This window comes from Myxine glutinosa, chromosome 11 (assembly GCF_964187855.1).
Source record: "Myxine glutinosa chromosome 11, kmMyxGlut1.1, whole genome shotgun sequence".
Taxonomy (NCBI): domain Eukaryota; kingdom Metazoa; phylum Chordata; class Myxini; order Myxiniformes; family Myxinidae; genus Myxine; species Myxine glutinosa.
In genome coordinates, this window is record NC_136271.1 from 55,561,965 (window position 1) to 55,634,053 (window position 72,089).

Here is a 72,089-nt window from a genome sequence, read left to right on the forward strand (position 1 = left end):
TCACGAGTTGGGTGCCAGAGATATTGTGGTTATTATAACTCACTGATTATAGGGGGCGCCGGGCGCACCGAGTACAGATCGGGTTGCATGATGGAGCACGCATGCATGGATTTTGGCTTTGCGAGGCTCCGGATAGAAATTGGCATTTCGATGCTGTGGATTATATTGTGCCTGCCCGGAAAGGTGATGTCCTGTGCTGGGGCTGGCGACATGCCTCTGTTATTTGTCTGTCTGTCGGTCTGATTGTAAGTCTTTGGTACTGGGAGATGCTGTTGTCTACTCTGAATGACAGGTGGTGGTATCCAGGGCGCTGAGGAGTTTGTTCACGTTGTAAAGTTTGTTTATTTAGTTTGTTTATTGTAGAGAAGAGTGCTTTTGGGATTCCGGAGCCAGAGTGGATAATTTGAGGGTAGTAGGTGGAGTAGAGGACATCTTTGCAGTGCTGTAGGTGGTCCTTGTAGGCATGGGGGTGAACTAATTTGGGTTTAATAGGCACAAGCTGGTCTAAACAGGGTGAGGAGGATGGTGTGATTGATGATGTCAAAGGAGGCGTTGAGGTGAGGAGGATGAAAATGTTGAGGTTGCCGGCATCAGAGGAGAGAAAAGGTCGCTGGTGATTTTGAGGAGAGCAGTTTCAGTACTGTGGCTGGAGCAGAATCCGGATTGGGATGTTTCATACAGGTTATTGGCAGAGTGGTGATGTTTGAGTTGAGTGGCCACAGCACGTTCCAAAACTTTTGACAGAAAGGGTAGATTGGAGATGAGTCTGAAGTTATTTAGGGTGTCAGGGTTTAGTCCAGGGTTTTTTCCAGAATGGGGGTGAAGTTTCACGAGTTTTTGGGGAAATCGGTATGTGAAGCTGGATTAAGTTGGAACTGCTTGATGAGCCATGGAGATGGATTGGGTTTTGCTGTTGGTTGTCTGGGAGTTCGGTTGTTGCATTGCCAAAGGTTTCTGTGTGGTGGACACACTCGTTGGCTGTTGTCTTGTGTGACGTGGATGGAGATGTATGTGGCTGCGTGTGGCTGCCTGGAGTCGGGAAGACGGCTACAGTGGTTGATATTGGTTGTGGATCGTCCGGGGTGCTTCGATTTGCATAGGGGGTGAAGATTGGGATATTACATTATTTTAAGTAAGTATTGGTATGAGTAATTACATAAGTAATTATGAGTTATTATGAGTATTAGTTATGAGTAAGTGATTATTTTAGTAAAGTTACATGTTTCGCTGTGTTGTGGATCTGGGGACAAGCTAGTTTGATGGGTACCCTGGGGTCTTCGGCGTGTCTATGTGTTTGGCTGTCTGTCACACCGGACTCTTGAATGGGTTTTCATGAGACGAATTTCAGACATAACAGTGAGAATCTATTTTGAGCGAATCACAGTGGGTGAGGAAAACATTGTGTGTGACCAGACACCAGAACTGACCAGAATTGAAATTGGAAGTAGACCAGGTTATTTCTATTATTTGTTTATTCGTGAAAATAAATAAATAATAGGGGGAGGTTAATGGAGGTTAATGGTGGTTTGTGTGTGTTAATGGAGGTTAATGGTGGTTTGTTTGTGTTAATGGAGGTTAATGGTGGTTTGTTTGTGTTAATTCTAGTTGAAACTCTCGCTGAAGTAATTTTCGTTTATTTTTATTTTTTGATTCGATTTGAGAGTTGAGATGATTGATTTTTTATTAATTTTATAATTTTATTTTTATTGATGTTGGAAACAGGTAATGGGATGCTGAGAGAAGGATTGAATTTAATTTGAATTGGACTGGATTAAATGGGATTGAATTTAAAAATTGAATATTGGATAAAATTGGATCCACTTGAAAAAAAGTGGATTAGGAAATTGGAGAAAAGGTGTTCTATGGGGCTATGGATTGGATGAATTGAATCTATGAATTGGAGACCTGTAGACCAGGCGCTCCCAGGAGACTTGTGGACCAGGTGTTCGTGGAGCACTTCACCTGCAAGAACGCCTTGGAACCAAGGTGGAAGGGACCAGTCCAGGTGTTGCTGACTACACCAACGGCAGTCTTTTGCGAGGGCAAGACCTCGTGGATCCACGCCACGCACTGTAAGTTGGCCATACAAGCACCAGACACTACACCACAGCAACCACAATAAGGATGGGCCTAATCATAGGTACAATACTATTGATAGCGACAGCAGCTAGGGGAAACTCCGATTCCAATAGATGCGAAAACGAAACCCGACACCTCACCGTAACATGGGGACAAAGAGTATCACTACCATGTTTCGAACAGAAAGCCCTGCACACAAATTGGGTGAACATAAATTGGCTAGCACTGTCGGCAGGGCCTGGACGCGTTGGCATGGTACTACAAAAGCAACGAGAGTTCCGGGAAGATGGGCAAGCTAGCATTAAGACCTTGGCCCAACCAGGATACCAATGGGGAACCCCTGATTTTAAGCTACAAACACGCACACGCCTAGGGAAAGACATGACCATGCAGGTCCGGTGCAGCGTCTGGACCCCTGGCGCGGCCGGTGGCGAAAGGAACTACATACCATGCATCGAATACATACTCACGCCACAACCCCAGAATAAGGCCCCAAAGAAGGGTGAAAACACATATTGGAAAGTGGCCAGGGAGGTGGCAACAATTCAAAATAGGACACACTGCTGGTCGTGCATGCGCTTTCCCCAAGCAGGCACCACAGGAATACACATGATAGTGCTACCTCTGTCCCTCAATGACCTCTGCTCACAACCTATCGATTCCCCATGTTTAGTCACCACGCTGGAAAGAGAAGGGGTTGACAACGGCAAGAGTTGCAATCGACAATTTAATTATCGCCCGTCAATGATTGCCCATGTGGCCGAGAGGCCTGCCCCCGTCTGGGTCAAACCACAGAAAGGGAAGGTCTGCCTCCAGGGTTCCGGCCACTTGCGTATGGGAGAATCAGAATGCGCCTACACTCTCCCCGGGAAGCTGGGACAAGGGAGCTCGGGGATTACATTACGAATAGTACTGCAAGATAAACACAACCACAACATAACGGCTATAACATTCTCTAGGGGGGTTAGTAGGATTAATGGGGTGGTAAAGGGACTCCAGTGCTTATCCACCCACCTGGTCCCACCCCATGGGACAATGTTTATATGCGGCGACAAGGCTTACCCCTATTTACCAAATAATTGGGGGGGCACATGTTATCTGGGTTCAGTTCTTCCTGACGTTGAGATACTGGATGAGCTAGACCCAAAGTCCTTGGACAGGCGTTATAAGAGGTCAGTCATGAACGAAGATGGAACCACTAAACTACACGGGAGTCTATGGGAAAAGGTGTTTGGTTTCTTCTTCCCAGGAGCGGGCACAGTCATGGATAGTTTCCGAATAGACAAATTGGCTTTGACCCTAGAAAAGGTGGCAAACGACACCGCTACGGCTCATGACATACTATTGGACACGGTAATTCACATGCGTACAATGGTGATGCAGAATCGGGTGGCTTTGGACATGCTCCTGGCAGAGAAAGGAGGGGTATGCGGAATTATAGAGGGAAAATGTTGCACTTACATACCCGATCCATCTGAAGGAGTGTCAGCCGCAATAGTGAGACTAAGGGAAACTAGCCACGCCCTGACGATCGATCGGATCGCGCGCGAAAATTCTTATACATTTAGCTGGCTCACTGACTGGTTCCAGGGATGGACGGGCACCATAGTGAAGTGGTTATTGACCGCACTGGCTGTGATAATCGGGGTAGTAATTTGGGGGGCACTAATGAAACCTCTAGTCCTCCTCTGTATGAGAAAGTATTTTACAGGATGGAAAGTGAAAAAGCCGCCGACAACGACTATGGCTCTGACCACAGAGGCCGTCGACCTGAACGGGTCCTTCAACAAGGCAGTTGCGACCGGCGCTCCAGAAAATTGCATTGAATTTTGTAATGACTGTGATACTTGTGCGGATCCCATGTGGGAACTGGCTGCTGCCTGTAACGGTGTATGTGATGACTGTGATACTTGTGCTATAAACCCCTTGCGTGTACTGGCTAACGCTGCTTATGTATTACAAGCTGACAGCTGCACGCCCCCTTCCGACCCAACTATGGATCTGATTGCGACACTGGGTCTGGCGGTCGAGGGACCCGACGTGGATATCCTAGACCCGCAAGCCGACCAGGCGCCCATGGGAGACTTTGACATAAAGGAAGTTCCTCTCTTTGCTTCATATGTATTAAGTTCAAATGCTTCAAGTGAATCGGATTTTTACGCTCTGTACCCGGACCAGGAAATTGAGACACAAGATACTGACAATACTATGTATTCCCCAGAACAGCAGCACGTGAGGGACCTCATGGGCATGATCGTTGATTAACTTCGAAGATCTGCAAGGACTGAGTCTGCAAAGGGTGGGGGGAGCAAGTTCCGCAGGGGAGGTGACGGGCCCTCTGGCGGAGCAGAACCTCATCTGGACCAGACGCCTTCGTTGTGGATCCGAAACGTTAATGGACTTTCATGTTCTGAGCCCTCAGGTTCCAAGCACGCACCGCACGACACGCTCGCCAAATCGCCAGGCGAAGCGCTTTGGGCGCACGATATGCCCTTGGGAGATACCCGCATTACAATTATTTTTTCAATACCCGCATTACACAATTATTTTTCAATAAAGCCCGATGTGGCACGTTGTCTCTTAAGATACTTTGTCTCGACGAGACAAGAGGAAGGAATGTCAAGTCGTAGATTCTTTATTGACAATTCTCTGTTATGACAGCCGACTGCATGTCCCAAGTGAGGTAAACCCCGCCGGGAACGCGAATAGAGCGGCGTGCAGGGAGTGTTGAGATTCGTGCGGAGGCACGAGGGTGCGCGCCAAGACGGGGGGGGCGGCGTGGCGTCATCGCGTTAAGATGGTTGTGCCAGGTCGATCGGCGATCTCTGAATTTAAATCGGATTTTTGTCATGTGTGTTGTGAAATTAAACGTCTATCCGAGAATCCTGGCAATGTTCGTTTTATTAAAATGTGGTACAAACCTGCGTTTCCGCCGTGCGGCTCCGTGGAAGTTAGAGTAGAGTTATTGTGTTTTTAGGCAAAAGCCGAGCGAGCCGCGAGTCACGGGTGTGCTGTATGAGGTTGCTCGGAGGATGTGTGCCCAAATGCATTGTGGGTCATTGCGACTTTGCTGAATATCGGACGCTGGATGTCGGACGTTCATGCGCGCGTGGAATGTGTAGTTTCAAGCGGAGTGCTCGAATTGCAGATATAAACTTGAAAAACATTAATTATATAATCATAGCGGCGCCTGAATTTTAATAAACATGCTTCAGTTTGTGTTTAAAATGAGGTCATGCTGGACAATTGTATACGTGTGCCTTTTTCGAGGCTGGTCGTAAAACCACGCCCACATGCGCTTGTTTTTGCGTAATGCTAGTAGAATGACATGAACCTATCGTTAACCATATATATTTTGTTTTAATCACAGCAACGCATGACTCTGTATAAACATGCTTTGGATTACTCATGTACACAAACCCATAAAATATATGGGTTTGTTTGGCTAAGCATACACTCTCCTCTTTGTGAGTTACATTTCTGTTTTCTCGGAGCCCAGAGAAACATTTGGTCCAAATGATAAGGAAGGGCTGACTCCCCCGAATGATAACGGTGGGAGGGACTCTCGCCAGTCGCTTCGTTCTCTCGGAGATTTTCTGATAATCGTATTCGTATATAAGTGAATGAGAATCAATGCGTTTTCAGGAAGGCTTGACGTGGCATGTTCTTGCTGTAGCTTGCTGTAGACGTCTGTCTCCTCCGGATCTGTATAAGTTGGCTTTAATAAAAAACTGCGTCATTTTCAGGCTATTTGTGGACTTCTTCACCAAACGAAGAGCTGTTTCTTCACATGTATATATGTGTATATGTGGATACATATGTGTATACATATGTGTATACATATGTGTATATGTGTATATGTGTGTGTGTGTGTGTGTGTGTGTGTGTGTGTGTGTGTGTGTGTGTGTGTGTGTATGTGTATGTGTATATGTGTGTGGGTGTATATATGTGTGTGTGTGTGTGTGTGTATATGTAAACATGGGCCGGTGTGTGTGTAAAGTGTGAGGAGGTATTGGAGAGGAAAATGCAGAGATATATATTTTTAAATCGCGCCATGATGATAAACGAAAATACACCGCCTAAAATAACAGTCGACATATATTTAAAATTCGCTTTTTCTTTTCCGTTAAGATATATTACTTTTACTTTTGATGACAGTCGCCACAAAACGACATATATTTCTTCGTTTTTATTTCATTCAACATTATTAGCCGGAAGTAAAATATGGTTCAGGAAATTACCGAGAGATATTTCTTCGTTTTTTTATTTATTAGTTATTTGCGCATACACTTTAAATAGGTTTATTTGAAATCTTTAATTTTCACAATGTAATTTGTCATTTGATGATGACGAGACACTTCCTCTTGACTCGTGACAATTCATGCGTTTCGTGGAAACTTCCATTTCCAAAATGAATGACACAGTCGATGAAGAACGCAGACTTGAACAGGATGCAGCAAGAAAACGAATGAGAAGGGCGAACGAGTCCGCCGTCGAACGTCAATGCAGACTTGAACAGGATGCAGCAAGAAAACGAATGAGACGGGAGAACGAGTCCGTCGACGAACGTCAATGCAGACTTGAACAGGTTGCAGCAAGAAAACGAATGAGACAGGAGAACGAGACAGTCGAGGAACGTGAACACAGACTCGCACAGGATGCTGCTGCAACAACGATGAGGAGGGAGAACGAGACCGTCGATGAACGCCAACACAGACCCGCACGGCATGCTGAGCAACAAAGACGTTGGAGTGCTCAGCAAACATATACAACCGCAGCCATAATGAATCCGGCCGAAGTATCCAATAATATTGTTCAAGAGCATAATTGCGGTCCAATGACGTCACCATGTGTGTACTGTTCTGCACACCATTTCACAAATGAATCAACAGGACAAGGGCATGGATTTACACTGTGTTGTTCCAAGGGAAAAGTTAAATTGCCTCCACTATTTGCCGTACCTGCTCGACTGCAACAACTTTATCAGGGTGACGATGGAAAATGTCGCAAACTTCCAAGACAATATCCGGAATTACAATTCGGCATTAGCTTTTGCATCAATGGGTGCTCAGATCTCATCTCCTCCAGGAAATGGACCGTACTGTTTCAAAATCCACGGTCAAATTTACCATCGCTGTGGTCCATTACATCCATCACATGTACATGAACAAGCACAATTTGCACAATTATTTATTTTGGATACAGCTCAAGCTACAAAGGAACGTATGAATCGACCTGAGAATCACAGATGTTTGCAAGAATTGATGGCAGAACTGCACAACATACTATCTGACGTTAATCCTTATGTCACATGTTACAAGACTGTGTTCGAGCGTGAACAGGAAGAAATCAGGAAAGCTGTCCTTGAAGATTGCCTCCCTTCTACCTTGGAAAATGCATTTTCGTCGACTGTATGCAGACGACCAAAGACGTTACAACATACCAACTGCTGATGAAATTGCTGCTGTCTTCGTTAGTGGACAAGATGGTGAACCACCTGCAAACAGGGATTTCCAGGTTCATTTGCATGACCAGGGCTTACGCAATCTCTCTCCACTTTCCTCTCACATTGATCCCATGACATATCCCATTCTCTTTCCACATGGCAAGCCTGGATGGATGATAAACATGCCTCACCAGCGACAAACTGCGGTTCGAAACAAGGTAACTCATCGTGAATTCTATGCCTACCGACTGGCTATTCAAAATGAATTCAGCACTATCCATTCTTTGGGGAAATTGTTCCAGCAGTATGTTGTCGACGGATATTGCAAGGCAGAAGCAAATCGACTGCAATACTTCAAACAAAATCAGGAAACCCTTAGAGCCATGGAATACAGAGGACTACTGGACCACGTCCAGAACGTTGCTGCTGATAACCAACGTCCTGTCGGTCGTATCGTCATTTTGCCGTCGAGTTTTGCAGGGAGTCCAAGAGCTATGCAGCAGAACTACCAAGATGCTATGGCCATTGTTCGCAAATTCGGAAAACCAGATCTTTTCATCACGTTCACGTGTAATCCAAAATGGACAGAGATACAAGAAAACATCGGACAACACAAACGAGCTGAAGGCAGACCAGATTTAGTGGCACGCGTGTTTCATCTGAAATTAAAAGAGTTAATCGACGATATAACGAAGAAGCACGTGTTGGGCAAAGTACGTGCATTTCTCTACGTCGTCGAGTATCAGAAGCGTGGCCTACCGCATGCCCACATATTACTCATGCTGTGCCAAGAAGATAAAATTTGTACCGCCGAAGACATTGACAGAAATGTTTCCGCACAAATTCCTAATTCAAATGAGTCACCAGAGATCCATTCCTTGGTGAAGTCTCACATGACACATGGTCCGTGTGGCACTTTAAATCGCCATTCAATTTGTGTGAAAGATGGAGTGTGCAGTAAAGGCTTTCCAAAAGCATATGCTGCAGAGACACTTGCGAGCATAGATGGCTATGCCCTTTACAAGTGTCCCCCAAATGGACCCACCATAACCGTTCATGGAACCGATGTTGATTGCCAATTTGTGGTCCCATTCAATGCTTATTTACTGAAGAAGTACAGAGCACACATCAACATTGAGGTTTGCGCAAGCATAAAGAGTATAAAGTACTTATTTAAATATGTGTACAAGGGACATGACTGTGCCAGCATCGAAATTCGAGAGCGCGGGAGAGTGGAGGTGGACGAAATAAAGACCTATTTGGACTGCAGATATGTCAGTGCCCCAGAGGCAGCATGGAGATTGATGGAATTTGAAATGCACAAACAGTCCTATTCCAACACCAGACTTGCGGTACACTTACCTGAATTGCAGACTGTTGTGTTCAGGGATGGTAACGAGGAAGAAGCCATTGTATGACATAGGGGTACAACACTTACAGCTTGGTTTCAGTTAAACCAGAGAGACCCTGAGGCACGAAGTTATCTGTACCATGACATTCCAAAATATTACGTATTTGAAGATGGACGAAAGACATGGAAACTTCGACGCCGGGGAGGCAAACCAGGTTATCGGACGCATGGTTTCGGTAAGCCCTATGGACATTGAGCGCTTTCATCTTCGTGTACTCCTGCTGCACTGCCCTGGTAAAACATCATTTGAAGATCTCAGAACCATAGATGGAGCAGTTTGTGAAACATACAAGGATGCAGCCAGGAGATTACATTTAACAGAAGATGATACAGAATGGGACAGGTCCTTAGATGATGGAGTTATCTTTGCCATGCCACAACAATTGAGATCTCTTTTTGCAACCCTAAGCATATTCTGCACACCAACAGACACGTCGGCACTGTGGGAAAAATATAAAAACGACCTTTGCGAAGATTTTGTGCACAGCGGCCATATCTTGGAACAGAGTATTTTCATGGCATTGCGAGAAATACAGTCCTTCCTCCTGAGACATGGACAGACCTTGGAAGCATTTCAGTTACCAGTACCTCCAGACACTGTTGAAGAACTTTCGAGCGATGATTATCAGTATGTACCGGGAGATGAACATGAAAAAGGCGAAAACAACAGACAACTACTAAATGATGACCAAATCCAAATTGTAGATGAGGTCCTACAGGCCGTTCATTGTAGGGACCAGTACACAGGCAACCGGTTGTTTTTCGTTGATGGACCGAGCGGAAATGGCAAGACCTTTCTCTATAATACGCTTCTGCACATCTTGCGAGGCCAGTGTCGTTAGGTTCTTCCAATGGCGTACTCGGGCATTGCAGGAACATTGCTAGCACGGGGCTGTACATCGCACCATCGATTTAAATTGCCAGTGCCCATTTTGGAAAACTCCACATGCAACATATCACCTACGAGTAAAGATGCAGATGCTCTAAGGAAGGCCAACCTATTCATTTGGGATGAAGCACCTATGGCTCCAGCATATGCTTTAGCGGCTGTTGATCGATGTCTCCGGGATGTAACCAGCAACAACATTCCTTTTGGTGGAAAGCTCTTACTTCTTGGTGGGGACTTCAGGCAGGTTTTGCCCATTGTACCTCGCGCTGCACCTGCAGCATTCATCGCCACATGCATCAAGCGTAGCAAGTTGTGGCCAAAGTTCAAACAGCTGAACTTAACATCAAACATGAGAGCTAATGATGACGAAGAATTCTCAAAATGGTTACTGTCGGTTGGAAATGGGACTGTGGAAACAATTCCTGACTCAGATTTAATACGACTGCCTGATCGTATCTGTGTAGAAGACAACATTTCTTTAGCAGAGGCTGTTTTCGGTAATTTGAACGAAATCCATTCAAACTATGATGCGCTGGCACAACGAGCCGTGTTGTGTCCAAAGAATGAATCCACATTTGTGATCAACGATGAGATACTGGATGCATTTCCTGGGGAAGAAAAGACGTACTTCAGCGCTGATTCCATTGTCTGTGATGACCCTGAAGAGGCACTAAACTATCCCATGGAATTCCTAAATCAATTAACTCCTTCTGCAATGCCATTGCACAAACTTCGTCTCAAAGATGGTGCTGTCATCATGTTACTCCGTAACTTTGATCCGAAACAGGGACTGTGCAATGGTGCAAGATTGGTTGTTAAAAGATTGTTGCCAAACATAATAGACGGAGAAATAATTTCTGGCATTCACAAAGGAATACGCACATTTATACCCAGGATTAGTATTGCACCTTCCGATACAACACTACCATTCGTACTCAAACGCCATCAATTTCCAGTTCGTGTGGCATTTTCTTTCTCAATAAACAAGAGTCAAGGTCAAACATTACACAAAGTTGGGATTTACTTACCAGAACCCGTCTTCAGCCATGGCCAATTATATGTTGCATTGTCGCGTGCTAAACGATTTGAGGATGTCAAGGTAAAGGTAGTCAGTAATGGCCAACAGGGAAAAATTAATGGCCACAGTGGAATCTTCACCCGTAATGTTGTTTACCCGGAGGTCCTGCAGTGGCACCATTCAGGCAACAAAAGGAGGGCACGAAGGAAAATAGTTAATTACTCCGACACATTTAGTTGAGGTGATTGAAAAATCACAGGACCATTGTTGCTGTTTTGATGCTTTTTACTGCTGTTTTGATGCTTTTTCACTGCTGTTTTGATGCTTTTTCACTGCTGTTTTTTCACTGCTGTTCTGATGCTTTTTCGCTGCTGTTTTGATGCTTTTTCACTGCTGTTTTGATGCTTTTTCACTGCTGTTTTGATGCTTTTTCACTGCTGTTTTGATGCCTTTTCACTGCTGTTTTGACACTTTCCACTGTTGTTTTTGTGTTTTGACACTTTCCACTGTTTTGATAGTGTTTTGATGCTTTTTCACTGCTGTTTTGATGCTTTCCACTGTTGTTTTGATAGTGTTTTGATGCTTTTTCACTGCTGTTTTGATGCTGTTTCACAGCTGTTCTGATGCTTTTTTGCCGTTTTTTTAAATATAGAAATCTCATTTCAAAAAAAAAAATTCCAAAAAAATCTCACAATGACATATAATTCACCGAAAACGTTGAAGCAACCGCATAATATTACGGTGATGTTTAACTCTGAGTGAGAATAGTTCTAAATTTTAAAAACTTTCTTCTGATATTTGTGATTTATTTCAAACAAACTGTATTTCCCATCTACACGGGCATGTATTCCTATTAACGTTATGTAAAGTACATAAATTGTGTGGATTACATCATTTGTGGATGTGATCAATTGCCAGTAACCATTTTATATAACTGAATGTGCAGGTGCAGCATCTAACTCAATATGTCGAAATGTCACACACATCCATGCCCGTGAGATTCCCACGGGTGACCCCGCCTCGCTATATATATATTGATCATATATATATGATTTGATCATATACACAAAGAATTAAGTTAAGCACCCCCCCCGTTTTTTTACAACCTCGCACATTACAAGTTTGTTGTCGTCAAAACAGTGTAATATACCCATGATATTGCTATATTTTCTGGAGAAGTGATATTATGGTCACATAAAAACATAACAATCATGCCGTTTTCAATATTTTATTCTGAATAATTTAAGGTGAAATTTTTTTGGGAATTTTAGGCATATTTTCACCTCAATTTAAGTATGGAGCTATAGGTCCATCACGGACAGTGTGGATGACGTTTATGTTTTCTAACGTACAGTCATTGTTCTGAGAAGACCTCTAGCGATCTTTGCGTCAATAACGTGTGTAGGACCCACGTGATCGGATCACTGACTCAACCCTACGTCTCATAGACCCTGTAAGCCGTCGTATGCGTTGCTGTGGCAGGTTGAACCCCCTCGAGCACGTTTGGGACATGTTGGGACGACAAATTGCGAAGATGGTCCCTCCAATAGCCAATCTGGATGAATTGGAACGTGCATTACATCGGGAATGGAACAACCTGCCACAGCAACGCATACGACGGCTTACAGGGTCTATGAGACGTAGGGTTGAGTCAGTGATCCGATCACGTGGGTCCTACACACGTTATTGACGCAAAGATCGCTAGAGGTCTTCTCAGAACAATGACTGTACGTTAGAAAACATAAACGTCATCCACACTGTCCGTGATGGACCTATAGCTCCATACTTAAATTGAGGTGAAAATATGCCTAAAATTCCCAAAAAATTTCACCTTAAATTATTCAGAATAAAATATTGAAAACGGCATGATTGTTATGTTTTTATGTGACCATAATATCACTTCTCCAGAAAATATAGCAATATCATGGGTATATTACACAGTTTTGACGACAACAAACTTGTAATGTGCGAGGTTGTAAAAAAACGGGGGGGGTGCTTAACTTAATTCTTTGTGTATATATATATGTGATTTGGTGATTAGTGAGGTGGTTAGAGTGAGGTGGTGGGATGGTTAAATATGAGCTGGTTAGAGTGAGATGGTGGGATGGTTAAATATGAGTGGTTCGGGTGAGGTGGTGGGATGGTTAAATATGAGGTGGTTAGAGTGAGGTGGTGGGATGGTTAAATATGAGGTGGTTTGAGTGAGGTGGTGGGATGGTTAAATATGAGCTGGTTAGAGTGAGGTGATGGGATGGTTAAATATGAGGTGGTTCGAGTGAGGTGGTGGGATGGTTAAATATGAGCTGGTTAGAGTGAGGTGGTGGGATGGTTAAATATGAGGTATGATATGAGATATGAGGATCATTTGATATGATATATATATGATCATATGATTTGACATCATATATATAAATATATATATACTAGCGGGGTCACCCGTGGGAATCCCACGGGCATGGATGTGTGTGACATTTCGACATATTGAGTTATATGCTGCACATTCATTTTTACAAAATGGTTACTGGCAAGTCATCAGATCCAGAAATGGTGTGATGAACACAATTTATTTATTTCACATAATATGTGACCCCTCACTCCTCTCCACCTGACACTCTCCTGTCTCCACCTGACACTCTCCTGTCTCCACCTGACACTCTCCTCTCTCCACCTAGCACTCCTCTCCTCTCCAAACCCTCACATCCCTCTCCTTTCCAATCCCTCACCTCTCCAATCCCTCACACTCCTCTCCTCTCCTTCACACGCCTCTCCAATCGCGCCTCACACTCCTCTCCAATCGCGCCTCACACTCCTCTCCAATCGCGCCTCACACTCCTCTCCAATCGTGCCTCACACTCCTCTCCAATCGTGCCTCACACTCCCCTCCAATCACTCCTCTCCAATCGTGCCTCACACTCCTCTCCAATCACGCCTCACACTCCTCTCCAATCGTGCCTCACACTCCTCTCCAATCGCGCCTCACACTCCTCTCCAATCGCGCCTCACTCGCCTCTCCAATCGGCTTTCCCCGTCTCGTTTCTCTCCTTTTGCTCCCGTCTCGTTCTTTTTCTTGCTCCAAATCGGCCCGTCGGAATCGGAAATCGGCCCGTCTCGCCCGTCGGCCCGTCGGAATCGGAAATCGGCCCGTCTTGCTTTTGTGCTTGTGCGTAAATAAATTGTGTTCATGACACCATTTCTGGTGTTGGGCTAGCGGCTAGGGTGCCGGCTTAGGATCCTGGGTTCGAATCTCGGTCGATCGCCGAATTAATGCCAGGGGGGTTGACTCAGCCTGTCATCCTTCCGAGGTCGGCTAATTGAGTACCAGTTCACTGGTAATTCCCTGTTTGTCGTTGAAGGCGGCAAAAAGGGTTGGCGTCAGGAAGGGCATCCGGCCGTAAAACATTGCTTCAAAAAGGGGACAAAAAAACAACAACTACCACGGTCCCCGAAAAGGCCAACCCCCGCTTTGCGGGGAAAAATGGCCTCTAAACGGTGGTTTTTACACCATTTCTGGATCTGATGACTTGCCAGTAACCATTTTGTAAAAATGAATGTGCAGCATCTAACTCAATATGTCGAAATGTCACACACATCCATGCCCGTGGGATTCCCACGGGTGACCCCGCAAGTTTGCATTGACGTTCGTCGATGGACTCGTTCGCCCGTCTCATTCGTTTTCTTGCTGCATCCTGTTCAAGTCTGCGTTCTTCATCGATCGTCTCATTCATTTTGGAAATAGAAGTTTCCACGCAGCGCATGAATTGTCACGATCCTCAAGAGGAATTTGTCTCGTAATCATCAAATGATAAATGGCAAGTAAATTATATTGTGGAAAATTAAAGATTTCAAATAAACCTATTTAAAGTGTATTCGCACATAACTAATTTTAAAAAACGAAGAAATATCTCTCGGTAATTTCCTGAAACATATTTTACTTCCGGCTAATAATGTTGAATTAAATAAAAACGAAGAAATATATGTCGGCATCATTGTTGACGTTTTTGTGACGACTGTCATCAAACGAAAAAGTAATATATCTTAACGGAAAAGCAAAAGCGAATTTTTAATATATATCGACACGTTGCCGTCGGTGTCATGTTGGGCGGTGTATGATACACCATGACGCGATTTTTAAAAATATATCTCTGCATTTTCCCGCGTGTGTGGAATGTTCTCAATTATTGCTGACACCGAGTCCAAAACCATCGATAAAAATGAAATCATATGGTGAGTTAGATTGGAGATAAAGGCGTGAGAGAGACTCAATGGCCTTGAAGTTGAAGTTACAGGCGTTTGAGAATTCATTTCGTTCTATAAACGGCAACTTTCATTGGATTTCCTTCCCGTTTTTTTTCAACCGAGTCGAAAACTATGTTAGCGACTGTGAAAAATGAAATGATATATCGAATTTTTAATATGTATCGACACGTTGCCGTCGGTGTCATGTTAGGCGGTGTATGATACACCATGACGCGATTTTAAAAAATATATCTGCATTTTCCCGCGTGTGTGGAATGTTCTCAATTATTGCTGACACCGACTCTAAAACCATCGATAAAAATGAAATCATATGGTGAGTTAGATTGGAGATAAAGGCGTGAGAGAGACTCAATGGCCTTGAAGTTACAGGCATTTGAGAATTCATTTCGTTCTATAAACGGAAACTTTCATCGGATTTTCTTCTCGTTTTTTTTCAACCGAGTCTAAAACTATGTTAGCGACTGTGAAAAATGAAATGATATATCGAATTTAAAATAGATATCGACACATTGCCGTCGGTGTCATGTTGGGCGGTGTATGATACACCATGACGCGATTTTAAAAAATATATCTCTGCATTTTCCCGCGTGTGTGGAATGTTTGTGGAAAATTAAAGATTTCAAATAAACCTATTTAAAGTGTATGCGCACATAACTAATAAAAAAAACGAAGAAATATCTCTCGGTAATTTCCTGAAACATATTTTACTTCCGGCTAATATGTTGAATGAAATAAAAACGAAGAAATATATGTCGGCATCATTGTTGACGTTTTTGTGACGACTATCATCAAACGAAATAGTAATATATCATAACGGAAAAGCAAAAGCGAATTTTTAAGATATATAGACACGTTGCCGTCGGTGTCATGTTGGGCGGTGTATGATACACCATGACGCGATTTTAAAAAATATATCTCTGCATTTTCCCGCGTGTGTGGATTGTTCTCAATTATTGCTGACACCGAGTCTAAAAGTAAAACCATCGATAAAAATGAAATCATATGGTGAGTTAGATTGGAGATAAAGGCGTGAGAGAGACTCAATGGCCTTGAAGTTACAGGCCTTTGAGAATTCATTTCGTTCTATAAACGGCAACTTTCATCGGATTTTCTTCCCGTTTTTTTTCAACCGAGTCTAAAACTATGTTAGCGACTGTGAAAAATGAAATGATTTATCGGATTTGATTTGAAATAAAACTGGGGGAGAGCAAGACACCACGGGCCTACAAAACAGGACTCAAAGCTATGCGAGTTAATAAAATGGTGGATATTTGTTTATAGCCACTCCCAGAATGGGTGGAGCTATGGGTGGAGCTACTCTGCAAACCGAGTAAGCCACACCCCGGACAGACACCCAACAGATAGACAGACAGACAGACAGAATCATCTACGGCTATTATAATATAGATATATATATATATATATCTATATATATATATATATATATATATTACATATCAGAGAGCCGTTGATCTGTGTGTGTGTGTGTCTGTCTGTTCTGTGTGTGTGTCATTGAATTTAATTCCTGTTTATATTAATATATACTGAAACGCAAAATTAACTTACCACCTTTGAAACCTTTAAATATCAACAATAACACTGCGTGTAGTAAATGTGTGAACTTATTTGTGGACAATAGTGTCCTCACTGTCAGACAAAACGGTCACGGATGGTCACTTGAACCTTCAATGGTCACTTCATAGCACAGCTGTTGAACAGCCGTTTTGACTGTCAGTGATTAGCCAAGGGGTACGGGATGATTTTAATGAGCTGCACGTGATGTCTTGATATTGGCTTTAAAAAGGCCAGTGCAAAATGGGCATTTCAATCAACATGCCACGATTGTCAAGGGATCAACGGCAGCGTGCCCTGGGCATGCTGCAAGGCGGACTGAGCTACCGTGAGGTGGCACGTCGCCTTGGCTGTTCACACCAGACAATATCGGCCCTGGTGGACAGAGACACCCTCCACAACTCTGCAGATGACAGCCCTCAATCAGGGAGGCCAAGAGTCACCACTGCAAGGCAGGACAGGCAGGTGGTCCGAAGTCACCTGCGGGATCGATTCCGTCCAGCAGCCCGCACTGCGGCAGAAACTCCGGGGCGTGCAAACCCACGGATCTCCAATGATACTGCACGAAGACGACTGCATGACTATGGTCTGACTGCCAGAAGACCATACAGAGGCCCCGTGATGACAGCTGCCCATCGCCGCAACCGACAGAGATGGTGCCAGCAGCATCAGCGGTGGACCTTGGCGCAGTGGAACGAGGTCGCTTTCAGCGATGAGTCAAGGTTCTGTGTGGACAGTCCTGATGGGCGTGAGCGTGTCTGGAGAAGAACTGGTGAGCGATATGCCGATTGTTGCGTGCGTCAGGCCAACAGGTGGGGTGGCCCAAGTGTGATGGTGTGGGCCGCCATATCAGGCCGGTACAGGACGCCACTGGGGGTTGTGGATGGGAATCTTAACGCCCAGCGGTATGTGGATAACATCCTGCGACCTCATCTGCTGCCATTCCTGCTAGACCACCCAGAACTGAGAACCTTTCAGCATGACAACGTTCGTCCCCATGCTGCTCGCTTTACCACTGCATTTCTCCAAGGCGAGAACATCAACACCATGCAGTGGCCTGCACTCTCCCCTGACCTGAATCCCATAGAGCACCTGTGGGATGAGCTTGGGTGATGCGTAGTTGGCAGGGCCAGGACACGGGCAAGCTGCTTCAGACATTGAGGACTGAGTGGGACAGAATCCAGCAGCAATCCATCCAAAGACTGGTCGGCAGTATACGCCGACGATGCACTGCCTGTAATCCCTGTATCCAAAACAATGGTGGCCACACATGCTATTGAAAGGGGACTGACATTGCACCCTGTGCTGTTCTGTACTGTAGAACAAACTGATGAGATGGTGTATCTTGGTCAAAAACTTGACATGTCATCAATAAAATGCCAATGTTTCAATTAGCAATTGTTGGTTTGTTTTATTTTGAACTGTTACAATTTTATTACATTTCAAACAAGTGGTAAGTTTCTTTTGCGTTTCAGTATATATATTGTTACAGACGTGGCTTAGATGTTAGTTTACCGAGCGGTTTTGGTATGACCACGTCTGCACAAGTTACCGATTATACTCGACGTTGACGAAGCCGCGCCACGCTGGCTCAATAAGAAAAAGAAGACACCCGGCTGGATTACAATAACACAATACGACACCAATGTTTCGATTCTCAAGTATATTCGTACGGAAAAGGTTAGATTACAGGGGCTAGAGGTATATTACAGGAAGACAGGCACTTAGACACACTCTTATATTAACCCCGGACAGACGACAGACACACGGGACAACGGCTGACTCACACGGGGGTTTGATGGCTAGGAAAGGCGGGTAGCGATGGCTCCAGGTGCACCTGGGCTCAAAGGTCAGAATCGACTCGGTCCGGTCCAGAGATGCGGGGAGGTCGCAGCGCTCGGATGGCGTCTTGTCTGCTCAAGCTGGGGGCGCATCTGACTCAGCGCTCGCAGGTGGCTTTCCTTCTCCAAGCTGGGTGCGCATCTCTCGTCACATCCGGCGCGTGGCCGCGTATATCCGGCGGGGAGTGACACGCCCTCGGCTCGTTAGCTCCGCCTCGTGGAATCGGCACGTTGCTTCTCATTGGGTGCGTGCGGGGGGTTTACCAGGCTCCGCCCTTGACGAGGAGCTGACAAGGAGCCCCTTCGTGGTAACCCCGTGGAGCGCATGGTCTGGAGCTAATCGAGCCGGTGGGAGGACGCATCCTCCCCCGCTCCGCCGCCATCTCCTCTGTTGTTGTTGTAATTGTTGGGGAAGAAGATGGAAGGAGGTATGGGAAAGGTCCTAAACTCACTACTGATGCCATATAATCACATTCTGGTGCAACGAAGAGTCATAATTAATGGAGACGAGGCCTTAACTGACATAGAATAAGAATAACTAGGAAGATGTCCGAAAGTTGTCTACGTGTGGTGCGGTGGACCTGGGCACGACATTTAATGGGGGAATAAGGGGAAGGTCGGCTCTACTGATTGTTATTTACATGCAATGGGACTAGGGAATGGGGGATTGGGGAAAGTTGGGGAGTATTGGAGAAAATAGGGGAATATTTACAAGCGGATATGGAGGCCAAATTCCATATTCGCAACATTGCACCCTTCTCTACCCTCGGGGCGTCCCGACCCGATAAATTTTTACCTACTTTAGTGTGGCACGCAATGTAGTTCCCTCTACTATTAACTCTACCCTGAGTGCGACAGTTTTACAGATATTCACAAATGAGTAAATATGTCCCCCTGCGACGTTGCACCCTTCTCCTCACAGAAACACACCCACAGGATAACCGAATCCGGAAAGAATTCTCAAACTAAACATACAGCCGGTAGGGAGCATTATTTACAAGACTACGCTGCTATTTACACTACGATCCAGGACCTGTTTTTGGAGGAACACATGCAGATGTTATGCATAGAGAGAGCGCGCTTGCCAACATCGATACACCAACCCACGAGTGCTCTGTGGCCGACGGCCTTTAATAACGTGCAGAGCACCCTTTCCCAGCATCAAAAGCACCACCCCACCACACAGTCAGCACCATCCGGTGCAGTCACCATTGTTCATTGGTATAAAAATAAATTCGACAACCCCTAACCCTGCAGGTGTCTCTTGCTCTTCTTGTGGTGCACTTGGTGTTAACTAAAAGTGGTTCACCTGTATGGCATAGGTGCCACGTTGACCCATAGGTCCATCCCCGGGTGGTGCTTGGCCGCAAACGAACTGCGGTCCATTGTGGGTGGCCACAAACATTGCGGTCCATATGGTGTATCGATCCCGGCAGCAAACAGCGAAAGTGCAGGCCCACAACTGCGCAGCCAGCACCTCTCTCTCCTCTCTCTCTACCCCAAAGCCAGATCCTCGGAGGTGGGAGACAAAAGAAGCAGACAAGTGAGTAAGGTGGTAAGGGCGCAAAAGTGCACGCAATGTAAGGTGATGCACACTGGGGGCACATGGGAACCAGGTGAGACAGGTACGTTCCTATCGTACGCCCCCCCCCCCCCCACCAGGTAACCTACATGGCCCCTCCCTTACCCCTTACTGTATCCACAAAACACAACACTACCCATAAACATCTACTTTACAAATCAACAAACATCCCTACTGTCTTCCCCGTTCCTCCCATAAACCAAATTCGTCTTCTCTCCCTCCTAACCAATCAAATTTGCCATTTTCAACTCTCATCAAAATTTGCCATCTCCAACTCAACATCATAATTTGCCATTACCAATTCATCATCAGTCCCTCCTAGGGAGGGAGAGATGGAATCACCCCAATGTCTCATCCACGTCGTGATGCGTCTCACAAATCCACAGCAATCTCATTTCCTGCACACAGAACAAAGAAAACACAGGTGTGGAGTCATCATCATCACCACAGGTAAGTGGCTGCGTATGGTGCGACAGGTTCTTCAATCCTAACTATTTCCTAAATGACTTTAACAACTTTACACTACCCGGGGTCTTTCTTCGGCCAAACCATTGGCCCTCTTACACTATGGGTTCTAAAAACCAATTCCCATTGGCCAAACTGTGGTGCTTTTCAATTTGGGGTCTCACTCCCCCGATTCATCTCCCGGTGCCCTCGCACAATTTCTGGGCTGCGGCGTGTACCTCTCCCAGTGGGTCTACCCACCTGCACACCTCCACCACTGCAGTTGCCTCCGAGCTTACCTGCTCCTCACCCTAACCTAACTACCTGGGGAAGGCCCTCTGGCTCTCTCCCCACTCCGTGCCCTCTCTGGCACTGGGCTGCCCGATCCACACCCGGGATCCTCAGGCACCCACTCACAACTACCGGCTCCCAGAGCCCACCTGCGGCCTCACCTGGCCGACATCCTCACAGTGGTGGAGTGCCCAACCAACTACACACACTAACAGGCTACACGCCCAGCCATTTCCACAACACTAATGCACCCATCCACAACACCATTCTGCAACCGCACCACAAATGCCAATATCCAACCACAATTTACCTGCACCCTCTACCTAACACTTACACTACCCGCCCCGGGTACTCGTGAAAGGGGTCCACTCTTCCCCCATCCACACCTTCGCACCACGCACACCACTCCATACCACTTACTCCAACTCTCTCCACACACCTGTACTTGCACACCTGTGCTCTCACACCTGGTGCCACCTGCACCCTTCTCTCCCCAAGCGCATTCGCGCTGATCCACACACTCACTACTCATACACTGCTCCACACACCTGTCCAGTTGCACACCTGTGCAATCACACCTGTTCAATTCTCACACACACACGGCATCATCTCAGCTAACTACTCCCTTCTGAAACTTGCGCTTCCCAGTCGTCCCTTTAAACTATTGCGCTCCCTCGTCATTATCATCCATACTAATCTACCTGCGTCCCCACTACAGGTATCAGTCACTAACTAAACTTAACGTTACCTAATGTCAATCTCTTCTAGATCCCTACACACAATATCCTAACCCACCCGGGCTAGTTTTCACTGCCATACACCCCATAAACTATTGCTCCTTTGCCCCCCTATATGGGAAGGATGGTGGTTTTGCCATCCCACCACATCGGGGGTCTCTCACTACCAATTTCGCTCGTCCAAATCCAACAATTCAAAAATTTTCCAATCACTGCCCATCATCTGCCAATCACTACTGCCAATCCCTTGCCAATCATCAAATTTTGCTTTTCTCTAATTTTGGGTCCAAAACACTAACCTCATCACCCAGTCTACTCACTAATACCTCTCGGTGCGCCAATCCCTGTCCAAAGCCCGGCTTCGTAAAGCCAAGCAATGGATGCTGGTTGTTTTGTGCCAGCGGCTGGATGCGTCCGGCACTCGGTGCAGGGACGGGGGCTTACCCGGGCCGAGATCCCACGCATCACCTCGGCGTGGAGCCATCCAATGTCCCGATCTCGACCTGCCGGAATGCCTCAACAAAAGGTGGTCGCCATGACGACCCTTTCTATCGGGCTGCCAGCTCCGCCTAGTGGAGCCTGGACGCGGCCGTTCAAAGCGAGGCCCGGCACGCACCGAGGGCCTGCTTCGGCTAAAAGTCGCTCTAACCTCTAACCCGTGTAACGTCGATGCTTCACCTGGACGCTTACACCCCGCAGCCCGTTCCTTGCTCACACATCCAGCTGTGCCCATGCTCCTCGTACCGTTCCTTACACACCCAGGCACACCCATTCCACTCACAGCCTTGGTCACACACCTGACCACCGAACACTTTGGCACACATTCGTTGGTAGCACACCTCACCAAAACACCTCTTCGCGCCCCCTCCTCGGTCACCTCCTCTGTGACAATCACAGGTGTGCCCTCATTCGCACACCCAACCACGTGCCTCACCACCAACTCCAGCGTGCATTCCCACTCACGCTCTACCATTCCAGGTGTGCATCCTTCCATCCCAGGTGTACATCCTCGCTCACCTGTCACAACTAACTCACGCTCCATGTCACTCTCACTACTTTCACCTCCATTCCTGACAGAGCACTCACCCTTACTCTTGACAGCGCACTCTTTCCCCATGCACCTGTCCGTTACACACCTTTCTCGCGCACACTCTCCCGTTACACCCTCTGTAACACTCACCACAGGTGGACACTCTTCCTTACTTCTGACAGCGCACTCTTTCCCCATGCACCTGTCCGTCACACACCTTTCTCGCGCACACTCTCCCGTTACACCCTCTGTAACACTCACCACAGGTGGACACTCTTCCTTACTTCTGACAGCGCACTCTTTCCCCATGCACCTGTCCGTCACACACCTTTCTCGCGCACACTCTCCAGTTACACCCTCTGTAACACTCACCACAGGTGTGCATTCTTCCTTGCCTTTGACAGCGCACTCTTTCCCCATGCACCTGTCCGTCACACACCTTCCTCGCGCACACTCTCCCGTCACACCCTCTGTAACACTCACCACAGCACGCTTCCATGTGCTCCCTCGCACACGCGCTACGACCGACTCATTCTCGCCAACACCCTCACTCCTTGGCACACACTTTTTCCTCACACACCCCAGAGTCGGACTTTCTCGCACACCTCCATTTTCGCACACCAGACCTGTCGCACACTTCACCAACGGCCTCTCACGAACACCCGGGTCTATCTCGACCCCCAAGCCTCTTAAATCACCTGGCGCATCATACGCACGACCATATTGGTCACCACTTACACCGGGTCCTCTTCCTCTTCGCTTCTCCTCCATCACCTGCGAATCCCTCATCCGGTTAACGAGCACATCACGATCCAAACACAGACTTTGGACCAATTCTTTTATCTCCTCTTTTATCTCTTTGTTATCCCCTCTCCGTCGCTTCTTAATTTCGCTCACCCCTTCTTCCACTTCTTCTAATTTGTGCCTCACCTCTTTTATTCCCCGGTACGTCTCCTCCAGCTCGTCCTCTAAGGCTACCTTGACCGTTTCCAGGTGCGTCCTCACCTGCCGGTCCTTCGTCTCCATTACCTCTATCACCTCGTCCATTTTCCTCGTCAGGTCCTCATGCACCGTCTGGCACTCTTTTTTAATTACCCCTACGTCCTTTTTCATCTCCTTCTGTGTCGATTTTAAACCCTCTATTACCGCTGTGTTCTTCTTTACCTGGTCCGTTAGTTCTTTTTGTCCCTCTGTTAGCTGCTCCACCTCCTGCGTCAGGACCTCTATGCCCCCCTGTAACTTTACAGTCCCCTTTCTCACCTCCTTCTCCATGTGCTCCTTACAGTGCCTCACCTCCTCGCGCACTCCTCCGACCTCCTCACTCACTCCTCTTCTGATCTCCTCTCCCATCACTTGCATCTCCTGCCCAGATGCCACCCTCATCTGCTCCATTTCCTCCCTGTGAGCATCCAGTTTGGTTTCTACCCCCATTCTGACCCCCTCTATCTGCTGCCCCATTTGGTTAACTTCCCTTTCCGCTTGGTCCCTCATGTCCCTCAATTTGCCTTCCATGGTGTTTTCTAACCCCTCTAACCCATTTTTCACTCCCTCTATCTGATTCTCCTGGGCAGCCATTCTATTTTCTACCCCCGTCATTGTACCCGTGCTTTCCTCCGCTTCGCTCAACCAGCGCTTTTCGACCCGCGTTACTTCCTTGTGCACCCCTGGGACCCTTTCGCCCAACTTGCGGTCTCTGTCCCTCTGCTCCCTTTCCTTCCTATCGGCCCTCATTCCGTTTATTGTTGCTTCGATTTGCTCACTCTGAGCCTCCATTTTATTACTCAACCGCTCACTAAATCGCTCAATTTGGCTCTCCATACTCATCTGTACAGCTGCCTGTAACTGCGCAATGAGGGCCTGCATGTCAATCGGCTGCATGTTAAAGCCCGTTGATACAGCGGGCTCGGCTACCGCGCGCTCTTGCGAGGCGCCATTTTGCGTGCCTGCTACCCTCGCTGTTTCGCTCTCCTCATGTCCCTCATGTCCCTCAATTTGGTCCTGGACCGACCCTGCTTCACTCTCCCCTACCGGACCCCAGCCGTCTTGATCCGCCATGGCGCGACTTTCAAAATTCGAGTTTCGTAACACAAATTCGAAATTTCGCCGTTATAATTTCGTCGAGCGCAGTAACCGCGGGACCGCGCTCCGGATCGATTTGGTCGAGCGCCGTACGCGCTCCGGCTCGATTTTCCCTCCCAAAATTTGGGCCTAACTAATTTAGTCCCGGGTCCGAATCTCACTCCTCGACACCAATTGTTACAGACGTGGCTTAGATGTTAGTTTACCGAGCGGTTTTGGTATGACCACGTCTGCACAAGTTACCGATTATACTCGACGTTGACGAAGCCGCGCCACGCTGGCTCAATAAGAAAAAGAAGACACCCGGCTGGATTACAATAACACAATACGACACCAATGTTTCGATTCTCAAGTATATTCGTACGGAAAAGGTTAGATTACAGGGGCTAGAGGTATATTACAGGAAGACAGGCACTTAGACACACTCTTATATTAACCCCGGACAGACGACAGACACACGGGACAACGGCTGACTCACACGGGGGTTTGATGGCTAGGAAAGGCGGGTAGCGATGGCTCCAGGTGCACCTGGGCTCAAAGGTCAGAATCGACTCGGTCCGGTCCAGAGATGCGGGGAGGTCGCAGCGCTCGGATGGCGTCTTGTCTGCTCAAGCTGGGGGCGCATCTGACTCAGCGCTCGCAGGTGGCTTTCCTTCTCCAAGCTGGGTGCGCATCTCTCGTCACATCCGGCGCGTGGCCGCGTATATCCGGCGGGGAGTGACACGCCCTCGGCTCGTTAGCTCCGCCTCGTGGAATCGGCACGTTGCTTCTCATTGGGTGCGTGCGGGGGGTTTACCAGGCTCCGCCCTTGACGAGGAGCTGACAAGGAGCCCCTTCGTGGTAACCCCGTGGAGCGCATGGTCTGGAGCTAATCGAGCCGGTGGGAGGACGCATCCTCCCCCGCTCCGCCGCCATCTCCTCTGTTGTTGTTGTAATTGTTGGGGAAGAAGATGGAAGGAGGTATGGGAAAGGTCCTAAACTCACTACTGATGCCATATAATCACATTCTGGTGCAACGAAGAGTCATAATTAATGGAGACGAGGCCTTAACTGACATAGAATAAGAATAACTAGGAAGATGTCCGAAAGTTGTCTACGTGTGGTGCGGTGGACCTGGGCACGACATTTAATGGGGGAATAAGGGGAAGGTCGGCTCTACTGATTGTTATTTACATGCAATGGGACTAGGGAATGGGGGATCGGGGAAAGTTGGGGAGTATTGGAGAAAATAGGGGAATATTTACAAGCGGATATGGAGGCCAAATTCCATATTCGCAACAATATATATATATATTATTTATATATATCTATATAATAATAGCGTAAGGACTCGACTTTGTTATCCCTTTTACGCCGCACCCAGTGACCCGATGCCCACGGCACAAATGGATTTACGATCTACGAACCGCACTCTTTGTTTATCACGTACAGCCATACTCGAAAAATCTGAATTAGCCGACGTTGGGGCCCAAAAGCATCCGATTAACTGCCGATACGACGCCATCGTATTGGCGTCTGTTGGGCGAAGGTGAAGCAAGCCGCCCGCTGATTGGACAGGCGAAGGCGAAAGCAGGCCGTCCACTAAATGGACAATCCAGAGCATGCATTTGTGCCGGTGTCGGCGATCATTGTTCATATACGCACTCTTCATTCTCATCTTTCTTCCTAACTCTTACTCGGACAAGCAAATCCCCTATGCCATCCATAATGGTACACTCTATCCATACACCACATCATCCCTTCCGTGGATGTTCCACGGGTTTCGGCTAGTATATATATACTAGCGGGGTCACCCATGAGAATCCCACGGGCATGGATGTGTGTGACATTTCGACATATTGAGCTAGATGCTGCACCTGCACATTCAGTTATATAAAATGGTTCCTGGCAATTGATCACATCCACAAATTATGTAATCCACACAATTTATGTACTTTACATAACGTTAATAGGAATACATGCCCGTGTAGATGGGAAATACAGTTTGTTTGAAATAAATCACAAATATCAGAAGAAAGTTTTAAAAATTTAGAACTATTCTCGCTCAGAGTTCAACATCACCGTAATATTATGCGGTTGCTTCAACGGTTTCGGTGAATTATATGTCATCATTGTGAGATTTTTTTGGAATTTTTTTTTTTGACATGAGATTTTTATATTTAAAAAAACGGCAAAAAAGCATCAGAACAGCTGTGAAACAGCATCAAAACAGCAGTGAAAAAGCATCAAAACACTATCAAAACAACAGTGGAAAGCGTCAAAACAGCAGTGAAAAAGCATCAAAACAGCAGTGAAAAAGCATCAAAACAGCAGTGAAAAAGCATCAAAACAGCAGGGAAAGAGCATCAAAACAGCAGTGAAAAAGCATCAGAACAGCAGTGAAAAAACAGCAGTGAAAAAGCATCAAAACAGCAGTGAAATAGCATCAAAACAGCAGTAAAAAGCATCAAAACAGCAACAATAGTCCGGTGATTTTTCAATCACCGCAACTAAATGTGTCGGAGTAATTAACTATTTTCCTTCATGCCCTCCTTTTGTTGCCTGAATGGTGTCACTGCAGGACCTCCGGGTAAACAACATTACGGGTGAAGATTCCACTGTGGCCATCAATTTTTCCCTGTTGGCCATTACTGACTACCTTTACCTTGACATCCTCAAATCGTTTAGCACGCGACAATGCAACATATAATTGGCCATGGCTGAAGACGGGTTCTGGTAAGTAAATCCCAACTTTGTGTAATGTTTGACCTTGACTCTTGTTTATTGAGAAAGAGAATGCCACACGAACTGGAAATTGATGGCGTTTGAGTACGAATGGTAGTGTTGTATCGGAAGGTGCAATACTAATCCTGGGTATAAATGTGCGTGTTCCTTTGTGACTGCCAGAAATTATTTCTCCGTCTATTATGTTTGGCAACAATCTTTTAACAACCAATCTTGCACCATTGCACAGTCCCTGTTTCGGATCAAAGTTACGGAGTAACATGATGACAGCACCATCTTTGAGGCGAAGTTTGTGCAATGGCATTCCAGAAGGAGTTAATTGATTTAGGAATTCCATAGGATAATTTAGTGCCTCTTCAGGATCATCACAGACAATGGAATCAGCGCTGAAGTACGTCTTTTCTTCCCCAGGAAATGCATCCAGTATCTCATCGTTGATCACAAATGTGGATTCATTCTTTGGAAACAACATGGCTCGTTGTGCCAGCGCATCATAGTTTGAATGGATTTCGTTCAAATTACCGAAAACAGCCTCTGCTAAAGAAATGTTGTCTTCTACACAGATACGATCAGGCAGTCGTATTAAATCTGAGTCAGGAATTGTTTCCACAGTCCCATTTCCAACCGACAGTAACCATTTTGAGAATTCTTCGTCATCATCAGCTCTCATGTTTGATGTTAAGTTCAGCTGTTTGAACTTTGGCCACAACTTGCTACGCTTGATGCATGTGGCGATGATTGCTGCAGGTGCAGCATGAGGTACAACAGGCAAAACCTGCCTGAAGTCCCCACCAAGAAGTAAGACCTTTCCACCAAAAGGAATGTTGTTGCTGGTTACATCCCGGAGACATCGATCAACAGCCGCTAAAGCATATGCTGGAGCCATAGGTGCTTCATCCCAAATGAATAGGTTGGCCTTCCTTAGAGCATCTGCATCTTTACTCGTAGGTGATATGTTGCATGTGGAGTTTTCCAAAATGGGCACTGGCAATTTAAATCGATGGTGCGATGTACGCCCCCCTGCTAGCAATGTTCCTGCAATGCCCGAGTACGCCATTGGAAGAACCAAACAACACTGGCCTCGCAAGATGTGCAGAAGCGTATTATAGAGAAAGGTCTTGCCACTTCCGCTTGGTCCATCAATGAAAAACAACCGGTTGCCTGTGTACTGGTCCCTACAATGAACGGCCTGTCGGACCTCATCTACAATTTGGATTTGGTCATCATTTAGTAGTTGTCTGTTGTTTTCACCTTTTTCATGTTCATCTCCCAGTACATACTGATAATCATCGCTCGAAAGATCTTCAACAGTGTCCGGAGGTACTGGTAACTGAAATGCTTCCAAGGTCTGTCCATGTCTCAGGAGGAAGGACTGTATTTCTCGCAATGCCATGAAAATACTGTGTTCCAAGATATGGTCGCTGTGCACAAAATCTTCGCAAAGGTCGTTTTTATATTTTTCCCACAGTGCCGACGTGTCTGTTGGTGTGCAGAATATGCATAGGGTTGCAAAAAGAGATCTCAATTGTTGTGGCATGGCAAAGATAACTCCATCAGCTAAGGACCTGTCCCATTCCGTATCATCTTCTGTTAAATGTAATTTCCTGGCTGCATCCTTGTATGTTTCACAAACTGCTCCATCTATGGTTCTGAGATCTTCAAATGATGTTTTACCAGGGCAATGCAGCAGGAGTACACGAAGATGAAAGCGCTCAATGTCCATAGGGCTTGCCGAAACCATGCGTCCGATAACCTTGTTGCCACCCCGGCGTCGAAGTTTCCATGTCTTTCGTCCATCTTCAAATACGTAATATTTTGGAATGTCATGGTACAGATAACTTCGTGCCTCAGGGTCTCTCTGGTTTAACTGAAACCAAGCTGTAAGTGTTGTACCCCTATGTCGTACAATGGCTTCTTCCTCGTTACCATCCCTGAACACAACAGTCTGCAATTCAGGTAAGTGTACCGCAAGTCTGGTGATGGAATGGGACTGTTTGTGCATTTCAAATTCCATCAATCTCCATGCTGCCTCTGGGGCCCTGACATATCTGCAGTCCAAATAGGTCTTTATTTCGTCCACCTCCACTCTCCCATGCTCTCGAATTTCGATGCCGGCACAGGCATGTCCCTTGTACACATATTTAAATAAGTACTTTATACTCTTTATGCTTGCGCAAACCTCAATGTTGATGTGTGCGCTGTACTTCTGCAGTAAATAAGCATTGAATGGGACCACAAATTGGCAATCAACATCGGTTCCATGAACGGTTATGGTGGGTCCATTTGGGGGACGCTTGTAAAGGGCATAGCCATCTATGCTCGCAAGTGTCTCTGCAGCATACGCTTTTGGAAAGCCTTTACTGCACACTCCATCTTTCACACAAATCGAATGGCGATTTGAAGTGCCACACGGACCATGTATCATGTGAGACTTCACCAAGGAATGGATCTCTGGTGACTCATTTGAATTAGGAATTTGTGCGGAAACAATTCTGTCAATGTCTTCGGCGGTACAAATTTTATCTTCTTGGCACAGCATGAGTAATATGTGGGCATGCGGTAGGCCACGCTTCTGATACTCGACGACGTAGAGAAATGCACGTACTTTGCCCAACACGTGCTTCTTCGTTATATCGTCGATTAACTCTTTTAATTTCAGATGAAACACACGTGCCACTAAATCTGGTCTGCCTTCAGCTCGTTGGTGTTGTCCGATGTTTTCTTGTATCTCTGTCCATTTTGGATTACACGTGAACGTGATGAAAAGATCTGGTTTTCCGAATTTGCGAACAATGGCCATAGCATCTTGGTAGTTCTGCTGCATAGCTCTTGGACTCTCTGCAAAACTCGACGGCAAAATGACGATACGACCGACAGGACGTTGGTTATCAGCAGCAACGTTCTGGATGTGGTCCAGTAGTCCTCTGTATTCCATGGCTCGAAGGGTTTCCTGATTTTGTTTGAAGTATTGCAGTCGATTAACTTCTGCCTTGCAATATCCGTCGACAACATAATGCTGGAACAATTTCCCCGAAGAATGGATAGTGCTGAATTCATTTCGAATAGCCAGTCGGTAGGCATAGAATTCACGATGAGTTACCTTGTTTCGAACCGCAGTCTGTCGCTAGTGAGGCATGTTTATCATCCATCCAGGCTCGCCATGTGGAAAGAGAATGGGATATGTCATGGGATCAATGTGAGAGGAAAGTGGAGAGAGATTGTGTAAGCCCTGGTCATGCAAATGAACCTGGAAATCCCTGTTTGCAGGTGGTTCACCATCTTGTCCACTAACGAAGACAGCAGCAATTTCATCAGCAGTTGGTATGTTGTAACGTCTTTGGTCGTCTGCACACAGTCGACGAAAATGCATTTCCAAGGTAGAAGGGAGGCGATCTTCAAGGACAGCTTTCCCGATTTCTTCCTGTTCACGCTCGAACATAGTCTTGTAACATGTGACATAAGGATTAACGTCAGATAGTATGTTGTGCAGTTCTGCCATCAATTCTTGCAAACATCTGTGATTCTCAGGTCGATTCATACGTTCCTTTGTAGCTTGAGCTGTATCCAAAATAAATAATTGTGCAAATTGTGCTTGATCATGTACATGTGATGGATGTAATGGACCACAGCGATGGTAAATTTGACCGTGGATTTTGAAACAGTACGGTCCATTTCCTGGAGGAGATGAGATCTGAGCACCCATTGATGCAAAAGCTCATGCCCAATTGTAATTCCGGATATTGTCTTGGAAGTTTGCGACATTTTCCATCGTCACCCTGATAAAGTTGTTGCAGTCGAGCAGGTACGGCAAATAGTGGAGGCAATTTAACATTTCCCTTGGAACAACACAGTGTAAATCCATCCCCTTGTCCTGTTGATTCATTTGTGAAATGGTGTGCAGAACAGTACACACATGTTGACGTCATTGGACCGCAATTTTGCTCTTGAACAATATTATCGGATACTTCGGCCGGATTCATTATGGCTGCGGTTGTATATGTTTGCTGAGCCCTCCAACGTCTTTGTTGCTCAGCATGCCGTGCGGGTCTGTGTTGGCGTTCATCGACGGTCTCGTTCTCCCTCCTCATCGTTGTTGCAGCAGCATCCTGTGCGAGTCTGTGTTCACGTTCCTCAACTGTCTCGTTCTCCTGTCTCATTCGTTTTCTTGCTGCAACCTGTTCAATTCTGCATTGACGTTCGACGACGGACTCGTTCTCCCGTCTCATTCGTTTTCTTGCTGCATCCTGTTCAAGTCTGCATTGACGTTCGACGACGGACTCGTTCGCCCTTCTCATTCGTTTTCTTGCTGCATCCTGTTCAAGTGTGCGTTCTTCATCGACTGTGTCATTCATTTTGGAAATGGAAGTTTCCACGCAACGCATGAATTGTCACGAGTCAAGAGGAAGTGTCTCGTCATCATCAAATGACAAATAAATTACATTGTGAAAATTAAAGATTTCAAATAAACCTATTTAAAGTGTATGCGCAAATAACTAATAAATAAAAAAACGAAGAAATATCTCTCGGTAATTTCCTGACCCATATTTTACTTCCGGCTAATAATGTTGAATGAAATAAAAACGAAGAAATATATGTCGTTTTGTGACGACTGTCATCAAAAGTAAAAGTAATATCTCTTAACGGAAAAGAAAAAGCGAATTTTAAATATATGTCGACTGTTATTTTAGGCGGTGTATTTTCGTTTATCATCATGGCGCGATTAAAAAAAAAAAATCTCTGCATTTTCCTCTCCAATACGTCCTCACACTTTACACACACACCGGCCCATGTTTACATATACACACACACACACATACACATATACACACACACACACACGTACAGACACATATACACATATGTATCCACATATATGCACATTATACACATATATACATCTACACACACACACATGTCCCACATGTATATATCCCACATCCCACATGTATATACATGTTTAAAGTGTACGTGCCTTTCCCCACTCCCCCGCCCGGCAACGCTGGGTACTTCTGCTGGTAACTAATAAAATAAAAACGAAGAAATATCTCTCGGTAATTTCATGAAACTCGGTGGAATTGGATGAAATTCGCTCGGTGAATTCACTCGGTTTATTCGGTTCGGCTCGGTGCACTCGGTTTAAAGAAAAAGCGATAATATCGACATGTTGCCGTCTGTGTCATGTTGGGCGGTGTATGATACATGTTGGGCGGTTGTTGGCGGTTGGGCGGTGTTGGGCGGTGATATGGTGTATTTTTAAAAAATATATCTCTGCATTTTCCCGCGTTGCTGATACCGAGTCTAAAACCATCAATAAAAATGAAACTCAGATGGTGAGTTAGATTGGAGATAAAGGCGTGAGAGAGACTCAAGAAGGCTTTGAAGTTACAGGTGTTTGAGATTTCATTTCGTTCTATAAACGGAAACTTTCATCGGATTTTCTTCCCGTTTTTTTTCAACCGAGTCTAAAACTATGTTAACGACTGCGAAAAATGAAATGATATATCGAATTAGAATTGAAATAAATCTGTGTGAGAGAGAAAGACAGCACGGGCCTAACTAAACAGGCCTCAAAGCTATTCGAGAAGGAGGAGTGGGTGGAGCTACTCTGCAAACTGAGTAAGCCACACCCCCGGACAGACGTCCAACAGACAGACAGAATCACCGTAGCCTATTATAAAATAGAAGATTTGACTAAGGAAGCACACTAACCCTATGACATGACACTGACGTCATGCACATAAATTATACCACTCAGAGTGTACAGTGAGGTACAAAAGTAAGAGTCTACTTAAATCAATTCCAATTTTTCTCAAATCGCGAAATGGAACACCAACCCAAGGGGTTTGTCCATCCTTTTGAATATATTTATTTCTGCCTCAATTCAGTTTGAACTGGCAACGATACCACGGGTACCAGTTGTTTGCTTGCCACTGGCCCACATCAGTCGTCCACACATCGTGTTTACTTGTCTGTTTTCTCCAGATGTCCTTGTCCTGTATTTTATTAACCTTCAACACTTGAGGAAGAAAAGAAGCGCTGACAAATTGCACCTGTACGTTCAAAAGGAGTAATATAATCACTGTGTAAGCACCAATTTTAATGCTGATAATTTTCACTCCCGTCTACCAACACTGCTAGACCATTGTTCAGTTAACCCTCATTGTGCTGGAAGCCACAAATTAATTCGCCTGATTCAATCTTAATTTCTAGCCACAAACGGCCAACACCAGATTAAGCCATCGATTGTAAAAATGAGCACTTCAAGATTCATGAAAATGAAACAACATGAGCTGTACATATACGAGTATTATACACTGCCCCAAATGATGATGTTTCGTAAGTCTCTGCTCGAAAACGAATTATATATACATATACTATATGTTGGTATATATATATATATTCAATCATGGTGTGTGGAAATATTGCAGGCACATTAAGCTGATGGAGTACGTGTTCAAACTATTGGAAAGGGTGATGAATAATTGGCGCATGGAGTTTGTGAGGTATTGATGCGATACAGTTTGGGTTTACGCCAGGGTTGATGCTATCTTCATTCTTCAGCAGAGACAGGATAACTTTTAGAAGGGGATATAGTGAGATGCATTGTGGGTGTGTGGATCTGAAGAAAGGATGCAAAGGGGCATATACAAGAAGAGAAATGATTCAAGGCTAGAACCAATCCTGGGGCAGATCACCACTCACTCTCTGGACAAACACTTAACTGAAGGATGCAATAATTTGGCAAGGATGCAGGTGATAATTCACCTACTCTTCATGAAAGACAATGGCATCTTTAACATCCACCCACAACCAGTGGTGACAGGTGGATCCTCTGGATCAACATCCAACCTATGCAGGTGATTAACATTGATGCCTCTCCCTGTTTTTTTGGAAAAACAAGATGGTAGCTAGTTTATATGGAGGCAGAGATTGGAACACAGGCTGGAGCGAATGTAACATATATATATATACAGTATATATATACAGTATATATATATATATATATATATATATATATATATATATATATATATATATATATATATATATATATATATATATAACAAGTGAATCCTCTTGGATTGCGCTGAGGTTCGGGCATGGAATTTCGAGCCTCGATCATGGTTCGAGCCTCGATCTTGTATACAAAAATAATAATAATAATAATAAAAGAACCTTGGGCCGAATCTCGCGCTTCACCAGTGCGCGTGCGCGAATTTACGTCACGTCGGCAGCGAGAAGGGGTTCCCCAACACGAACCAATCAGGAACTGCCACGTCACACTTATATGATCTCAGAATTCCTGTGACAGGAATTCGCGTTACACTGGCTGGAAGTCATTCGCTAGAGGCGCTTCCTCAGCGCTAATAAAAGGCAATGTCTGTTTATGGTGTCGTTAGGTATACAAATCCATATGCTCCTACTTCGAGGTCTTAATGGTGCACAACTAGGGGTAGTTTTATATGGGGATCCAATGGCAGTCTTTAAAATTACTGAAATCGCACCCCCCCCCCCCCCCCCCCCGAGCGTGAACTCAAAAAAAAAAAAACCCAAAAAGGCAGGACCACGAAATATTTGACCTTTCTAGAAGGGTCAATTTTTTTTTACCCTTTTTCTATTGGACAATTTAAATAATCTCCGCCTCCCTAAGGTCTCCACCCCTCCTAATAATCCTATATAAGCCGTGGCATTACTTCAACATTCATTTTAATAGCGAATGTTTTCGCCACGTTTCTTCATTATTATTATTATTATTATTCCTATTTCTCCGATTTATTCCTATTTTTTTCATTCCGATTTATTCCTAGCTTCGAAAATCTCCGATTTATTCCTATTTTATAAGTAAAGCGAACATTTTCCATCAAAAACAGCGTTTTCCCCACCTCTTCCCATTATCAAACGAAAAGCGACAGTTTTCCCTACTACGATGCCACCCAAAAAGCGGCCAAATTTCGTAAAGTCGCCTGCAGCCCTCCATATGCAGACACGAAGAGAAGAATGGACAGATGCGGAACATCAGCAGGAACTTCAAACCCTGGCACGCAGGCGATCAGCTCTCATGACCAAGAGACACTCGAGGAAAGACAGTCACGACTCCAAGAAAACGCTGCCAGACGAAGAGCTGAAAGGCAGCAGGAAGCACTAGAACAGAGGCAGTCTCGCCTCCAAGAACAGGTCTTCCGACAGTCAACTCGACGGCAGGAGGAAACTCCAGATGAACGTCAGACAAGGCGTCAAAGAGATAGGACAAGTCATGCTGAGGTAAGATCTCGAACATTCACGACGCAACAGTGGTACCAAGGTGCTTTCAACTATGATCCAAGCCATGATTATGCATCACACGAACTAGTGACCATTGGTTCCATGTCTAAGATTTGTGACAATTGTAGCGCCAAAAAGTGGGATAAAGAAACACCAGGGATGTGTTGCACTAATGGCAAAGTTCAGCTGACTATGCTTCCTGAACTACCTGAGCCACTTAAGGATCTTCTTCTTGGCACCACTCCAGAGTCCAAACATTTCCTTCAGAATATTCGGAAATACAATTGTGCCTTTCAAATGACGTCATTCGGCGCCAATGTCATCACAGAGGGAGGATTCATGCCAACATTCAAAGTTCAGGGACAGATTTACCACAGGATAGGATCCCTCCAGCCCCTACCAAATGAACAGCCTCGGTATTTGCAGATATACTTTGTTGGAGATCTTCAACAACAGGCCCAGAGTAGATACAACAGCAACCAGGGTACAAGATTTTATTTAATTTTGAAGCTGCAAGAAATGCTTCATTCAAGTAACAGCTATGTTGAAAGTTTTAAATATGCCCTTGAGAATGCTCCTACCCTGGAATTTCAGATCATCATTGATGATGACAAAAGACCATCCGGTGAGCATGCACGCCGATTCAATGCTCCAGCACTTAATGAGGTGGCGGTCATTATGACTGGCCAAGAATATGGCAGAAGAGACATTGTCCTCAAATGTCGTGACAACAACCTCAACTTCATCAGTGAAACCCATAGGTCTTACGATGCCCTCCAGTATCCTTTGCTCTTCGTGAATGGAGAAGATGGCAAATCCTCGCATTCCTCTCATGCCATCTGACCTACCCTTTCAGATCAAGAGACTTCAGTTTCCTGTCAGGGTCAGTTTCGCCATGTCTATCAACAAATCACAAGGGCAAACATTAACAGTGGCAGGATTGCATCTGGAAGAGTCTTGCTTTTCTCATGGTCAGCTAGATGTAGGCTGTTCCAGAGTTGGAAATCCCTGCAATCTTTTTGTTTACACTCCAACTGCAACGACTCACAACATCGTCAACACTGAAGTGCTGAAGTGAAATTGCCCGTCATAAGTGGGGCTAAATTATACAAAATGTCCTATAGATATAAAGGTCAATTGCGAAATAAGCAATGACTAACATGCAGTTGCGGACCATCAGTGGTGGTGCTATTAGAGTGTGGCTGGACTGCGAGTCTGGCAAGCTCTTAGTTCTATAAAAAGGTCACAATACTCAATGACGGTATCGTGTCAAGGCGGGTGCACCTCGCCATTAAGGTGCCAAATGCCCACAGGAGTAAACCTGGAATAAAAAATCCGAGTGGCTGTTGGGAAACCACTCATAACCCAAATTCCCATGAAACCTCCCGAGCGAAGCCGGGTACTTCTGCTAGTGTATATATATACATACAGTCATGTGAAAAAGTAAGCACACCCCATGTAAAGTTTTGACTTTTTCAACATATTTCAACATACAGCTATTTGATCTTCATTTCAACAATATTGATAGATAAAGGTGATATAATATAACAAATATCATGAAACATTTACATTTTGTAGTGCATTGTAGAATTTAAATAAACATAAATGCAAATTTCGCATGTGGAAAAAGTAAGTACACCCTTGGCTCTAATAGGTGGTATTTCCCCCTTTGGCAGAAACAACCTCAAGTAGGCGTTTCTTATAACTGTCTACCAGTCTATGACATCGACTGGGAGAAATTTTTGCCCACTCCTCCATGCAGAATTCTTTCAGCTGTGCGATGTTTGAGGGGTTTCTTGCATGCACAGCTCGTTTCAAATCCCCCCACAACATCTCGATGGGATTTCGATCCGGGCTTTGACTTGGCCATTCCAGAACCCTCCATTTCTTTCTTTTCAGCCATTCCTTGGTGGATTTACTGGTATGTTTAGGGTCATTGTCAAGTTGCAAGGTCCACCTTCAGTTGAGCTTCAACTTCCGACAGATGGCCTCACATTATCCTCAAGCACCCTCTGGTACAATGAAGAATTCATAGTGGATTCTATGATGGTGAGATGCCCAGGCCCTGTTGCAGCAAAGCTGCCCCAAACCATAATATTTCCACCACCATGCTTCATAGTTGGTATCAGGGTCTTGTGGTCAAATGCTGTCTTCGGGTTTCGCCAAACATGTCTTCTGGTACTGTGGCCAAATAGCTCGACCTTTGACTCATCTGTCCAGAGCACATTGTTCCAGAAGTGCTGGTCTTTGCCTAGATGTTCATTGGCAAACATTAGTCTTGCCCTGATGTTCTTTCTGGACAGCAAAGGTTTCCTCCTGGCACGCCTCCCATGTAGACCAAATTTGTGCAGCCTCTTTCGAATGGTAGACTCGTGCACTTTGACATCAACAGTGGCAAGAGCTACCTGTAGTCCCGTGATGACATTCTGGGGTTCTTCGAGACTTCTTTCAGCATCTTGCGGTCTGCTCTCGGGCTGACCTTGCTGGGACGGCCTGGTCTGATCAAGTTGGCAGTTGTTTGGAATCTTCTCCACTGGTAGATTATCTTCCTGACAGTCGAATGATTGATTTCAAATTGTTTGGAGAGCTTTTTAAATCCCTTCCCAGACTCGTATGCATCTATAACCTTCTTTCTGAAGGCCTCACATAGCTCTTTTGATTTCGGCATAGTGACGCTGCGCACTTCAACAACAAAGAGCAAACCAAACTAAATGTCTGAGGTTTAAATAAGACAGGTTCCTCCAAGATCCTCTCTAACGATGTTCTAATCATTTGCACCTGAGCTGGTGCACCTGATTCTAATTTTAGGTATTTGAAGTAGTGATAAATGTAGGGGTGTACTTACTTTTTCCCCATGCGAAATTTGCATTTATGTTTATTTAAATTATACAATGGACTACAAAATGTAAATGTTTCATGATATTCGTTATATTATATCACCTTTATCTTTCAATATTGTTGAAATGAAGATTAAATAGCTGTATGTTCAAATATGTTGAAAAAGTCAAAACTTTACATGGTGTACTTACTTTACATTGTAGGTGTACTTACTTTTTCACGTGACTGTATATATATATATATATATATATATATATATATATATATATATATATATATATATATATATATATATATATATATATATATATATAAAAATATATATATTGTTGCGGATCTCAAACATTGGCCTTTTCCCCTTACCAAGAGGGGGTTAATCCCCTTGTCTGTTACTGACCAACGTGATCCTGAAGTTACCCCATTCCTTCTGGTCGGTATTAGGTGGGGTTGCTGGTCAATTTGGTCCTGTTACCTAATTACCAACACCAACCGTGAAGCAAGGAGATAACCTCCCTCCCGAGCCGCAGCGTTAGTGGATACGCCGAGCGAAGCGAGCCGCGACTCGGGCCATGAACAATGACTAAACCCGATTCTGAGCGGTTCCTAATCGTGCCACATTTACCCAATTAGAGAAAAGACGAATGCGATCGGACAAGAGGAAACCAGAGACTAGGAAGAACAAAGATTGATTTATAAACAAATATCCAGAAAGAAGAGGAAACGAAAGGAATATGCAAGATGGGAAGAGGAATAAGCAGAACACAGGGCAGTCTTAAACAGTCTCATTCTTAGAACCCTAGGACAAACATACACACTCCAATGCAATGCAATGCGTGTTTCCCAGCGAGTCCTTAACAAGCGCTGCCATATCTCTCCTTCAAGCCAATGCAATGTGCTCGCTGGCAAGTCCTTTGATCAGCGCACTCTCCCGACCAAGCCCGGTTCTGCGCACCAATCCTTATCCGCGTAAGTCCTTTAACAGCGCCAGCGAGTGAGTCCTGTGAAAGGGCTTTGCGTTCGCGCTTATATAACGCGACCACTCCGCGAGCCAAAAACCACGCCTGTCGGTGATGTCACCTCAGCCCTGGTTGGCTGGTGAGGGCTTACCGGCCACGCCTTTGACGACTGGATGACGTGGCCACACCTTCTTCTTGGCGTTCCGCCCCCTTTTTCTGGGCCTTACCTCGTGGCTTCTGGCAGCGTCTGGACGGAAGCCCAGCGAGGCTGCGAACGCTGCTGGCAGAGGCGCGTGACAATTTGGAGGGGCCATGGGCAGACTGGAGGGTGCGTAATGGCGTCACTTGGAAAGGGAGGTTGCAAACTGAACAGAATGGGGCCTACTTCTTATTTGATTGACACAATGCAGATTCAACTATTGGAAACACGGCCTTATCGAAAACACATACTAATGAAATAACTGGAATCCTATGGTGGCCTACGTGTTGCTTGTGGACTAACTAGGGGTGCTACCTTTAACCTTTAATGATGTTGAATTTATTTATACAAGTGAGTGTTCTCAAAACCGCAACACTGCACCCCCCCCCCCCTTTTTCCAGGCTCGTCCCGAGCCGAAACAAAAGGGCTATCTTTTAAATTAATGTGACACTTAGGTGTGGTTACCCTCTACTTTTAACCTACTACCCTGAGTGCAACAGTTTTAACACTAAATATGTCCCCTCCCTGCTGCGTTGCGTCCTATCTAACGGACTCACACCCACAATTAACCGAATTACGGAATGGTTTTCAAACTACACATAGCCGGTGGGGAGCATTATTTACAAGACACTAATAATTTGATTATTTACAAAACTAGAACCCAGGACCTGTCTTTTGTGGGGAAAAGAGAAGATGTTTTGATAAGAGGAAATGCCATTGCCATGCACTGCACTGATACACCATACCCATATGTACCAATATGCACCATAATAAAAAAAATGTTCCAAAAAGCACCATCATGAAAATGCACCAAACATTTCAAAAGTAATAAAATGATGAATGATGTCTTCTTGCTTCTCTGCTGGGCCGATGCATCTTGGCTTGATCTTCTTGCTTGATGTTGTTTCAATTAATAAAAAGGGCACACACCGCGTCCGCTTTTTTATTTGTGGCCATCAGGGCCAACTCAGGTGGTCCACTGCTGGGCATGGATGCCACTTGAAACAGTGGTCCGCAAGCCAGATACCGCTGGCAACAATGGTTTGTCCCAGCAGAGGTGCCAGGCCACAGAACGTGTGGTCCATAAGTGGTGCCAGGCCACAGAACGTGTGGTCCATATGGTGCATCAGTGCAGGCAGGAGGCAGCAAGGGTGTGGGCGCACAATCCAGGGCACTTGCACACTCCCCTCGGACACAAAAGAGCATGGTCCATGAGTGGGGAAGGAAGACAAAGCAGATTAGCGGGGGGAAAAGGCGCAAGGGTACACATCAAAACAAGGCAATGCAATATGAAGGATGCGGGAGAGCGAGCTGAGAAAGCTCATCCCTAGCGTTCGTCACCCCACATGTCACCTACTCTACCCTTGCCCCTACCCCGTATTTACACCATTTACAAATTCGTCGCTACGTTTTGTCTTTCCCATCCCCTAATCCAAATTCGTCATCAAACCCTCCTAAGGAGGAAGAGATGGAATCACAAACAATGTCTCACCAACGTCTTCATTCCAAACATCTGCACAAAATCTGGTGTGGAGTTCTATCACCTCGGTGAGCGGATGCGGATGGTGCGAAGAGATTTTCTCCTAACTATCTTCTAAATGACTAACTCAGTTAAACTACCCGGGGTCTTGCCCTGCCAATCCATCGGCCACTTTACACGATGTGGTTCTAGAAACCAATTCCCATTGCACATACTGTGGTGCTCTCCTATTTGGGGTCTCACTCCCCCGATTTTTCTACGCTGTGCCCTCGCACAATTTCGGGTCTGGGTCGTGTGGCTCCGCTAGCAGGTCCTACTTACCTGCGCATCTCCGCCACTGAACGTCACCACCCGAGCTTGCCTAGCTCCTTCACCCTAACCTACCTTGGGGAAGGCCCTCCTGGCTCTCTCACCCCACTACTGCCCTCCTTGGCATCGGGCAACCCGGGTCCTTCCCTTGGATCCTCGGTCCCCACTGAACTCTAACCTGGCTCCCAGAGCCTACCTGCGGCCTCACCTGGCCGACAGAATACCAGTGGCAGAGTGCTCAACCAAACATACGCACTAACAGGCCACACACCCAGCCATTCCATACACTTATGCACCCATCCATGCAGTACGCTGCTACTTCCCGCACCACAGATGTCAATATCCAACCAATTTACCTACTCCCTCTACCTACTTTTAAACTACCCTCCCCGGGTACTCGTGAGGGGGTCCATCCTTCCCCCATTCACTCCTTCGCACCATGCACTCCACACTACTCATTCCACACTCCACTCACTCCACACCATTGATTCCACACACCTGTTTCCATGCACCCCAAATCTCCACTTGCATCCTATGCAAGTCATTCACTCAATACACAATGACACACATCCTCAATACTCCATTCATACACTTTCACACACACACACACACACACGTCCCTCTCGAGCATTGCCTCATTTGCTAACCAGCAAATGCTAACCAGCAAACCAGCAAATCATCTGCCATGATCTTTCCTGGGAAAACCACATTTCAAATCTGGCCTCCAAAGCCAGTCGCCGACTGGGCATCCTCCGTCATGCGAAGTCCTTCCTTGGCACACCTGAGCTCCTCACCACATACAAGGCTTTCATCCGCAGCTCAATGGAATACTGCTCTACCCTCTGGGCTGGTGCTCCTGCCTCACACCTAGCTCGTCTTCACGCTGTTGAAACCAAAGCATTCAGAATCATTGAAATCTCCCGCGTGAAGCTAACTCCAAGGGCCTCTCACTCACTCACCGCAGGCAGGTTGGTGGTCTTTCCGTCTTCTACCGACTCCTCTCTGGCCTTGCCCCCCCAGCTCTCTCTGGGCTCTGTCCCGCAAATATTCCTACAGGTCGCACAAGATCTGCCTGCAACCCTCTTATGGTCAAACTGCCAAAATCAAGACACTCTGCTCACCTTCACTCCTTCATTCCTCTTTTCTCCCGCCTCTGGAACAAACTCCCTCACTCTCTTCAATCCCACTCCACCCTCCAGGTCTTTAAAACAGCTGTTCACCACCATCTCTTATCTTCCCCCATCCAAAACCTTGATCTTTTCTACCCCCGCTAATTTCACCCCAATTCCACTTTTTTGAAATACCAACTTCTGTCCTGGAAGTCCTTGGTGTCCTTGTGTTTTATACTTCTCCCTCCCCCCCCCCCCTTCCCACGCCTCCACCCCCCAAGCCCTCTCCCTTCCACACATCTCCCTGCTCTCAAATGTTGTGTTTGTGTGCTTCCCCTTCTCTCCCCATCTTGTTTTTCCGCTCCCTCTTTTTACATATTTTGTTTGTCTGGTTGATTTGTTTGTGAAGTAAATGTTAGCTCTTTCACGAGCCTCGATTCAGTATACAAAACAAAACAAAAAAAAAACTAGAACGGGCACTCGGTAGAGCGCATACCTTCGCCGCAGCTACTGTTCTGTACTTGGCATGGGAGTGTAGGGAACAGAACAACAAAAATACGATTTTGACCTTTTCGTGACCTTGACCTTGACCTTTGACCCGATTGCTCCCAAAATCTAATCAAATGTGTCCCGTATAATAACCAATCATCCCACCAAATTTCATGCAATTCGGTTGAATACTTTTTGAGTTATGCGAATAACATACACACACACACACAGACATACAAATAAATACACAGCGATCAAAACATAACCTTCCGCTTTTGCGAAGGTAAAAAAACCACTATAAGGACTTCCATACGCAATGCCTCATTTCATCTGAAACCTCAAGCTCATACACACAGCATCATTTAATCTAACTACTCCCTTCTAATACTGGTGCTCCCCGTCATCCCTTATACTAAGCACTCCCTCGTCATTATCATACAACTACTCTACTCTACGTCCCCACTACCTGTACAATGTCACTACTTAAATCTCAAGTCACCTAAAGTCATTTCTAGGTCCCTATACATTTATCCGAACCCACCCTGGCTAGTTCGCACCACCAAACCCCATAAATCTATAGCTCATGTGCCCCAAGATGCGATGTGAGGGATGGTAGATCTACCATCCCTCTACACCGTATACCATTCGCCATCACTATCACTACTAGTCCAATAAACTATGAGCCTCTCGTGCGGGAATACATTCTCGCAGCTCGGCTTCGAAAAACCGAGCAATGCGTGCGGATGGTCAGTCTCCTGTTGGTTGGGTCCGTCCGGCATTTTCGATTCTGGGGAGGAGGCATACTCGGATCGAGGTTCCAAGGTCCATCTCGGCGCGGAACCTTTCGGTCTCCGGCCTGATGACCCAACCTTGCCCGGTCGGAGCACCGCCTCCGCCAGGGGGCGAAAGTCCGACCTGGCCGACCTCCCCCGGAATCGTGCCGCTCGCCGCTACGACGCGGCACCGACCATACAGGGCGGAGCCCGGCCCGAATCGTGCACAGCGCTCCATGCAGGAGCGACGCGGCAAAGATCCCCACCGGCCCCTGCAGCACACAAAGCGCACCACGCCCCGAGAGCTCGCGTCGGCTATCCGTGGGCCTAACCGCTGCCCCGGTCAGCGTCGATGCTCGAATCGCATTTTCACATCCACACGCGACTCTTCCCATACTCACAAATCCCATACACTCCGTTACTACACACTCTCGCGCACATTCTTGCGCACTTATTCTACTCGCACACTCTCTGGTTACATCCTCTTTAAAACACCCCTGGGTGTGCACTCTTTTGCTGCACACCCACTCAGCGTACACAAACCCACGGGTGTGCAATCTCCTGCTGCACGCCCAAACACGCGCTCTGGTGTGCATCCCCGCACACGCTCCACAACCAACTCAGGTGTGCATTCTCGCACATGCTCCTCATGCATCTCACTCTCTGTATCACTCTCACACATACACTCCACTGTGCATTCTCTCTCACTCTCGGTTTCATACTTGCGCTCCAGCGCCATTCGCACACGCGCGCCATTTCCATTCACACAGCGCACCACGGACCTTCTACGAGCGCCCGGGTGACGTCCGGATCCCAAGCGCGCGAAAAATCCTTTCGCGCCATATACAGCCCGACTCACCTGGGCGCTTCCTCTTCTTCGCTCCACCACCTGCAAACTTTCATTTTGGTTAGAAAGTACGGCATCATGATGCGAATCCAAACTTTGCGCGCATTCCATCTCCATCTCCGATAATGCCTCTATGCCTGCCGTCTCTCCAATCCCAATTTCCATTATAATTAATTCCTTTTCCTTATTCAGCTCGACGACTGCTGGCGCTAATAAAATCAAATTTTCTAATTCTGTGGTAGTCGGCTTTCCCATACCCCGGGTCGCGATTTCTACCCCAGTCCACGTAACTGCGCCTTGCTCAGCCTCGCTTTCCCGCGCTTCTCAAGCCGTGCTACCTCGTCGCGTACCCCCGCAACCTTTCCGCCCGATCTGCGGTCTCTGTCTCGCCCCATCTGTCTTATCTCATACTTGGCTTCCTCCCTCGCTAACCCCTCGTTAATTTCTCGGGCTTGGCCACCCATGTCCTCCAATTGACCCCCTAATTTGTTCTCTAATCCTCCCAATTTGCTGTCTAATCCCCAAAATCTGCTTTCTCATCCCCTCAATTTGACTTCTAACTCCCCAATTTGACTTCCTAATTGCTCCCCCATTCTGTTTTCCAAATTACCTAACCCTTCCTTCATTTCCCTCATTTCATTACTTTGCACCTCAAAGCACGCTTTAATTTGCGCCATTAAGGTGCCCATATCCATTGGCGCCGTGGGCTCGGCTACCGCGGCCATGTGCGCGGCGCCACCATTTTGTGTGCCTGCAACCCCAACTGCCGCACCCTCATTCCTTTCCTCCTCCATCTCTCCCAATTGTTCTTTCCTGGGGTACTGGGTTAATTCTAACCCCTCTTCTATTTCCCCCACTGGCATCCGATCGCCTTGGTTATCCATGGCACGATTTAAAATTTAGTTGTTAATAAAAAATTTTGGCTGCTCGTAATTTTGACCAAGATTTTTCAGATATATAAAAATTTGGTTCGGGTCCAAATCCCACTCCCAGACACCAATTGTTGCAGCCAATATGTACAATTGGTGTCCAAAATTTTGTCTAACAAATTTAGTCCCAGGTTCCAAATCCCAACTCCTGACTACCAATTGTTGCGGATCTCAAACATCGGCCTTTTCCCCTTACCAAGAGGGGGTTAATCCCCTTGTCTGTTACTGACCGACATGATCCTGAAGTTACCCCGTTCCTTCCGGTCGGTATTAGGTAGGGTTGCTGGTCAATTTGGTCCTGTTACCTAATTACCAACACCGACCGTGAAGCAAGGAGATAACCTCCCACCCGAGCCGCAGCGTTACTGGATACGCCCAGCGAAGCGAGCCGCGACTCGGGCCGTTAACAATGACTAAACCCGATTCTGAGCGGTTCCTAATCGTGCCACGTTTACCCAATTAGAGAAAAGATGAATGCGATCGGACAAGAGGAAACCAGAGAATAGGAAGAACAAAGATTGATTTCTTAACAAATATACAGAAAGAAGAGGAAACGAAAGGAATATACAAGATAGGAAGAGGAAGAAGCAGAACACAGGGCAGTCTTAAACAGTCTCATTCTTAATACCCCGGACAAACATACACACTCACACAGGGATTGTAGATGGTTGATGGAACAGGTAGAGGGTCCGGCGATGGGGTCCAGGCTCCGGTCCAGCGAGCGAAACCCAGCAAGCAGCTCCGCGCGTAGTTGAGCGCGACATGACAGTTTTATATAGCGGGGGGGAAGCTGGTGTCCTGCGTACGTAATATGTGCACACTTGTGCCAAACGCCATCTCTCCAAAGTCCTCCTTTGATAACGGTGCGCTCTCCCAATTGTCCAATGCAACGCGCGTTTCCCAGCGAGTCCTTAACAAGCGCTGCCGTATCTCTCCTTCAAGCCAATGCAATGCGCTCGCTGGCAAGTCCTTTGATCAGCGCACTCTCCCGAACAAGCCCGGTTCTGCACACCAATCCTTCTCCGCGTAAGTCCTTTAACAGTGCCAGCAAGTGAGTCCTGTGAAAGGGCTTTGCGTTCACGCTTATATAACGCGACCAGCGATCACTCCGAGAGCCAAAAACCACGCCTGTTGGTGATGTCACCTCAGCCCTGGTTGGCTGGTGAGGGCTTACCGGCCACGCCTTTGACGACTGGATGACGTGGCCACACCTTCTTCTTGGCGTTCCGCCCCCTTTTTCCGGGCCTTACCTCGTGGCTTATGGCGGCGTCTGGACGGAAGCCCAGCGAGGTTGCGAACGCTGCTGGCAGAGGCACGTGACAATTGGGAGGGGCCATGGGCAGACTGGAGGGCGCGTAATGGCGTCCCTTGGAGAGGAAGGTTGCAAACTGAACGGAATGGGGCCTACTTCCTATTTGATTGACACAACGCAGATTCAACTATTGGAAACACGGCCTTATCTAAAACACATACTAATGAAATAACTGGAATCCTATGGTGGCCTACGTGTTGCTTGTGGACTAACTTGGGGTGCTACCTTTAACCTTTAATGATGTTGAATTTATTTACACAAGTGAGGGTTCTCAAAACCGCAACAATATATATACATATATATGCCTCTTCATACCTTTTTGGAAAGTCTTGGAACTCAGTGGGCATCTTGTTTGGATAGCTTCTTGAACGTCCTTCATACAAATCGGCGACCGCCTGATGTTACTTCCTCTCTCTTCTCTGACTTAAACACAAAAGTATGCCTTCAAAATTTAGACTCATCATCAGCATTCAAAGCAGTTCTACTGCAACCCGTTGTTAATGTGAATGCATTTCTACTTGTGTGGTAGGTAGTGCGAAATTTAAAACATCGCCAATATGGCATCAACTGCACCTGATCAAGTATTCAGCACACATTGTGCACATCCTCATAATCACTGGCAATTTCCTCCCACGGTGCATGCCACATCCATGTAGGTAAGCATGCCCTCTGTGCTGTGGAGAAGCTTAATTTGTCCGCATTCCATAGTAAAAACACGATGGGAATAAAATGCATAAATCCGCGCGGCCCAATAAATGCCTCCGGACGTTTTGTTTCACAATGGCCACTGGGAAGATAATTTAGTAGCCATGGAATTCAAGTAAAAATTGCCCAGTGAAGAATTCCCAGCTTTGCCTGTAAAATAAATAAAGAAATGGAAAAATGTATTTTTCAAAATAAAATAAAAATAAAACAAAATTTAAAAAAATAGGAGAAGTATGCTCAAAAAAGACATGCACATTAATGAAACCCATTCTTTGAAGCATCCATTTATCTCTGCAATCTGATAAACAACCGTTCTCCCTCCGAAATACTTCGGCCCTTATGTTACGTCTATTGTTCATGCCGGAGGGTAGATACACTGTGAAATTAATCTTAGAACACGAGTTATGTTTAATTAGAATGAGTCATCCATATTCACAAATATAATGTTCCTGATTACGGGTCTTCTTTGATGAAGAAAACAAGCTCTCATTGACTTATTACCTTATGAGGTACAACAACTTTGAATATCTAGGAGTGAGATCGACTGTATAAGTACTTCCTTCAAATGCTGCCATCACTCAGTTTAAAAATCTCTTGATATTGTCACGGATTTGGAAGACCACTGGGAGTCACTTCCAGCACATGGAATGGAACCCTGGAGTTTAGAGACATCCGTAGTATTTTGTATAGTTAGAATACCTCTCCCCTCGTGCATTGTCTTTGTGTAGCAAGCTTCAAACCCCCTTTGTAATTCTTCTTTTTCTCAGTCCCCTCTCTTCTTCTCTCTCTCCCCATCTCTTTCTCTCCCTGCACTCTTTGCAGCGCATCCATGCACACTTTGCAATGCACAACCTTACACTTTACAAAACCTATATTACAATTCATTGCACATCGAACAGCTATCCGCATAAAGTTGTGCAGACCAGGGATGTGAAACTCCGCAATGGCAAGAGGCTGCAAAATAAAGCACCACATATGGGCGGGGTTGGCCATCGACCACGGTCTGCTCTTGTTATTGGTGGAGACCATCCTCTTGCCATGGTCTCAACCAATGAGTGAATGAATGGTCGTTTTAAGGCCATTTTTCTCCGCTAGAACGGGGGTTAGCCTTGCGGGCCCCATGACAATCATGGCTCCCTGTTTGAGGCAATGTTTTTATGGCCGGATGCCCTTCCTGACGCCAACCCTTGGTCACGCTCTTACGATGCACAGGGATTCTAAACCAGGGTACACACCGTGATCATTCATCCCAGCAAGCTGGTACTCAATTTGCCGACCTCGGAAGGATGACAGGCTGAGTCAACCCCCTGGCGTTAATTCAGCGATCGACCGGGATTCGAACCCAGGATCCTAGGAATCCCAAGCCGGCACCCTAACCGCTAAGCCAACACAACCAATGAGTGCCAAGGCAAAAAAAGAACACACATTTCAGAAAGATGAACAAAGAGCTGCCCAGTCCCTGAACCATGCATCTATCTATTCAGGGCTTTATAATGCCAGCTAATTCCATGACTGGGGCTGGTATGCATCACGGGAACATCCGAGAGTCAAGAGGAACCCTCGAGAGCAAGCCGTTTTGAGAGGAGCCTTTATGGGAACGAACTGGCTGGTGCCGCAGAGCGAGAGTTGACAAGCCGCAGAGTTATTTCCTGAACGCACCAGCGGACAATGACTCACACTCTCTTTTCTATTCCTAATTCTAATTCATTCGATTGGAAGGCACAATAGCACTCAACAATTACACCCTCGACCTGTTCGGGGTTGGGTTACTGACTAGCATTCACGACTTCCTCTGTCGAACCACCAGCATTCACATGTACTCCTCCCCACACAGCACACCACATAATCAATCACCCCCTCTTCTTTTCTCCCCTCCCCTCTTTCACGTTGGGACCAATGTAAGCTTGGGAGTGAGGGACTGCCAACAAGCTCCGCTTTCTTCATCTCTTTCGGTCTTTCCATCTTTCTTATCTCGTTTCTCCAGAGTGACTGAGGTGCCTATGTGTGTCGAGTCTTGTTAAGTTGATGAACTAAAGGCCTTGTGAGCTTAGGGGCAAGGTCTTTTCTCTTGTGAACTGTTTAGCTTATAAATATGTGTCATTTTGGCTTTTACTCGTATAAACTCTTTCTAAACTTCCAGATCATCTTTTCTCCATTGGTTGGACAATAGTGTGTAAATGGTGGATTGGAGTTCTGCCCCGCTGTTTCGCTACGCTTATAGGGTGTTGCAAAATAAATGATACTTTTTCCCCCCAGATTGTATTGACCATATGTTGCAAAATAAATGATACTTTTTCCCCCCAGATTGTATTGACCACATGTCCACAATTTTTTAATTCAGATTTCGCGTGCGTCATCATGACGTGTCGTGCACGTTGCCTACGTGTTGTGTCTGTCATATTTGCGACTAATGTTTGTGTCTTTGCTGAAATCTTTTGAAAGTCGACTTCAAATAGTTTCTGAAGCTAATGGTGGACATATTGATGCGTATTAAACGTGAGTTTTTAATTTTTGAATGAAATAAAGCCTTTGGTTGGATTTTCATCCGATTGAAACTTCATTTCATCTTTGGGGAAAAAAGTATCATTTATTTTGCAACACCCCTTAGTCATTAGCCAATATCCCACTTACGTTATCGCTCGGCCGTTCTTGATTGACAGTCATGGGGCGTTGAGAGCATGGTTCCCTATCTGGGGGGGATTAATTTGCCAGGAAGGTAATGCAGGAATAGGGTGAGAGGACCCTAGCTAAATGAATCATCTCAGACGGCATCCTTGGTTGCATGCTGTTGAGTTATTCGCAGCTCGTCGGCTTGACGGTCAAAGGTAGAGAAGTAGGTCCGACAGCCTCTCGTGTGTGATCCGGACCGGCGGATCCATAACAATATATTCTGTAGACAATCATCAGGCAGGATGCTGCAAAAGCACCTTTGGCCTGTCTAGTCTGGATTTGATTCCCGACTTGACTATAAACTATCAGAGTGGCGCTTCGCTGACGGGGCATTGCATCACGAATGTGCTGTCCTCGGCTGCATGTTAAGCCGGGTGTCCAGTCTGCTGGCATTACTTGGTGGATGTTAAAGATCCCACAGAGTCTCTTGACGAATAGTAGGCGAGTTATCACTGGCACCCTGAAAAAATTACAATTTCCTGACACCTTCAATGGAACGGCAGGCCTGACCGGCAGTCCAAAAAACACCCGTGCCAAATATTTTCTCTGGCAGACTAAGGTGGAAATAATTGGGGCTGTTTAGGTAAGTCGTAGTAGCAGTAGTAGTAGTAGTAGTAGTAGTAATAGTGGTGGTGGTGGTGGTGGTGGTGGTGGTGGGGGTGGTGTCATTGGGATTTTGTTTATTAATGTTTCATATTGTCTCAATTTGTGTAAAAAAAAAATTTTATTGTCTCAATTTGTGTCGCTTTTGCATTATAGAGCAATCAGTGCAAGGTTCAAATCCTGACCGACTGGGAATGCAATGGCGAGCACCGAGAGTCGTAGTCTTGCTTTGACATGTATGTTGATACACAGATGGAATTATTCATTGTTTACCTTCATCAAAATATTTTTAGGTAAAACTTTCTTCTTTTTCATGTTTCCTCATTTCTTTCCTCCTAAGTTAATCCACTTTCATATTCCTTCCTTTGCTTGTTTCCTTTTCTTTTTTATTTAACAAATCAAGTTAATCACGTCTAATCCAGTCTCTTAACCATAGCACCCAGTTAGGCCTGAATGGGAAGACAGTTGCCAGCCCCAATGTTCCTGTGCTCAGCATAACTATTTACACAGCTGTAGAGAGCAAGCCACACCACAGCAATGTGGCCGGTCCCTCGTGAGCTCCTTTTAGGAAAATTAAATTACAGGTTTATGCCGATAGCACAAGGGCTTTTCGACCGCTTTCTATAATCAGGTCTGACATGCTGGGCTGGCCTTTCCCAAAGGGAGCGAGATGTAGCCAACGGTGTTACAACGGCCATTTTGGCCAAGGCTTCTGGTGAGGTTATCCTGACTCCAATCCTTGGTTAGATAGACCTGAGAGAGCACATGCCATGGCTGGAACCCACATGCCACATAGTTATAAACACCTGACATTGGCTTCTCGAACTGGCGCAAACCTGATGGCACTGGATGGCACCGGATTTCAATATTATTCTCCCGCATCGAATGTTCCACCAGAAGAGCAATCGCATGGGTTTTGGTGATGACATGGTGTGCGCAGCATTTCGGGCCCGGACACAGCGAACGTCTGAACTGCCCCGTCCCCGGATTGGTGGGTGGACTGTTTTTTTTTTGTTTTTTTTTTAATAAAAACGGATAACGTCGACAGGTTCTGACACGCCAGCTCGTATCAATGGCCTATAGTTAATGTGCAACTTTTATGCTCGAGCTTAAAAATTCCCTTGCCTCGGGTTGTGGTTGGAGAATACATTCCAAAAGGAAACATCACCTTTGAGTTGCCATTTGAAAAAAGCCTCCGTTCGATTGTACGGAATCCTCGGTGTACAGGGAGGGACGCCGTCGGCATTGCTTGTTCCTCGTGCCATTAAACTGCTATCAACTCTGCCCTCCCTTTGTCACCTGCCAACAAGACTGGAAGCAATAAATGTCGGCTTTTAAAGCGGTCAGTAATTATCGCTCTTTTCTTATTCAACAAGCAACTTCTCAAAAAGGAAATTGTCACTCCTACTGTTTGACTGCTGATGGCTGCCGGTGGACCCAATTCATTAACAGGTAATGGCACCTGCGTCGAGCTACAGAGGTGTATCCTCAAACAAGTTGACCCTTTTGAGCATACTTAGCATTAGGTCAAAGTCTGACACCACAATGGAGGAAAGCGAAGCTGTGGTGAGATCATTATTATTCGCTTCAGGTCCAATCGTGCATCTCTTATCACCAAAGGTCTGCTTACAGAGTCCATTGCAAGGATCATAAGAAACCTTTTCATCTTGAGACGCTTCATATTTCTCAATTCGGTATCCAGATAGATTATTGTAAATCATTGATTTCTTTTTCCAGTGACTGCCTTCCAGAAGAATGTCGTGCCTTTACCACTTTTGTGCGGTGGCCGTCGATAATATGATGGATCTGGAAGTGTTCCTTACAGGACGTAATTGCTCTGTCCGCTTCCTTCCTTCAGAACCACCGGTGGGAAGTGACAAAGCATCCGAGTCATCCAGAATGACACGACGGAAAGGGAGGCCGAGTCCCCGCGGTGAAAGAAAACGACAAATAAAAAAAACAATGGACAACACCAGTTGTAAAAAAATAAAATAAAACAAAAAGAGCATAAATATGATCAATGGGATCAATGTTTTCCTTGAAAGGACCGTGGGATTCTTAAAATGGTAATACATAAATACACCGATTGCTTTCACTGTGCACATGAGTGAAATGACTGATTCGTTAGGCAAACTTGGAGGCCTCGAGGGAAAAACAACACGAAAAATTAATAAGATGTCCAAGGATATCTACACACGCATGCGGAAGGCAATTTGGATCATCGTTTGTAACTGCTTCCGCCACCGAAGGAGGATGGATGGAGGTTATGTTTTCACCCCTGTCTGTTTGTCTCTTTGTCTGTCGGTCTGTCTGTCTGTCTGTGAACAAGATATCTCAGAAGGTTGTGGACGGATTCAAACGAAATTTGACAGAGATGTAGCGTATGTGACACGAATAAAATTATTTGATTTTGGTGAAGATCCGGATTCGGATCCGGCTAGTAGAATTGTTTTAAGTGATTCTTCACCATTGGAAGATAGGGCCAAAAACGATACATAGCAGGATATCTCAAAACGTTATGGATGGATTTGGACGAAGCTTGGTGGACCGGTTGTGTTTGTGACAAGAACAAATCGATTCGATTTTGGTGAAGATCTGAATATGGATTCGGATATGAGAATTATTTAATTTTTTATGTGATCTTCACCATTGAGTGATAGACCTAAAACCAACTTATAGCAGGATATCTCAAAAAGTTATGGACTGATTTGGTCAAAACTGGGTGGACAGGTTCTGTGTGTGACAATAACAAATTGATTCGATTTGGTGAAGATCTGAATATGGATTTGGATATGAGAGTTATTTAATTTTTTTAAGTGATTCTTCACCATTGAGTACAACAACAACAACATGCATTTTAAGGCAATTTTCCCTGCTAGAGCGGGGGTTAGCCTTGCGGTCCCCATGACAATCTTCTCCATTTTGCCCTATTTGCTGCATCTCTCCTTGTTAACCCCCTTGCCCGCATTTCTTCTTCCACCATCTTTAGCCAAGTCTTTCTCGGTCTTCCCCGTCCTCTACTTCCTTCTACATTAACTTCCATCACTCTTCTCAACCAGTCACTTTCATCCTTCCTCAATACATGACCAAACCATCTCAACCTGTTCCTCTTCACAGCATCAATCACAGGCAATATTCCCATCATCTTTCGCAATTCATCATTTGTCCTCCTCTCTCTCAACGATACTTCGCACATCCATCGAACCATTCGCATTTCCACCCTTTCCAGCCTTCGTTGCTGCTCTACGTTCATTACCCATGTCTCGCTCCCATAAATCATAACACTTCTCACACATGCAGCATACACCTTTCCCTTCAGCTTCAGCGACACTCTCCTCCTCATCAGCACGCCACTCAGTTCCCGAAACTTCTTCCATGCACATCTCACTCGAGCAACCGTTGCCGAGTCTGATCCACCTTCTCCATTCAGCATGTCTCCGAGGTAGCAAAATGTTTTCACACCTTCCAGCTTCACGCCATCTCCAAGATCCAACTCAACATTTCCTCCATCTGCAGCTCCCTCTGCGCACACCTTACATTTGAATGTAGCTGCCACACTGGTTAATGACCCTCTCAGACCACTACATTTTTGATGAACCCACTCAGCGCACATTGTACACTGAATGGAGTTCACTCCGACACCCTTCCTGCACACAGCACACGGCCACTTCCCAGTTCTTTCCACCTCACCACATGCTTTACCACTTGCCATCACCTTTGTCTTTCCGATATTCACCTTCAGACCTTTTATCTCCATACATTCCTTCCACTTGTTCATCTTTTCCTTCAGTCCATCCATACATTCCGCAATCAACACCAGATCATCTGCATACAACAACTCCCACGGTAAACCCTCCTTTACGTTCTGAGCCAGCACCTCCATCACAGCTACAAATAGTAGTGGACTTAGTACCGACCCCTGATGCACTCCCACCTTCACCTCAAACTCACCACTGTTCCCGTCCTTCGTCCTTACAGCTGTGCGTGCTCTTTTGTACATTGCCATCACTACTCTGATCAACCATTCCTCCACTCCTAACTTCCTCAATGCCCATGTCAATACTTTGCGTGGAACCCTATCGAATGCTTTCTCCAGATCAACAAACCCAAAAAAACAACTTCTTCCTCTTCTCCATGTACTTCTCCTGCAACTGCCTCACAATGAAAAGCGCATCTGTCGTTCCTCTTCCTGGCATAAATCCAAACTGCATTTCGTCGATCTTCACTTTCTTCCTTATCCTCCTCTCCAACACCCTTTCCAATACCTTCATTCCATGCTCCAATATTGCATTCCTCACTCATTCCATGCTCCAATACTCCAATATTTCCATGCTTCATTCCAATTCCATACTCACCATTGAGTGATAGAGCTAAAACCAACTTATAGCAGGATATCTCAAAAAGTTATGGACTGATTTGGTCAAAACTGGGTGGACAGGTTCTGTGTGTGACAATAACAAATTGATTCGATTTGGTGAAGATCTGAATATGGATTTGGATATGAGAGTTATTTAATTTTTTTTAAGTGATTCTTCACCATTCAGTGATAGGGCTAAAACCAATATATAGCAGGATATCTCAAAATGTTATGGACTGATTTGGACAAAACTTGGTGGACAGGTTGAGTGTGTGACAAGGAAGAATCCTTTCAATTTTGGTGAAGATCCGGATCCGGATCCAGCTAGTAGAATTTGTTAAGTGATTCTTCACCATTGAGTGATCAGGCTAAAACCAACATATATCAGGATATCTCAAAAAGTTATGGATGGATTTGGACGAAACTTGGTGGACCGGTTGTGTTTGTGACAATAACAAATTGATTCGATTTTGGTTTAGATCTGAACATGGATTCGGATATGAGAATTATTTAATTTGTTAAGTGATCCTTCACCATTCAGTGATAGGGCTAAAACCAACATATAGCAGGATATCTCAAAATGTTATGGACTGATTTGGACGAAATTTGGTGGACGAGTTGGTTAGGCGACAAGAACAAGCTGATTATATTTTGGTTCAGGTCGGAATCCAGATCCGGCCCACCAATGGAATACAAAACATAAACTGTTCAGCCTGGTGGAGTTATGCGCTCGACCGAGTGCAGTTCTAGTTCCCACATGTCATGGTTGACGACCAAAGCGAACAACTAGCCAAAAGGTATTCTCAGGCCAAATCAAAAGAAACCAAAACTAGGGTATACATCATGACAGGTGAAATAAAGACGATCAGAAATAAAAATGACTTCCAATATGGCCAGACATAGCCATGTGGCCTCTGACAAACACATCCACGGACCGTATTAGGCAATCCAGATTGTATTTGTTTTGTGTGCCCATCATACCTTTCATCCCTTGGGTTGCACTCAACTCACATCCAGGTTGCAACAATGCAAAAATTTTTTGCCAAAGGACGTTCTCTGTAAACTCTTGACAATGGCAATTATAGTCATGTGATGGTTCATGTCGAAGGAATGAAGCAAACGATATTTGTGTAGCAGCTGAAAAAACAAGCAATCCAAGGTGATGTATTCTGGGGGAGGAGGGGGAAGGGGAAAGGAGAGGAGACGGGGGAAGAACTAGCAAATAGAAAGACAAAAAAAAATCGGGAAAATAAATACCGCATAACATGTGTGTCAAAACAGCTGTCTGTGAGGTCACAGGAAGGGAGTACTGAGGGATTTAAAGATGACAACGATGTGCGTATTACTTTGTTTAGAAAAGGAAAATAAGCTTTGTTCAAAGTGAAAATAACATTTTCGCTCTTCTCATTTTAAAAGACCGATTGCTCTCACTTTCGAATACTTTGATTCACCAAAGCAACAAAACTGGGCGACTTTTAAGACGCGCGCGTATTTTCAGCTAAACTTGGCCAACCAAAAGTGAGCATTGACTTGTGTTTCCAGCAACACCAACATGCCCTTATTTGTGCACAGTGGCGATGAACAATGTGTACCGTATAAACATTAATTTTAGGATAAAGACATTTTGGGACAAACATTTCCGCATTTATTTATTTATTTATTTTACAAAAAGCAGGAGAGTGCTCATACAAATTGCCCTGAGGGCTTTAACAACCAACCATAAGAAGTGGACTAGTACCACAACGCAACTAAATGAGGCAGAGCTGACAGAAAACAGTTTTTCTGGAAGGTCGTTAATGAGCCAACTAGGTTTATAAACAACCCACTTAATATGTGTCCAATTTTCATAAAACTACTTTGAGCCTGGTGTTGGCTTAGCAGTTAGGGTGCCAGCTTGGGATCCTAGGATCCTGGGCTCGAATCCCGGTCGATCGCTGGATTAACACCAGGGGGGTTGACTCAGCCTGTCATCCTTCCAAGGTCGGCAAATTGAGTCCCTGTGTGTCGCAAGAAGCGACTAACAGGGTTGGCGTCAGGAAGGGCATCCGGCCAAAAAACATTCCTTCTAAAAGGGGACCATGGTGCCCGAAAAAGGCCAACCCCTGCTCTGCAGGGAAAATGGCCTCTAAAGGTGTTTTTTTGTTTTTTCTCTCATAAAACTACGTCGATTTCCAGTCTTTAACACTATTGCCTTCAACTGGATTTGAACCTATGACCTCTTAGAAGGCTAGTACAGGGTCCTCGCCATTGGCCACTGCAGTAGTTTTGCATATCCTGAAGCTTTTCCATTGACCTTCCACTACTGCCATGGCTTTTACATTCCCAAGTAGTGGCTGCGAAGACAACAAAGTGTAGTGCAGCACAGTTCTGTGAATACGACAGACTGCACTGTCCCTTGACCATCTCCTTCAAGTTGGAATGGGCACCCTATTCCAGAACATTTACACAGTGACATTCCAGTCTTTCTTGATGACGTATTATAACCCAGCTGTGGGAACTCGTGCAAGACCAGTACACTCTCAGGCACCGGACAACAGTCAAAATTCCATACTTTCCAAATGCATCCGACGAAGCCAGCACATTGTGGAATGCACTTCCAGTGGACAACATGAACGTTGGAAGAGTTTTAAGGGGGAAATCAAATGTCAAATCCAGAATTATTTTTTTAATTACCTCAGCGTTCATCAATTGCTACTAGCTGGGGTAATACGGCGTAGACATGGTATGAAAAATAAAATCAGGCTTTGACCTACAGTCACGTGAAAAAGTAAGTACACCCCATGTAAAGTTTTGACTTTTTCAACATATTTCAACATACAGCTATTTGATCTTCATTTCAACAATATTGATAGATAAAGATGATATAATATAACAAATATCATGAAACATTTACATTTTGTAGTCCATTGTATAATTTAAATAAACATAAATGCAAATTTCGCATGTGGAAAAAGTAAGTACACCCCGACATTTATCGCAACTTCAAATACCTAAAATTAGAATCAGGTGCACCAGCTCAGGTGCAAATGATTATAACATCGTTAGAGAGAATCTTGGAGGAACCTGTCTTATTTAAACTTCAGACATTTCGTTTGGTTTGCTCTTTGTTGTTGAGGTGTGCGGCGTCACCATGCCTAGATCAAAAGAGCTCTCTGAGGCCTTCAGAAAGAAGGTTATAGATGCCTACGAGTCGGGGAAGGGATTTAAAAAGATCTCCAAACAATTTGAAATCAATCATTCGACTGTCCGGAAGATCATCTACAAGTGGAGAAGACTCCAAACAACTGCCAACTTGTTCAGGCCAGGCCGTCCCAGCAAGTTCAGCCCGAGAGCAGACCGCAAGATGCTGAAAGAAGTCTCTATGAACCCCAGAATGTCATCACGGGACCTACAGGTAGCTCTTGCCACTGTTGATGTCAAAGTGCACGAGTCTACCATTAGAAAGAGGCTGCACAAATTTGATCTACATGGGAGGTGTGCCAGGAGCAAACCTTTGCTGTCCAGAAAGAACATCAGGGCAAGACTAAAGTTTGCCAATGAACACCTAGGCAAAGACATGCACTTCTGGAACAATGTGCTCTGGACAGATGAGTCAAAGGTAGAGCTATTTCGCCACAGTACCAGAAGACATGTTTGGCGAGAACCAAAGACAGCATTTGACCACAAGAACCTGATACCAACTGTAAAGCATGGTGGTGGAAATATTATGGTTTAGGGCAGCTTTGGTGCATCAGGGCCTGGGCAGCCCACCATCATAGAATCCACTATGAATTCTTCATTGTACCAGAGGGTGCTTGAGGATAATGTGAGGCCATCTGTCGGAAAGTTGAAGCTCAACCGAAGGTGAACCTTGCAACATGACAATGACCCTAAACATACCAGTAAATCCACCAAGGAATGGCTGAAAAGAAAGAAATGGAGGGTTCTGGAATGGCCAAGTCAAAGCCCGGATCTAAATCCCATCGAGATGTTGTGGGGGGATTTGAAACGAGCTGTGAATGCAAGAAACCCCTCAAACATCGCACAACTGAAAGAATTCTGCATGGAGGGAGGAGTGGGCAAAAATTTCTCCCAATCGATGTCAGAGACTGGTAGACAGTTATAAGAAACGCCTACTTGAGGTTGTTTCTGCCAAAGGGGGCAATACCACCTATTAGAGCCAAGAGTGTACTTACTTTTTCCACATGCGAAATTTGCATTTATGTTTATTTAAATTATACAATGGACTACAAAATGTAAATGTTTCATGATATTTGTTATATTATATCACCTTTATCTCTCAATATTGTTGAAATGAAGATCAAATAGCTCGACGTTGAAATATGTTGAAAAAGTCAAAACTTTACATGGGGTGTACTTACTTTTTCACGTGACTGTACATCAGATTTTCACCGCCGTTGGCTTGTATTGCAAAGGCCTGTGCCGGGAGAATGAAATGCCGGAATTTTATTGGCGCAATTCAACCCCAAATAATCAATTATCCTTTTCTTCGAGGTACTTTTCATAATAATTTTAATCTTCAACTAGGGTACTTCCACTTGGCCGCCATTTTCTGTTACTTGCAGTGTATCACACATTTGGCGAGCTTGTGCCACGCCAGCACCTTGGAGCAACCCTTTTGTCTGAAGATTACAAGCCTGCTGGCACGCCCTTGCCTGCACACCTTGTTGGCATATCGGCAAAATTAATTTGATGTTCACCTCAAAAGGTTATGGCATAGAGGAATGCAAACTCGCCTCTAAAATGTCTTGCCTGAGTTTGAATCCCGACCCAGCTATAAACTGTCAGTTTGGTTTTTCACAGGCAGGGTCAATCATCAATGTGCGCGCCGTCCATTGGACTGACGTTATACTGGGCATCCCATCTGCAGACATTAGTTGGTGGACGTTAAAGATCCCCCATGGTGTCCTTTGCCAAAATAGACGAGTTATCGCCGCCACCATGAACCAATTACAAACTCCAGCTCTAACCTACAGAGGGCATTGCACCAGTGGCACAGCTGCGCTCTCAGCCAATGATGTTACCCACAGCATCAAAGGAGTAGAATCTCAAAAGATGAAAGTTCCAAAATTTGTGAACTTCCTTGCAATCATAAGTGGCAGTTGTCACTGTGACCTCCTCTTTTGTCACATGATCAGTTTTAATCAAAGCTGCTTTCTTTTTCATAACCTTGCGATCAACATACCTCTTATTTTTACCTTTTTATGGCTTCTTTAATCCCATTATGGGCTTGCTTTTGGAGTTGGTGCAGCAACTTTGGATTGTACTCAACACTTATGGTCCATAATGCCTGAATAATAAAAATGTTTGTTCATCTGTTTTATCCTCAACCTAAGTGTTTGCTTGTACGAGGCTTGGTTTTGTTTAAAGGAAAAGGAACACTGTAGGCGAAGACCAGAGGGAGTCCTTCAGAGTTTAAATCTTGCTGTGGTGAAGAGAATAAAGATGCCTGGCCAAGAATATTGTGTTGGGATCCTCCCAGAATCATGAGTGGGAGGAATATAATCTTCAGACAATATTCCCACTTCCATGCTCGTGTTTGATTAAACTGTAAAAACAACTTCTCTCATTCCCAATAAACAGGTTCTGGCAAGGTTACTTTATCCACTGAAAAACATCTTTCCACCAGAGGCCCATGTATAATATATAACATATGCATAAGATTAAGGAAAGGGAGGGATATATTTGTAGGATGTCGAGGCTCGTGGAAAATCTTGGGCAAAGAATGGATCAAGATGTAACAGAACGAAAATAACAGCAGAAAGAGAGCAGGTGGGTGAGGGGACACACCATTAACAGTGTTTAGGGGCAAAATCAATGGAAATTTGGAGGGATAAGAGACGTGGCGAGAGCAAGGTGGATACAGCCGCAAGCTCTCAATCACAGAAGTGGAAAGAAAAACTAGAAACTTGGAAAAAGGTGGGCTTGGAGATGTTGAATGGGGGTAGAAAAGATCATGGTTGTGGATGGGGGGATGACCTGAGATTGTGGTGAATTCCTTGATGGAATAGTGGCCGAAAAGGAACACTGAGATTAAAGAGACTGAGGAAGTTGATAGTTCCACAGGTAGGAAAAAGGAGAAATGAATGAGTGACGATGAGGAATGAGTCTTGATTTTGGGAGTTTACCGGAAGAGGGTTGCTGGTGACTGCGTGTTCCCTGCAGAAACCTGGGGGCAGAGCACAGAAAGGGCAGAGGGTGCAAGACCAGAAAGGAGACAGGGAAAGACAGAGAGAACACCGACCTGTCTGCATTTTGAAGGTAATAGGCCCAAAGACTCAGCTTCATTCTGGGGGATTCCAAAAACCTTGAAGGCCTTTGTTTCCACGTCGTCAAGTTGAACAACCTGTGAGAGGCTGGAGCACCAGCTCATAGGGGAGAGCAGCACTCCATGAAGCTGTGAATGATGACATTGTAGGTGAGTTGGACTTGAGATTGATAAGGAAAGACTCTGCATGACAAAAGTTGAAGAAAAAAAAGGAAGGAGGAGGAATGTGAGAGGAGTGGAAAGTGAAGGGGAAGTTTGTAAGGATGTAATAGCGAAGGAAGGGTAATGAAGGCAGCTGTGTAGCACATATTGTGTGGTGGGGTCGAGGGGTAGGAACAAGGCTCAAACATCGCACTATTATGTTTTCTTCTTTTCATTGAGAGTGGTAAGTTTCAAAGAGTGAGAATCTAAACATTCAAATTGCAATAAGTATGAATTAAATCACCAAGAGAATGAAATTTACCTCCGAAGAAGTATCACAGAAATAAATGCCAGAAACATCAGGCAGGAAGTTTACAGCTGGGTCTAGATTCAAACCCATGCAGGATCGTGCAGTGGAGAGTATGCATACATACAGTCACGTGAAAAAGTAAGTACACCCCCATGTAAAGTTTTGACTTTTTCAACATATTTCAACATACAGCTATTTGATCTTCATTTCAACTATATTGAGAGATAAAGGTGATATAATATAACAAATATCATGAAACATTTACATTTTGTAGTCCATTGTATAATTTAAATAAACATAAATGCAAATTTCGCATGTGGAAAAAGTAAGTACACACTTGGCTCTAAAAGGTGGTATTGCCCCCTTTGGCAGAAACAACCTCAAGTAGGCGTTTCTTATAACTGTCTACCAGTCTCTGACATCGACTGGGAGAAATTTTTGCCCACTCCTGCATGCAGAATTCTTTCAGCTGTGCGATGTTTGAGGGGTTTCTTGCATTCACAGCTCGTTTCAAATCCCCCCACAACATCTCGATGGGATTTAGATCCGGGCTTTGACTTGGCCATTCCAGAACCCTCCATTTCTTTCTTTTCAGCCATTCCTTGGTGGATTTACTGGTATGTTTTGGGTCATTGTCATGTTGCAAGGTCCACCTTCGGTTGAGCTTCAACTTTCCGACAGATGGCCTCACATTATCCTCAAGCACCCTCTGGTACAATGAAGAATTCATAGTGGATTCTATGATGGTGAGCTGCCCAGGCCCTGATGCAGCAAAGCTGCCCCAAACCATAATATTTCCACCACCATGCTTTACAGTTGGTATCAGGTTCTTGTGGTCAAATGCTGTCTTTGGTTTTTGCCAAACATGTCTTCTGGTACTGTGGCCAAATAGCTCTACCTTTGACTCATCTGTCCAGAGCACATTGTTCCAGAAGTGCTGGTCTTTACAGAGGTGTTCATTGGAAAACTTTAGTCTTGCCCTGATGTTCTTTCTGGACAGCAAAGGTTTCCTCCTGGCACACCTCCCATGTAGATCAAATTTTTGCAGCCTCTTTCTAATGGTAGACTCGTGCACTTTGACATCAACAGTGGCAAGAGCTACCTGTAGGTCCCGTGATGACATTCTGGGGTTCTTAGAGACTTCTTTCAGCATCTTGCGGTCTGCTCTCGGGCTGAACTTGCTGGGGCGGCCTGGCCTGAACAAGTTGGCAGTTGTTTGGAATCTTCTCCACTTGTAGATGATCTTCCGGACAGTCGAATGATTGATTTCAAATTGTTTGGAGATCTTTTTAAATCCCTTCCCAGACTCGTAGGCATCTATAACCTTCTTTCTGAAGGCCTCAGAGAGCTCTTTTGATCTAGGCATGGTGACGCCACACACTTCAACAACAAAGAGCAAACCAAACTAAATGTCTGAGCTTTAAATAAGACAGGTTCCTCCAAGTTCCTCTCCAACGATGTTCTAATCATTTGCACCTGAGCTGGTGCACCTGATTCTAATTTTAGGTATTTGAAGTCGTGATAAATTTAGGGGTGCACTTACTTTTTCCACATGCGAAATTTGCATTTATGTTTATTTAAATTACACAATGGACTACAAAATGTAAATATTTCATGATATTTGCTGTATTATATCACCTTTATCTATCAATATTGTTGAAATGAAGATCAAATAGCTGTATGTTGAAATATGTTGAAAAAGTCAAAACTTTACATGGGGTGTACTTACTTTTTCATGTGACTGTGTATGTATGTGTATATATATATATATATATATATTTACCATGAAAATATATATTGTATCTGGAGGTGTGCCAGGAGGTCTTAACCCCCACCAGGGTCCGGTGACCCTGCCGGGCCGAGCCACACGCCCGGACGGTGCCCCGACGGACAGGGGACACCACACTCCACCAGAACCCCCGTGGGTTGGCATGGTTCGTACCATGCCACCCATGACTGGACCCCACATCCAAATCTCGCCAGCACAGCCCCCCCAGCTGGCTGACATCACCAAATTTTGAAAGGGGAAAATTTTGCTCGGGGCCATCACCATTGACCTCCCCTGTTGCAAATTCCACAGCCCGGGGACCAACTCCAACTACGGCTGTGCCAAATCCAACTCCCATTTTATTTTAACTTTAAATTTCCTTTTAACAATTTTGGCCCCAGGTGTCCAATCACCGCAGCTACAGGTAACAACCTCTATCACAGGTTGTTCTGCCCCTCCCTGCAGCTGGTCCACATTCCCTACTGGGACCAAATCTCCCGAGGCTCTTTCTCCCGATTCTCCAATGTCCAAATCCAGCCCGGAGCCAACACACTCCCCCAACTGGTCATTCAATTTCGGAGCCTCCGTTCCCAAATCATAGTGTACGGTGAGGGTCCCCTCGGTCACCACAACCTCCTCCTCGGACCGACTCACCTCATTCCCCAAACTCCTTTGGGCCTCGTCAACCTTGTCCTCCATGGGACTGTCCCACTGTCCCAGGTCTCCAGCCGCCGTATCACATCATCCTCATAATCATCCCCATCAATAATGTGCGGCCCCGACAGGCCTTCCCCAATAATTACCCGGTCCGGCTCCATTACCCGGACCCCCCTAATGTTACCCCCTCTCGCTCTGCACCACCGCCCTGGTGATGCAAGAATTCTAATCCATCCCCCGGTTGGGGTGTTGTGGCATCCACCCGGTCCCGATAAACCTCCAGGCCAGCAGGTGGGAAACATCATCCATTACAATTTTTACATTCCAAATTTCCTTTCCCATTCACCTGTGGGTACTCCACGCTCACCTGTTGGCACTCCACGTTCACCTGTGCGCATTCCCCATTCACCTCTTCACATGCCGTTCCCGGTGCAATACCCAATTTGGCTCCCCCCGTTCCGATTCTATTTCTGCCACCATTGGCTTCTCCTGGGCCCCATCGGCCCCATTCGTTCGTTCCTCCTTCAACTCCCTCATCTATTCATCAATTTGTTCACTCTGGGCATTAAATTCCCCTTTTAAACCAGCAATTTTATTTCCCATTCCTTCCAACCGCTCACCCTGAGCCTCCATTTTCCCTTCTAACCGCTCACCCTGGGGCCTCCATTTTATTGTTCATTTCTCCCATCTACTTACTGAATCCATCCATTTTGTCATTCATTCCCGGAATTTCTGCATTGGTTCGCTCACTTTGCTCCCTCATTACCCTAAAGAGTCGATCCCATGGCTGCTCGGGTATCGGGGCCGCTCCTACTGCTCCCGACTGCCCGGTAGGGGAGGGGGATAGGTTACTGCTCGGGACGGGGGAGGTTCCAAGACTAACCTCCAATTCCCCTACCTCCGACTCACCTTCTGAACTTACAGAAGCCTCGCTACACACCTCCATTTCACCGACCTCCGACATCCGCTTTGAGGAAGGTCGTTTCCTGCGCGCGTATTTATTTTAATTCCAATTTATTTTTTACATTTTTTGAAGACGCGATATCGCGCTTCGTATGCCCAATCGACTATACGAATTTATCCGCCCCGACTATGAAAATTTCGGTTCCAAATGCTGGGCGGGATTTTTCACCCAGCCAGCATCGACTCGCTACCTCCGGACAAAAAAATTGTCCGCTAGGTTTGAATCCCAACTGCCTGACCCCAATTGTCTTTACAGGGTTCAAATCCCACTACTGACTACCAATTGTCGTGCGACCGCCTTTGATTAAAATCAGGCGGTCATGGAAGCCGATCGTGAAGGCCTTAGCTCTCGAGACGAAATTCAATGGCGGATTCCAAAAACAAAAGCTACACCAAAGCGCGCGGGATGGAGGGGGGCATGAGAACCCTGCAGTCTTACCTGTTAAATCAATCACATGGAAACTGCGTTCAGATATATATATATACAGAAAATAATATAAGGGTTTATTCACAAGGAGGTGGGACAGGAAAAGAACGCGCCGGTAATAAATATCCTAATCGGGACGTCCCCACACACAGATTTCGGATACGAGACGAGGGAATGGATGAAAGGAAAAGAACACGTTGTGTAATTGTGAAATGTGGTGTGAGCTTATCTGTCCATCGTCTTGTATTGTTTGCCGTCCAACACGGCTCCATTCGGCCCCGCCCGTGCGCCACCAGGCCTCGCTCCAAACTCCAAAGCACCGGGAAAGCCCGAGCCAACGACCACCAGGGACCTCCCAAGACCAAGCAGGGAAGCGCAGAGAGCACAAGACAGCCAGAGACAGCCAGAAAGCACAAGGGTTTGAGCCAAACGTGCCAGAGGGCCAGAAGGACGTGCTCCTCAAGAGCAAACTCGATGTCCAAGAACCGCAAGAGCCGTGCTGCGCAAGACGAAGAGAGTGTGCTGCGCAAGACGAAGCGCCGGATGTCCAAGAGCGCAATTGTCATTCGGCGCGCCCTGATATAACCTGTGGCGGTGATGTCAGCCTTGGCGCGCCACCCAATCAGTGCCCTCCACCGACTCGTTGGCTGGAGGTTCGCGCCTACTGCCCCAACCCATCACTCGTTCCCTGTAGCGTGGTGATAGCGCGTGCTACTCGAGGCCTGCCGGAGGTGTAGCTGGCGGCGGCCATCATCGGCAGTGCCCCGAACTGGTTTCCTTGCCTGTTCCTTCCGAAGTCACTGTCAGGGAAGGGAATTATTTAATGTTGCGCTAGGGACCTGTCTAAGTGTCTACAGGTGTGCATTGCCCTAAGGGGCGAAGGTTTGACTCCCAGGTTTGACACACAGGGGCTGTTATCTTTAATCCCTAACTACCTAGCACTCGAACATCCTGATATGTTCACAAGCAGACATCTTAACCCGACAAACCGGACTACACAGAACTTATTACAGGTAGATTCCCTATCACTACAGTCTGATACCTACCTACACAGATCTACCTGACTCTAGATATTGCTTTACCCCAGACATAACAATATATATATATATATATATATATATATATATATATATATATATATATATATATATATATATATATATACAGGGTGACCCAAAAAAACCTCCCACATTTCAAAGGTAATTGAAAAAAAATGGTTAAAGATAATCAAGATTTTATTTGCACACATGAAACTTCATTCAATACAGTTTTTATTCATCATGTTTTAAAGATGATATCCTCCAAATGGTGGCCGTCATTGTCTATACACGCTTGGAGGCGATTTCTGAAGGCTGCCATGGCTCGACGGGTCATGTCGGGTGGAACAGCGGCTATCTCCTGCTGAATAGCAACCTTAAGGGCTTCAAGAGTTTGGGGTCCATGAGTATACACTCGTGATTTAAGGTAGCCCCACAGAAAAAAATCACAAGGGGCGAGGTCAGGGGAACGGGCCGGCCACCCAACATCGCCACGCAACGAGATCACCCGATCCGGAAACATTTCCCTCAGCACTTGCAATGATCTTCGAGCTGTGTGTGCCGTAGCTCCGTCTTGCTGAAACCACACATCGAGTTCTTCAAGCTCAAGGTGTTCGAGTTGTGACCTTAGAAAATTTTCGAGCATATCAATGTAACGGTCAGAAGTTACGGTAACAGTTACACCACCCTCTTCAAAGAAATAAGGACCCACGATGCCAACATCGGCAACAGCGCACCACACAGTCACTCGATCGGAGTGCAACGGTCTTTCGTGGAGCATGCGAGGGTTGTCTTCAGAGCAATAGCGAAAATTTTGTTTGTTTACAGAGCCACTCAAATGAAAATGAGCTTCATCACTGCACAAGAGAACAGCATCTTCCGGAACACGTTGCAGAATGTTCTCGCATAACTCCCTGCGGCTTTTCCAGTCTCTCGCATTGAGTTTTTGCACAACCGTCATTTTGTATGGATGGAAGTGGAGGTCTTTGTGTAAGAATCTCCTTGCAGATTCCCGGGATATCCCTTCAGCTAAAGCATGCTTCCGCGCAGAACGTCTCGGAGACTGCACAACAGATCGCCTCAATGCTTCAATATTCTCAGGCGTACGAGCGCTCCGAGGTCGACCAGGTGATTTTCTTTTTAAAGCTGAGCCTGTTGCGCTGAAATTCTCAACCCACTGCAAGATGGTTTTCCGATCTGGAACGTTTTGGTTCCGTGGAATACTGAAACGTCTTCGAAAGGCCCTCTGCACGGCGATCACGGAATGGTTGTTTGTGAAGAACGCTTCGACAGCGAACGTACGGTGTGCTCCCGACCACGCCATGTTGGCGACTGAGGACGGTTGGGGTTGGGCTACCAACAGACCCTAGCCCCGCCCCTTCCACCTCACTACTGCCAGTGCTACAGCCTTTCGAAATGTGGGAGGTTTTTTTGGGTTGTGTATATATATATATATTGTTACGGACACGGCTAAAGATGTTGCTTGACCGAGCGGAATGGCCGCCGTGTTCGTACAGTTTACCCGATTACCCCCAACTCACCCGATTCGCCCAGACGTTGGCCAAATCGCGCTACGCTAAATCAATGATTGGAAAGGACACGACTGGGATAAATGAAACGACGCAAGGGGTACAGTTCTCAAGACCTCCGGAGGAGGATATAATTAGTGGTGGAGAAAAGGGGCAGATTACAAGGTAGAGTGAGGTAAAAGACACAGAAGAGATAGGCACTTAGATACAATCTTATCTATCCCAGACAGACCACAGACAAACGGAACAAGGCTGACTTACACAGGGATTGATGGCAGGGAAGGACAGGTCGGTTGATAGCACAAGGTGCACCTTGGCTCGGGGACAGGCTCAAGCACGGTCCAAAAGATGCAGGGAGGCCTCACAGCGCTCGGAGGTGGCGTCTTTCTTCTCCAAGCTCAGCGCGCATCTGACGTCACCTCCCTCTTCCTGCGCATGCTCAGCGGGGAGTCACACGCCCTCGGCTGGTTGGCTCCGCCCCAGATGGGACCGGTCCGCCGCTTCTATTGGGTGCGGGGGTTACCGGGCTCCGCCCTTGACGAGGAGCTGACAGCGAGCCCCTACTTGGTAACCCCGTCGAGCACACGTTTGATGGCGGCTCGTTGGAAAGGCCTGGTGCCCTCCCAACACCCCCTACCAACCAAGCCGGAGTGAGGACGCGCACTCCCCGCGCCGCCGCCGTTGTTGTTGTTGTTGTTGTTGTTGCTGAACCGTGAGGAAGAGCTGCGGGGAGGTATTGGGAGGTCCTAAACTTCCTAAAGGTGCCATACAATCACATTCTGGTGCAACGAAGAGTCAGAATTAATGGGAACGAGTCCTTAACTGACATAGACTAAGAATAACTAGCAAGATGTCCTATAGTTGTCTACGTGAGATGCGGTGAACCTGGATGCGACATTTAATGGGGGGAAATAGGGGGAGGTCGGGTCTACAGAGTGTTGTTTACAGAAAATGGGACTAGGGAATGGGGGATTGGGGATAGTTGGGAAGTATTGAGGAAATAGGGGAATATTTACAAGCGGATATGGATGGATGCAAATCCCATATCCGCAACATTGCACCCTTCTCTACCTCGGGGCGGCCCGACCCGATAAATTTTTACCTACGTTAGTGTGGCACTCAGATGTAGTTCCCTCTACTATTAACTCAACCCTGAGTGCGACAGTTTTACAGATGTTCACAAATGAGTAAATATGTCCCCCTGCGACGTTGCACCCTTCTCCTACCAGAAACACACCCACAGGATAACCCAATCGCGGAAAGCATCCTCAAACTAAACATACAGCCGGTAGGGAGCATCATTTATACAACACTACACTGATATTTACACTACGATCCAGGACCTGTTCTTTGAGGAACACATGCAGATGTTATGCATAGAGAGAGCACGCATGCCAGCATCGATACACCAACCCACGAGTGCCCTGTGGCCCTACGGCCTTTAATAATGTGCAGAGCACCCCGTCCAAGCACCAAAAGCACCACCCCATTATGTACAGTCAGCACCATCCGGTGCACCAATAAAGTGTTCAATAAAAATGCACAATTAAGTGTCCATGGCCACCGGTGGTGTCGCAGCCGGCTGATGTTCTGCCGCTGGTCTTGCCTTCATGGAGTGCACTTGGCCTTCTGGCTTCTTTAAAAATAAAGAAAGGCGCCAACCGCGTCCATTTCTAAATTGTGGCCGTCAGGGGGGCCAACTAAAAGTGGTTCACCTGTATGGCATAGGTGCCACGTTGACCCAGAGGTCCATCAACGGGTGGTGCTTGCCCGCAAAAGAACTGCGGTCCATTGTGGGCGGCCACAAAAATTGCGGTCCATATGGTGTATCGATCCAGGCAGCAAGCAGCGAAAGTACAGGCCCACAACTGCGGAGCCAGCACCTCTCTCTCCTCTCTCTCCGCCCCAAAGCCAGATCCTCGGAGGTGGGAGACAAAAGAAGACAAGTGAGTAAGGTGGTAAGGGCGCAAAAGTGCACGCAATATAAGGTAATGCACACTGGGGGCACATGGGAACCAGGTGAGACAGGTACGTTCCTACCGTATGCCCCCCCCCCCCACCAGGTAACCTACATTGCCCCTCCCTTACCCCTTACTGTATCCACAAAACACAACACTACCCATAAACATCTACTTTACACATCAACAAACGTCCCTACTGTCTTCCCCGTTCCTCCCATAAACCAAATTCGTCTTCTCTCCCTCCTAACCAATCAAATTTGCCATTTCCAACTCTCATCAAAATTTGCCATCTCCAACTCAACATCAAAATTTGCCATCACCAATTCATCATCAGTCCCTCCTAAGGAGGGAGAGATGGAATCACCCCAATGTCTCATCCACGTCGTGATGCGTCTCACAAATCCACACAGCAATTCTCCTTTCCTGCAACACAGAACAAAGGAACACAGGTTTGGAGTCATCATCATCACCTCAGGTAAGTGGCTGCGTATGGTGCGACAGGTTCATCAATCCTAACTATTTCCTAAATAACATTAACACACTTTACACTACCCGGGGTCTTTCCCTGCTAATCCATTGGCCAACTTACTCTATGGGTTTTAAAAACCAATTCCCATTGCCCAAACTGTGGTGCTTCTCAATTTGGGGTCTCACTCCCCCGATTCATCTCCCGGTGCCCTCGCACAATTTCTGGGCTGTGACGTGTAGCTCTCCCAGCAGGTCTACCCACCTGCACACCTCCACCACTGTAGTTGCCACCCGAGCTTACCTGCTCCTTACCTAACCTATCTAATTTGGGAAGGCCCCTCCTAGCTCTGTCACCCCACTCGGTGCCCTCTGGCACTGGGCTACCCGGGTCCGTCCTCCAGATCCTCGGGCCCCATCCACAACTACCGGCTCCCAGAGCCCACCTGCGGCCTCACCTGGCCGACATCCTCACAGTGGTGGAGTGCCCAAACCAACTACACACACTAACAGGCTACACGCCCAGCCATTTCCACCACACTGATGCACCCATCCAAATACCATTCTTCCACCCGCACCACAGATGCCAATATCCAACCACAATTTACCTATACCCTCTACCTAACACTTACACTACCCGCCCCGGGTACTCGTGAAAGGGGTCCACTCTTCCCCCATCCACACCTTCGCACCATGCACACCACTCCGTACCACTTACTCCAACTCTCTCCACACCACTCATTCCAATACTCCATGTATTCCACACACCTGTACTTGCACACCTGTGCTCTCATACTTGGTGCCGCCTGCACCCTTCTCTCCCCCAAGCGCATTCGCGCTGATCCACAACACTCACTACTCATACACTGCTCCACACACCTGTCCAGTTCTCACACAGCATCATCTCATCTAACTACTCCCCTCTGAAACTTGCGCTTCCCAGTCGTCCCTTTAAACTATTGCGCTCCCTCGTCATTATCATCCACTCTAATCTACCTGCGTCCCCTCTACAGGTATCCTTGTCACTAACTAATCTTAACGTTGCCTAATGTCATCTTCTAGGGCCCTACACACAATATCCTAACCCACCCGGGCTAGTTTCCACTGCCATACACCCCATAAACTATAGCGCATTTGCCCCACCATCATGGGAAGGGTGGCAGGGATGCCACCCTTACCCACCGTCATACGGCGCGAGTGGGACCTTGTGGGACCACCTCGTATGTGAGTCGTTGCCCGCCTGCCGGACCCCGTGCGTCGCCCCTTGCGGGGTCAGCGCGGGGCCGAACCGGCCGGGCCCCCACAGTACATTACCCCCAAGGGGC

General features: G+C 46.0%; 2 protein-coding genes across 2 annotated transcripts; one reads left to right on the plus strand and one right to left on the minus strand.

Moving 5' to 3' along the window:
- Positions 1-7,473: 7,473 nt before the first annotated feature.
- LOC144894182 (uncharacterized) lies at positions 7,474-26,742 on the plus strand. Its single transcript, XM_078786272.1, is given in 3 exon segments — positions 7,474-8,940; positions 9,620-10,924; positions 26,725-26,742. Coding segments are annotated over 3 exon segments (2,790 nt in total).
- Positions 26,743-27,223: 481 nt separating this feature from the next.
- Positions 27,224-30,770, minus strand: LOC144894183 (uncharacterized). The gene is given in 3 exon segments (XM_078786273.1): positions 27,224-27,833; positions 28,164-28,625; positions 29,094-30,770. Coding segments are annotated over 3 exon segments (2,745 nt in total). The 3' UTR covers positions 27,224-27,227.
- Between the last annotated feature and the right edge of the window lie 41,319 nt (positions 30,771-72,089).